This window comes from Rhopalosiphum maidis, chromosome 3, assembly GCF_003676215.2.
Source record: "Rhopalosiphum maidis isolate BTI-1 chromosome 3, ASM367621v3, whole genome shotgun sequence".
NCBI lineage: Eukaryota > Metazoa > Arthropoda > Insecta > Hemiptera > Aphididae > Rhopalosiphum > Rhopalosiphum maidis.
In genome coordinates this window covers 58370634-58442722 of record NC_040879.1, presented here as the reverse complement: position 1 = coordinate 58442722, position 72089 = coordinate 58370634, and the positions used below count along the sequence as shown (strand labels likewise).

The 72089-nt window shown below is 30.9% G+C and overlaps 6 protein-coding genes across 6 annotated transcripts; 1 reads left to right on the top strand and 5 right to left on the bottom strand.

Annotated features, from left to right (window-relative positions):
- Positions 1–37528: 37528 nt before the first annotated feature.
- LOC113558262 (piggyBac transposable element-derived protein 4-like) lies at positions 37529–43528 on the top strand. Its single transcript, XM_026963739.1, has 4 exons — positions 37529–38816; positions 38940–39141; positions 39200–39263; positions 43481–43528. The coding sequence occupies exons 1-4, from the start codon at positions 37529–37531 to the stop codon at positions 43526–43528; spliced, it is 1602 nt and encodes a 533-aa protein (XP_026819540.1).
- Positions 43529–52361: 8833 nt separating this feature from the next.
- Positions 52362–52610, bottom strand: LOC113559211 (ATP-dependent DNA helicase pif1-like). Its single transcript, XM_026964836.1, has one exon. The coding sequence runs from the start codon at positions 52608–52610 to the stop codon at positions 52362–52364; it is 249 nt and encodes an 82-aa protein (XP_026820637.1).
- A 31-nt stretch (positions 52611–52641) lies between these two features.
- On the bottom strand, positions 52642–53948 carry LOC113558261 (ATP-dependent DNA helicase pif1-like). The gene is made up of 2 exons (XM_026963738.1): positions 52705–53948; positions 52642–52651 (listed from the first exon to the last, which is right to left on the bottom strand). Exons 1-2 carry the CDS (start codon positions 53946–53948, stop codon positions 52642–52644), a joined length of 1254 nt encoding a protein of 417 aa, XP_026819539.1.
- A 183-nt stretch (positions 53949–54131) lies between these two features.
- On the bottom strand, positions 54132–57065 carry LOC113558260. The gene is made up of 3 exons (XM_026963736.1): positions 56565–57065; positions 55784–56279; positions 54132–55681 (listed from the first exon to the last, which is right to left on the bottom strand). The coding sequence occupies exons 1-3, from the start codon at positions 57063–57065 to the stop codon at positions 54132–54134; spliced, it is 2547 nt and encodes an 848-aa protein (XP_026819537.1).
- Positions 57066–58481: 1416 nt separating this feature from the next.
- LOC113556092 lies at positions 58482–63229 on the bottom strand. Its single transcript, XM_026960831.1, has 2 exons — positions 58630–63229; positions 58482–58540 (listed from the first exon to the last, which is right to left on the bottom strand). Exon 1 carries the CDS (start codon positions 63215–63217, stop codon positions 58643–58645), a length of 4575 nt encoding a protein of 1524 aa, XP_026816632.1. The 5' UTR covers positions 63218–63229; the 3' UTR covers positions 58482–58540; positions 58630–58642.
- A 6498-nt stretch (positions 63230–69727) lies between these two features.
- On the bottom strand, positions 69728–70775 carry LOC113558259 (the record flags this gene model as incomplete). Its single annotated transcript, XM_026963735.1, has 3 exons — positions 70663–70775; positions 69989–70176; positions 69728–69837 (listed from the first exon to the last, which is right to left on the bottom strand). Coding segments are annotated over exons 1-3 (411 nt in total), but the record flags the coding sequence as incomplete, so codon positions are not given.
- Between the last annotated feature and the right edge of the window lie 1314 nt (positions 70776–72089).

Sequence of the window (72089 nt, the reverse complement as noted above, 5' to 3'; positions counted from 1 at the left end):
AATTTAATATCAAACAACTTTTGTGATGAAACAATTTCTTTATCTATTCACTTAAATTTTATTTGGTAAATTGGTAAAATTGAGAATACTGACAATAAATCGTAAAAAAACATAAAATAGTTACATGTTACATCAAACCTCGATGCTAGTAAAAATGAAAATTTTCACTTATTTTATGATAATATTATGTTTTCCATTTATACTCGCATATAATAATTAGGTACAACATTACCTATTCATTAATTTAAAATAATAAGATGTATTATTTAAGTATATTATAGGCAGTACATTAGTTACCTGCACCATGAATACATGGGCACATGGCTACCGCTAATATAATATACAACACTCATTTGTTTCATTATTCAATTTATTATTGTATATTGCTGCAAAAAATTTAATTATTATTTATATTCAAGCTGAAAGCAAAATTTATTTACTGTATATTTTGCTTTCGGCTTGAATATAAATCATAATAAAGGCAGTTGACCTCGACGCGTTTACCTACTCATACTACTCATACTCGTACAATCGACCAATTTGCCAAATGTATCTGTGTGAATATGCGATGAAAGTGGTTCACAATTAACTTCATTATACACACAATATAATCTATATGGAACAGGTTTGATAGTAGATATTGATATCCGGACATTGAAAATGAAATTAGCAAGCTTAATTATCCCAAAATATGTATCACTGGTAGTTGTTTGTTAAAAATTAAAAAGTAGGTACCTAAGATTATTCGTAACACATTATTCATTTTTTGGTAAGGGTAAGATTAAAGGTTAAACGGTCTATTTCCAATGATTGAATTAATAGTCATTATAGAAGAGCTCAAGATTTATAGCAGTACCTATAGGGCTATAAAGTTATTAAATATGCTATAAAAACTTATATAAAATAAACAAAAAAAATATAATTTTTGGGGATCAAGCAAATTAGATTTTCTTGGAAAAAAATAGTAAGTGGTATCTCAGAATAATTGACTGAAAGCACGGATTTAAGTATTAAATTTTGTAAAGTAATCTAATAAGATTACCTTCTTATTGTATACATTCTTGTGTTATTATTTTTCTTGGATTATACAGGAAGTTAAAGAATGACATACAAAATGATTATGGTAGGTATATAGACTATATAGAGGTTTAATTAGGTTCAATTTTTATACAGGAAGTTCTAGCTGGCACCAGTTCTTTCGTATCATTATATTCATATATAAAGATAAACGCTAAGAAAATATATATTTTATTGATGAATAATTAAAGTGGTTTTCAAGAATATTTGCTGTGTCTAATGATAATTTTTCAGATCTAAAATCAAATCAATATAGTGGTTTGATTATTTCTCTAAATATTTATCGACAACAGCAGATGTTGAATTAATGATTTCATCAAACGAATAGAAAAAATTCAAATAAAACTATTTTATAAGAAAATGTAAAGTGTAGGTAAGTATAGGTACATTTTAATCGTCTGTTTTGATAATGGTCATTTAATCACCTACATACCTACGTAAAACTCAAATTAGAATATATTAAACCAACAATTGGTGCTCTTTAAAACGTCTGTTACTAAAGACTGATAATGAAGGTTTTTAATAGCCAAGTATATTGTATTGTACTATATTGTATTTTATTATATTGTATATTGTGTATTATAGCAAATGGTTAAATTCCTTCGATTCATAATTTTTTTTTGCATTAGTCTTCAATTGTAAGCTGAGATCGCATCATGTGCAAGTCGCATCCTTTCTGTTATTTTTCTTAGCTAGATTAATATTATTAAGAATTTTTTATTTCGTTTTTTATTAAAATTAAATTTTCTTAGTATCCACAGCCAACAATCGCCTATCAACATTTAACAGCTAATAATTTCCAAGCGTGTATGTATTTATTCGTTTATTTTTATAAATGTTTATCATAAATATAATATTATTTTTTGTTAGTAAGTATAATATCCAGGGGTGTTCCCATAGGGTATACTACATATACGTCGTATACTCTTAAGAATTTTTTTCAATATTATTGACACGCTCTTTACCGGCTTTACTCCTATAGATCATAAGAAAAATATTATTATTGTATTTAATGTTTATATTTTATGATATAGTATACTCTCAAAAAAATTAATGGGAACACCACTGATAATATCATGTAAATGGTATATTTTTTGCAACTTTTAATTTTATCAAAATACTTCAGTATTTTCGGAATATAAATCGGATAATATGTTCGAAATTTTAGACTTTGGATGTAAGTTATCAAGTGTGGGGAACAAAACTTTTTACTTAATTTAGGTGGGTGGAACCGGGCATACGCCGATAGTCCGTAGTATATAGGTACTTATATAAGTTTTAGATATTTGAATATAAGTTAAATAAGTAATTAATATAAGGTATATGAAATTTGTCCCATATTTTAGTGTAAAAATTTACTGTTATGTTTAACTCGGATTTAATTTTCATGCAATAGCTTTTGAAACTGACATCGGCGCTATTTTGTGTATTTGACATAAATGTTAAGATGGCGATAACTTACCAACTCGATGAAAATAGTAAGTTTACTTACTTAGATACATATGTACCTATTTATTAAAAAAATTATGCATATAGTATGTCCTATTGATTTTCACCTAACAGTAAATACGAATTTAAATAGATTCCTAACCTACATATCTAAACATTTATTTCATAATTCATAGAATAATACTATAATATCTATTTCAATAAAAAACAATTATTACAAAAAAGTAAATTGTAAGTATAAATAAATATTCATTTGTATTTAAAATGTATATTTTTCATGCATGCTTATTGTAAATTAAAATCAGGTCTTGAAATCGTTTTCAAAACCGATTTCAGAAACCGGTATAAATCGTTTTCAAAACCGATTTCAGAAACCGGTATAAATCGTTTTTAAACCGAAACCGAAAAAAATTTGATACCGGTATTAAATTCAAAACCGAAATAAAAAAAAATTGGAAACCGTTATTTTTATTTTTTTTTTTAGTTTACGAGTTTTTAAAATTTTAAATACGTAAATTCCATTAATATGCCTATGAGGTCGTGATTAAAATGTTGATAACCATTTCATTATTTGCAAAATTATTAGTTGTTTTATTAATAGTAATGAATATATTTTTTTTAATTGGTATGTATTGTTTAATTTTTATCTTTAAGAATAAGGTAACCTAACTTTTTTAACTTAAATTTTATCTAAATCGAAACTGAAATCAAAACTGAAACCTAAAATTTTAATACCGGTATACAAAATCGAAACCTAAATCGTAAAATTTCAAAACCGGTATACAAAATAGAAACCAAAACCGCAATTATTTCAATCGGTTTCAAGCCCTGATTAAAATTACAGGATTGTTTTTCTAAAATAAAGTTTTAAAAATATGTATATTTTTAAATGACAATCGCGGAATATTTTAAAAACTAAAACCTAGGTTAGCTAACTAATGAATTATTATTATGTCATTCATTTTTATGGACATTTTGAATTACTTAACTATAGGCACCTGTAGGTTTTCTATTATTTACATGCATTACGTTTTAAATACTATTAACGAAATATAAACGCTTTGGTCGTTTCATAAAGAGATCCAAAAACATTTCAATGGGTTAAGTAGGTACAGTTTTATCAACTACAAATAACTAGGTATATAGATTATTAATTTTTTTACACGAATCAGATAATTTCATAGAATTTCAAAAAGAAATTAACATTAGTGTATGATAGATATTATTATCTATTCAATGTATTTCACTATAATTATTGTTGTTAGTTTAAATTTTACATTTTTTTTAACAACAATATCAATAGGTTAGGTTAGGAAAATGTAGAAAAATATTGTCATTCTATAGCTATGTATTTTAAACTTGTTTATGGTAGACTTAAGTATAAGTTGTATGGATTAAGCATTATATTATTTTTATCCCATATGAAAACGTTCACTGTTATTGTACATACCCATTTAACTAGAAACTACCTATAAAAGTTATTATAAATTATTATAGAATATACCTTATTATATTATATACTATTGTACGGGCCGGGAGCAGGGGCGGATCCAGGGGGGTGGCGCAGGGGGCGCGCGCCACCCCCTCGGCTTTTATTTAGTTGAAAAATTACATTTAAAAATACAATAGTTTAAATTTAAATACAATTTAAAAATTGTAAAATGTTTTTATGAAATTATTGTGTGTAAGCATAATGACGTACTTTTTAATAAATAATAATGAGACGTATTTTTATATCCCAAATCGCCGGATGGCGGTTTGAGATTATTTCTAGTTTCTACATGTGTAGTGTTTATATATTATTATTAATATTATCTTGATAAGTATTTGAATTATATCTAAAAATAAATATTCCATTCAGATTATTTTCGGGCCCCGACGTATGGCACAGTCCCCGTTATCGTAATAATTGAAATAGATATCTATACATATAATATTTCACTATTCATCAGATTACAATTTAAATTATACAACAACAACAATATCTGATTTTCTTCGTATTGTGTACAAGTGTACAAAAAATAGTTTCAGTATTGAACTAGCTGTTCTATGTCGTGGTTATCTATATTTATGTTAAATTATTTCTTAATGGTTATATTAACGGTATAATAATATATTATATAATATTAACGGTATATTTCTACACCTATAATGGACAAATTTGTTATCAAAAAAAAAATTAAGTTGCATGAAACCCATGAAAGTGTCACATCAACAGAAGAACATGTAATACATAGTAACCTATATGTTTATGTAATATTTATCATATAAATTTATGATTCTTAAAAATCATTGGGTCCCTCCAAAACATTATATATTTCCTTTTTCTGTACATAACAAACGCAATAGAGAAGAAAAGCGACGTCCTAATCATCAGCATTTATCTAATTATTCTTGGTTAGTTTATTCCGATGTGAAAAAAGGACTTTTTTGCAAAAATTGCGCCATTTTTACTAATGATATTCTAGTAGGTGGTCAAAAAACAATATCTGTTAAAAAATTGGTGACAGAACCCCTTATAAAATTTGCTAATTTATTAGGAAAACACGGAGACTTAGACTGCCATTCTCAAACTCAGTATCATAAGTTGGCAATAGTTAAAAGTGAATCATTTATTCAAGTATATAAAAATCCATCTTATGATATTCGGAATCAGGTTGAAACTTCACGTAAACAACAGGCTATTGAAAATAGAGAAAGACTTGTTCCAATAATAAAAACTTTAATTTTACATGGACAACAGAATATACCTATAAGAGGCCATCGTGATGATGGTTCATTACTTAATACAAATAATAGTCCTGTTGCAACTGAAGGAAATTTTCGTTCATTACTAAGATTCCGAATAGATAGTGGGGATAAAGTGTTGGAAAATCATTTAATGACAGCTAAAAATAATGCTACTTATATTAGTAAAACATCAACAAATGAGTTAATAAATCATTGTGGTAATGAAGTTCTTTCTATTTTATTAAATAGAATACATAAGGCAAAATATTACTGTGTTTTATTTGATGAAACAACTGATGTATCTCACATATCCCAACTTAGTATATCAATTAGATATATTTATGAAAATACAGTCAGAGAAGATTTTATTGGTTTTGTTGATCTTTATAAGGACAATTATAGTGCAGATGCTCTTGATTTGGATATAGATAATGAAAGTAACACATTAGATTTACAACAGTCAGAACCAACTATTACAGGAGAAATACTTGGTTCAACAGTTGTAAAAAAGTTGAAAAGTGTGGGACTAGATTTAAAATTATGTGTAGGAATCGGTTGTGATGGTTGCAGTGTTAATATGTCGACAATATGTGGAGCAGCAATTACTATACAAAAATCTGCCAAGAATGCTTTAATATGTCCGTGTTTAAATCATTCATTGAATAATAATTTATCTAGATCAAATAAGATTCAAAGTGTAAGAAACGCTATTGGAACTATACAAGAAATAATAAAGTTTTTCAATGTTTCAGCTAAAAGAAATTTTATTTTAAAAAAACATTTAGGGTATCAGCTGACTAGTCACTGCATAACTCGCTGGATTGAGAGGCATGATTCTGTATTACAATTTATAAATGACCTTCCAATTATATTGAAAAGTTTAACTGAAATTTCTACATGGTATGATATATCTACTTCATCAAAAGCCAATTCATTGTGTAAAACTATACAAGACAGTGAATTTGTTATGTGTATTTTCTCTTTAAATGACATAATGTGTCTAACACGACCTTTAAGTATATTACTCCAAACTAAAAATTTAGACCTTTTTTCTGCTACTACTAAAATAAAAGAACTTAGAGAAGTACTAAGTACAAAACGAAACGATGCAAATCAGTGCTTTAATATTATATATAATAATGTTGTTGAAATGATGTCAAAATTAGGCACTGAACTAAAACTTCCAAGGACTACTAAAAGGCAGACTTACAGAAATAATATTGAAGTCAATATCCAGAAGACAGTCAAGGTTACTGGAGAATATCAATTTATATTCCTATTTTAGATGAAGTAATAAAAGATTTTGATAATAGGTTTTCTAGTGATAATATGCAATGCTTTAATCTTAATTTTTTGATGCCATTGAATCTCATGAAATGTTTCAAAAACACTGAACAGTTAAATCAATCAATTAAAGACATTTCTAATCAATATAGTGAGTTATTTGGTGAATCTATATTTTCTATTGAACAAAAACTAAAAGGAGAATTAAATCTATTTGAAAATAAATTAAAATCAGATACTGATCTCACAACTATAACATCAGCTATAACATTTCTAGACAAGCTTGATTGTGACTATTTTCCAGTATTTTCTTTATTTATTAAAATTCTAATCACTCTCCCAATATCTATTGCTACAGCAGAAAGAAGCTTTTCTTCTCTACGTTTACTAAAAACATGGTTAAGATCTAGAATGAGCGAAGAAAGGTTAACTGGTCTAGCTTTGTTATACATTCACAAAAATATTGATATTCATAATAATATTGAGAATATCATTAATAGATTTGCTAATGATAAAAATAGAAAATTGGACTTTATTTTGTAATTTTATTAACTGTACAATGATTATTTTATAATATTAAGCACCTATATATGAAGTTATAATAACAATAACAACTATTTTGTTTTCTGTTTTGTTTTATTGATTATTTAATATAAAATAAAGTTTTATACCTACTTGAATTAAACTGTGATTAATTTTATTTGAACGTAAGTTAGTTCAAAATGATAAATTGGTAACACATTTATATATAATAGTAAGTATGTGGTACCTATTTAAAGTATATTAATACTTAAATTAATTATTGCTTAAGTAAAGTATTTATTTTATCATAAATAGTAATTATGATTCATTATTTTTATATACCTACTTCTTATCCCTACCTATCTTTATTACATTTTTAGATATAAATAAAATCATAAACATATTTGGGAAAATACTTTTAATTTTACATAAATATAATTTTAACTTACATAGAAAGTTTGACGAAAAATCGGAAGACCAATGTAATTGGTCCACATAAATGTCTACAAAATGTGCGCCCCCCCATAGAAAATTCCTGGATCCGCCCCTGGCCGGGAGCGTAAGATATTAAATACGCGCGCCCGGTTACCTAGCTACTTCGTGCGCTGCACTCACACACCGACTGACTTGTGTAAATGTGTATATGTGTATATAGCGCTCCGCGGTTGTAGGACACTTTGTACTCACTACACTTGTCACCCGGAAAAAATGAAAACCGCGGCCAGTTTGTACTATTTCTGGTAAAAAAAAATGTTGAAACATGAAATGTTAGACATAACTTGTTATTACAAAACACAGGTAGTTAACAATGTTAACATACATAAATAATAATAATAATAATCATGGCAATAAAAAATTGTAAAATATTTGCATTGTAAATAACAAAAATATAATACAAATAATACAAATAAAAATAACAATTGATATGCATGTGTGCCAATCGGTATATGAAAATAGGTGGTTAACCATTTACGAGATGTGGTATAAAATTAATATAATATATTAATGTATAATATTATTTGTCGGCGTCGACAACTGTAATAATAATTAACTGCTTTTACATTTTTTTATTTTCTCATATAATGCAATGGGTGTTCATATTTTGATGTTTTACAGAAATATTACACAACTAGAGCGTCACTTATAGCAGTCTGAGTCGTACCGTTGCAGCCATATACACTCTTGGTTACCAATAATTCGTCAGAATCATTATTATGAAATCTATATGTCGTATCGATTTTATCGACAACCAAAATCGTACCGATAGAATTTCCAAATTTGTATTAATTTATCAAGACATCAACACACGGCGTTGTATACTAAGACCTCTAACGAGTATACTCGAAAAAGAGGTGGCACATGCATTGATCGAAATATTTACAACTACAGGAGTTCCTTACATGTTAAAATGCAATAGAGATAAAATATTCGCCTGTCAAATTGTATGCCATTTATACCATCTGGGAATACACATTATTGTGGCTCATGAAAGCATACAAAGCACCAGTAAAAAGAATCCCACAGACGATATTACAAAAATCATTAGCGAGATGATTGATACTTGGTTAATGATTAATGACCCAAATAAATGGATCGAGGGGTTAGATATAATACAATTCCAAATAAATCACAATATTTATTATGACGCTATACATTTACCGATTAATTTTAACAACACCTACTCCTTAAATGGTAAACAATGTGTAACTGAATTAAAACGTAGAACAAAGTCGATGTTTACAGTCAATATTAAAGCAAAAACAAGAAAAGATTTCAATGACAAGGTCAAAATTGATTTACCTATATTTTCAAGTAATAAAATAATACTATACCTATATAGTATACTGAAATAATAAAATTAATAGTATTTAATAATAATTTAATTATTTATTTATAAAACTTGTTTATAGATCCCGTAGAAGATAATGATAAGTATGAAATTATTAAAGAAATACTGGACGAGTTAGAACATCAAAATCCAATTTCTAATCTTAAGGGAATTCATAACGATGAGTTTCCGCAGCTACATCAAAAAGCAGCAAAAGGATGTCCAAACACAGAAGTTCTGCAGAAACATAATAAATGTAGTATATCCAATACCGCCAATGAAGTATGTACCTACCTACCTATCACCTAGTTAAGATCTCGAAAATAAATACTCACAGTAATCCGAGAGGAATTAAGGGAAAGGAGTCGTTCGGATACCCTATAACTTTATAATAAAATTGTCTTGCAATAAATCTAAACTTAAAATGTTTATTTATAATTTATGTATAAACTATTTGAGTACAATATAATATATAATATTTGATTACATTTAGAATTTTTTTAATTAATTACAATTTTAATTATAAAACTAGTGGTCTATGTATTTATATATATATATATATTCAATTATTATTGAAATATTCAGTTATATTTTTTTTTTGGAAACCGGCTTATTTCTCTGGTTTCTCCAGTCGAAATAATCGTAATTATTTTATTGGTTTACAATAATAGAACGGTGGCGTTGTACACCTAACCGCGTCTTTCGGATCAACCTATGTTCTAAAAAACAGCGATGTTACTATGTAGTGTATATACACAATTTATACACATTAGGTACTATTTTCATATATTCAAAATTAAAAATATAAACTATTTTAGATAAGTACCTGACAAATGATAGAACAGTAGAACACCTCAAATTTATCAACTTTCAGAATTAAATTACTATTGACTATAATTGATTAAATTTTCTATCCACTGAATCTAACACAACTGACGAAGTATGTACTTATTGAAAATTCTTCAAATTCGATAATAATTAAATAAATAAAAGGTTTATTTTTATTTATATTTATAAATATTTAAATACCTAGTAAGTTTTTTAGATGTGTAAATATTATAGAACAGTATTATTTTACCTCATTGCGTGCCTATAATTACGTAGCATTTTATGGGTACTAAATAAAATATATAATTATATAACTATAAAATATTCTATGTTGTGTTAACAGTAGGCACAATAATATAAATATGAAATATGATAATGTCAAGTCTACATTTGAATTTATTTTTTTTAATACATTTTTTTTAGGAAGTAATGCCTGAGAAGGTAAAAAAAGTTGATCAAGAATGTTCAGATTCAGAAGTAGAGCACCTTAATAATAATTCCACTGATTCTCATACAACTGATAAAGTATGTACATAGTTAAAATTTCTCAAAGTAAATAATTTTAACGTTTAAAATACTAACTATTTAAAACTTTTTTATTTTACCATTATAATAATTAATAAATAAATAAAATATAATATAAATACAAAATATCTATGTATTATAATGTAAAATTATATATTTATGTATATTATTATTATTATTATTATTATGAATATAATTATTAATTATTAATTAGAAACACAAGAAAACATTGTATACAATACTTTCTCTTGTGTTTATTACAATTTCAAACTGATGGTCTTATATGATCCTTCTTTCTTTTATGATTGATTTTAAACAACTATGGAAAAGCCTTTAGTATAGACTTAGTAATGCTTGAGAGATTTCATATCGACTTGTATGAGGTAACCTGTTGTTTTCCCTTATTTTGGTTTTATATTGATTAGTTGTGTGTTTTTCCATTACTTTGGAACACGATATTTTTATAATATTCCATTTTATATACGAGTTAGAAGAATAATAGACTTCTTTGGTAGTTCTTTCTTTTGTTCCATTAAACCGTGACAAATTGTATGTGACTAAGTGATACTATATAAGATTGTATGAGTTGGCTGTACTACTGTAGAATATTATAACTTTTTTATTCTTTTTTTGGCTTATTAAGATTATAACTAATAAGCCATTCATATCATTTTATTTTAGCCAATGCTCTGATATGACTTATTTGTTGATGTAAGAGGTTTGAATATTTCATAAAATTGTATGCAATATGTATTGATAATTATTTTTTATGAATTTAATTAATTTATAAGCTTTGTACTTGACATACCTACTAAGAAATATGTACAGTTAGTATTGTATTTTAATTATTGATATTAATATCATTGTATGCATAATTTTGTGATTAGGTCTATAATTCAATAAATACTGGTTGTTATTATGAGTGATTGATGTGATAGCCATTATTGATTAAATTTTTTATTTTCTATAGAAAGTAGGAATAATATTAATATATAGAACGAATGTGGACATTTTAAAAGATATACTTCTTATTTTTTATTAAATAAATAGGAAAAGTTTCCTGAGTTTTTAAAAGAAGCAGTTCGGGAATGTTCAAACCTAGAAGATATTCAGGGTAACAAGGAACCAATTGAATCTAATATAACTGACAAGGTATGCACCTAATTAAAATTCAATAAAATAGTTTGTTTTTAAATAAAAACATTTTTTTTTCTTAATTATGCATATTTTTAATTCTGAGTAGAGCAATAGTGTATCAATAGTCTATATCAACACTTTTCAGGACAGTAAGAATGTTTTGGTTTTCATTTTATGGGATTGTATCTGATAGCATATTAGATTTAGTTGATACCTATTTAAGATCAAAAGTTATCAAGTTGTATGCAAAACTAGTACTAACTTTTTTTTTTGATGAACTTAAAAATGATTAAGCGTACACATTTAAATTTATAAAATATTTATACTATCATTTAATTTGCACAATACAATTTTCAAAGTATTTTGACTCTATATTTTATGAAGACATATTATAAAATTTACAGCTCTTTTCAATTTTTTGTTTCCTATAAATAATGTAAATATTGTGTATCCTAAAATGTCAAAAAATTGAAAAATTAGTATAAGGTTAAGAATAAGGGTTCCGGTTATTTTGTTGTAACTTAAAAATATTTTAATTTATTAAAATTAAATGATATTAATTGAAACTTTTAACCGGTATTCTTATATTTTATACACTATCACATTTTCTGATTCAATTTTATTTCGTCAATACTTAATTCATTTTATTGTATTTGCAAAGTAAATTACCTTAGTAGTAATTTAAATATATTATCGTATTACTTAGTAATAATATAGACTGACAATCCATTTTTGCTCAGAATTGTTTTTTCTGCCCATGCAATGATTTATCATTGAATTTAAATTTAGCATATACATTAGGTACAATAATTATTCTTTGTTTCTTTAATGACGTGTACACTCAACATCTCCTGTACAAATGGACTATTACTCTAATATTTATAACATCTTAAATATAAATAGTTATAGATACGTAATTATTATATAGGGTGTATTATATAAGAGTTTTCAATGATTATGAATCGATATTAATATTGAATTTCAAAAAACAAATAAAACCATGGTCTTTTGGCAATTTTTTATAACAATTTTCAATTTTTTTAAGGACGCAGTTGTAGCAACAACTAAATCAACTTAATATTTTTTAATGGTATTATCTTTATTTTTTGATAGATTTTAGTAGAGCTTTTTTTCTGAAAATGTTGATGGTAATTTTGCTTATTGGTTTATTAACTAAAGTTTTCTAAAGTTTAGTAAATTTAGGTTTAAAATTTTAGGTATAATTGAAAAAACTAGAACAGGTTTCATTTACTTACTTGAACTAAAATAAATAATATATATATTTTAATATTTTAATGAAATTTCATATTTTTTTATACACTTAAATCGGTAATCTCGTGACCTAAACACACAAAAAAAGTATTCAATGAGTGGATAAATTTCTACAAAATAATTAACAAACATAGCTCATTATTTTTTTATTTTTTTACATATAATCATAAAACAAGGTATATTACTATAATTATTGTATAATTACAATTAATTGATTACGTAATATTTTATCTCCACAGTTATTATTTCTCCTATAATTATACACATTTTAATATTTATATATAGGTGACTAAGGTATAATAATGATGTTCAATTATTATTATAACATTGGACATTTATAATTCACTCAGATTAAAGACCAAAGTTAGGTACCGTAATTATATATATTAATATAGACTACATATGTACTATGTAAATATGGGATTTATTTTAAATCATAATTATACAATAACATTATAAAAATATAGTTAGGTACCTAATCTGAGTTAATTTCATATTTTTTATACTACTATAATAGTAATGGAAAGTATTTTAATTGTTTCAGAGCTAATTATAGACAATTTAAATTATTGACTTATTGTAGTTATTATTTTTTTTTAATATCAATAACAATATTTTCGTTTGGTCAAAATGCTTAAAAATGTAATACAAGATAATATCACATAAGTTTTTCATTTACTAGTCAAAAACTATCAAAATAATTCATTCAATTTTCTCTTTTAGAATCATTTGAAATTCAAATTGAGACAAAATTCGTCAATACCGACAAAACCACGAACATTTGCAAATTATTTTATAGTTAAAAAATTATTATATTTTAAATTTTTATACAGTTAAGCCTTGACAATTTTAAATTAAATTTTTTTTATAAGTAGTTATATCGAAACTAAAAAAAAATAATTTTACTATAGATAATTCAAAAACATTATTCGTGAGGAACTTAACGTATGTAGTGGATTATTATTTGTGTTATAATAGACGATATTTTCAAAAGTTTTAACAATAATAGAATATGTATAGTATCTATAACCTATAAATGTGTACGTATTATTAAAGAAATTCAATATTAATAATATAATAAATTCCATGTTTTTGAAAAAAATTAAATCAAACTACTATAATACCAATAGTAAAATAAATTGCTCTAATAGAATATCAAAAAACATATCATGAATATGAAATATATTTATAGTGATATACGCTAGGCTAACAGATTGTCTCTGCTCAGAATCGTTTTTGGTATACAATATTAGTATAATGTCACTGTGATATATCATTAAGGGGACACCACACCTGCGTGTGTTGTCTCTGTCTTACTATAAATCATAACAAATTAGCGTTCAGTAGAATACATTTTATGATGTTAACTTTAATATTAGAGTAAATTTAACTATTATCAAATTTAAAGGTAAGAATATTATCTTGAAAATAGATATTATTATTTTAAAGCGTTATAGCTATGTAAAATATTATAGCTTTAAAATATTCATATTTTCATAACTCACTTTAAAATGATAATATCAATAAAAGTTTATGTCATTTTCAAGCTAATATTCTTACCTTTATATTTTTATAATAGGAATACATTTGTATTCTAATATTAAAACTAACATCACAACATGTTTTCTGTTGAATGCAAATTTTTTATGATGCATGTTAGTAAAACAGAAACAACACATGCGTGTATAGCGTCCTCTTAAAATGAAATTTAACATTTCCATTACAAGAGACTCATTTAACTCCTATTCTACCGAAGAACGGTACCTACTTACCCAACTTTTTTTAATTAAATATATTTCTATTAGAAAGAGTCGCCCCATCAATTGGTACAAGAAGCGGTCCAGGAATATTCAAACTTAGAAAACTTGGCGTTGCAGGAACAAGATGAATGTACTTAATTTAAAATTTGTATGTAAAATGTAAAATTAAATGGTTTTTGGTTTATGCCAGTGTTTCTCGCAACTTTTTTGTAATAGTGACCCACAATTGTACTGTTTGTTGAGCACGCGACCCGCATTGAAATTAAAAAAATTGGCCAGGTTTTTTTTTTATTATATCATTATAAATATAGTTGGCTAATTAGATTACAAACACCGTGTGATTCATTGTCGGTTGGGAAACACATACTTATATATAATATTATTATTATTTTATTTTCCTTTTAAATTTATTAATTTAGATTTACTTACTATTTATATATTAAAGCCTATTTGATGTGACGTTTATCTGTTCGTTATTATATATTTATATCTTCACTCTACACATCGTTAGATATAATACTCTACTTTTACAATATTATAAAATATAATATAGCCAACCGTAAAACGATTTTCAAATAGTAATATTATTGCCTTATGCTTTATAAATAAATGTCTTTAAATTAATATCAGTGTTTATATACATGAAAAAATACTTTACACTAATATCTATAATATTGTATATCAACGTATTTCCTTAATGTCACCAATTAGCAGCTCCATACAGTTGTATCGCCATTAATGCTAAAATGTTATAAATCGAATACCCAAATAAGATAGTATTGATATAATAATATTATGTTAGTAAAAAATAAAATGCAGAGTATATTATTTGTTCGAACGCGGACATGTTTCGAGCCACACGGGCAACCGGTTCCCCCAAGGTGGTGCGACTGCAAGACGAAAGTTCGCGAAGTTGTCAACGCCGCCGTTTCGTCTCGCGTCGCAGCCTACACCGCCGACCGGTTGATCGTCGCTTTTCACTTTTTTTCCGGCTTTCGGACTTTGCGGGACCTTTTTCCGTCCGTCCGTATTCGTCGTGCTTATTTCACAGTGCAGGGTGCGCCATTTATTTTGTTCGCGACCGTTTTTGGAATGCTTTAGTTTCGCAACCCGACAAATAAGTTCGTTTTCCTCGTCAGTCGCGTCATTTCGCGATAATATCACAGATTGGTGATCGCTGTTGTCTTCGTTAAGTCGACACACCTCGTCCGAACGACACGTTTTGTAGCCGATGACACATAGTATCATACAAACCGCGTAGTTCGAGTGCCGGTGGCCCATCGTCATAGATATACGTGAACAGTTATATACGCGCGTGACTCGACGGCAAATTGTACACCTCTCGCTGTTATCTGTCGGAGCGCCGCCGACGTCCTTACACGTGAAGTCGCTGTCGCATTACCAGCGTGGAGGACGTCGGTAACAGATCAGCCTCAGTCTACCGTTCGTTAAAGAAGAGCTCGAGATTTATAGCAGAATCAAATTACTAAATATGCTTTAAAAAAAAAAAAAAAAAACCATAAAATATACGAAAACAAATATAATTTGTTGCCTTAATCCGTGTAACCAACCGGTAATCATCGATTTGAAGAAAAACACGAATTTGTGAATGGGTTACGGATTTGAAAAAATGATCAACACGAATTGGAGTTTATTAAAAAAATAAAAGCTTTAACTTTAACAACGGATTTAAATTGTCATCTAATTTCTCCACAGTGCCACCTAACACCTTTCACGTGTTATAACATCTTATTCGTTGTATATCATGGTGCCTTACTTGTATCAGTTAAAAAATTAACACAATCATTTAATCTTGGCGACCTTGTATTAGAAAACAGAAAATTAAAATGAATTGATTTGAACGTAAAATTTGCTATGTAATGAGCGAAATATTAATATTCGTCTTGCTTCATTTAATTCCGGGACCAAGACATGTTTGACCTTGATGATTTTATAAAAAAACAACATTTACATAATAGTTTATAGTGTAGAAGTGAACCTATGTGTGTAAACTATTTTCTTTACAATGTACATACACAACATTTCTTAACAGCTAGAAATATAACAAAAACAAGATTAATGAATTACTTTATAGCTTCTGTTGAGTGATACCGAATTTTCATATTATTATAATATATTTATATAATGACTGCCAACACCACTATTTACGGTTCTTTGAAGCGGACTTCATTAATTTCTTTTTCTACCATCTTTACCTGTAATAAACGACGTTATTAGTTCAAAATATTAGCTGATATTAGTATATACACATCCATTTCTAGTAACAATGGGAATCGGAATTTGAATTGTACAGTCATGGGTAGATATTTTCATTACATAGTACTTATCGATCATTTCTAAAATGTAAGGACTACAACAAAAACAAGAAATAAGAATAACATTGGGCTGCTGTTGAGTGTTACCAAAGTATGAATTATATTATAATATTTTTACATGATGATTGGTATTACCGCTAATTACGGTTGTTCTCTGAAGAAAATTTCTTTAATTTCTTTTTCTGCCATCATAACTGCCATACTCCACGTTATTAGTTCAAAATATTAGCTGATATTAGTAAACATACATCCATTTCTAGTAGCATAGGGAATTCGAGAATTTGAATTGAACAATCATGGGTGGATATTTTCTTTACAAAGTACTTACACAACATTTCCAAACAGTTAGAATTACGACAAAAACAAGATTAAGGAATTACATTAAAGTTTCTGTTGAGTGATACCAAGTTTGCATCATATTACCATATATTCATAGTAAAACTGCCACCACCGCTAATTACGTTTTGTTTTCTGATGTTATGGACGCGCACTTAGCGATTCCACACAAATAAATAACACGAGTGTAAATTACTTTGGTTCAAAATAATATTCTTTATTTAATTGTGATAACGTTTAATTATATGTAAATACTCTGAAATGGTCTGTAATGGTCTGTTGTAATACTAACACTGACGCTACGTGTGCGAGCCCTGCTACGAGCTGGTTGTCCGTTCAAAAAGGGTTTATTCAGCGGATTCCTTAGTCGTATGCAGAGGGGCACACACGTATTAGTTTACAATATTAATACATTTATACATTTATATTTATACTGCAAGAACTATAGAATAATATAACTAACAGTATTCAGGGGTTCTTAACACCCCTACCCTTAAATGGAACATGGGGGCTTAATAGTTCCCATTTTCCTTTACATAAATTAACTTAAATGTTTAATTATTTTCTGAAAGCTTGGTATCTGTAAGATCCGGCTTGTACATTTTCGTATTATTCTTTCTGACTTTGAATAAAATGAAAGTATTTAATATAATGAGACAACTAATAAACATATATAATATTACTGTGTGTACATCTATCATTATACAACTTGGAGGTTCTGAGGGTAGTTTCTCTAAAGTATTTAATTCTTGCAAGCTGTGTGTATTCCGTGAGATCTTTTATGATCTGTACATTTATAATACTTTGGGGTATTAGTGAATTTAACAATTTTGTAAAAGAGTGTTTGACATTAAATTTAGAATTTTCTGGAACTAAATCAGCATAAGTGTTTGCTCTTATGTGATTAGAGGGTAGTAATAATGTTTTATCCGTGTGTATGTTACATGCTGTGATAATAGTCAATCGACCTACACTATAAATCTCAAAAGTAAATGTTCTGGTTGGATTTTCACAGTATATTGTTATTATATCAGATTGAGTATAGAATAACCAAGAATTTGACTGAGGGAGTCGGTTCCACACAGATGCATTTGTTGTTACAAATTTTATTTTACAAGTATCGGGGAAGTTCTGTGGTTTTGACATGAGTGAAATTTCGCATATGTTTGACTTAGATTTATGATGGATCGGTTGACTATTTTTACATAGTGTATATGATTGCACCTCCCTGTATATTTCCCATTGCTTATTTGTCAACGAGAAAAACTTTTGCGTATCATAACTAGTTGCTATAATTTCCATACTAGGGTCAATTAAGATAAGGCTCTGGCTGTCGTATATAATAGGTAAGGGAATTACTTTATAGGCATTGAAATCAATGGTTTTTACTAGCGGAATTTTTGTTACAAATATAAGGTATTGACCTTTATGACAAATTGTTATTTCCGAAATTTTTATGAAATCAGAAATAGATTCTGTTTTAATCTCAAGTGGGAAATTCGTCCCTATTGGGATGTTTGCCTTAATTTCACGAAGTTCTGTTAACCAACGCTGGGTGTGTAATACACTGGTGTGTAATTTCCCATGTAGGGCAGAATCAATTATTGTCAAAAGATTTTGTGTCTCATATGCGTATTGGTTAAGTAGGACTTCAAAGAAGAGAGTCTGTTCTAATAGCATTGTTCTGATCTTTATTTGATCAATGTCCTTTGCGTTTTTCTTAGCTTGTTCGCTTAGTAGCTGAATGTTCTGTTCAATTTTTTGCTAGTTCGTTAATATCTGATTTAATTTGCTATTATTTTCATTGGTTGTCAATTCAATGATTCGAGTTTGCTCCGATGCTAAATTGATATCTTTTACCTTACTTTTCACTAATTGAGTTATTTTGTTGAAGATAAATCCGAAATCAATGTTCTCAGCATTACCGAATAGTACGTTGGCCACCCGACTAACGGCGTTACTAAGTCCACGACGGGTTCTACTTTTAGATTGATCATTGTCTCCTATAGTTGATAAAATATTTAGGTGATTTTGATCAATTTCATGGAGGTATGGAACAGTTGCTTGTGCAAACTGTCGGCAGCTTTGCGTATTTTCTGGATTTTCGATATTTTGACGTATCTCACTACAGAGTTGAGATGTAGTATTATAAAATCTGGATAACGCTATGTATCTCGTTGTGTAAGATTCTAGATTAAGAAAATTTATTAGTTTCCAGTCGGAGTCTGTAACTTTTAGTTTGCCTAGAAATTTGTAATAAAGTCCTTCCGTGTTGTTGAAATGTGTAATTGCGGCTACATCCGCGGGGGGAAAATTCTGACATTCCGTCCTCTTTGTTTGTAAGAGTATTGAGATGACTAACAGGTACCCAACGATTGTTATTGAATTGTTTATTATCAATTTTCTGTAAAACAGTAATGGGTTATCATTAGTATCATTCATAGAATGGTTTTAATAGGTTCGGATGAATTTTTTGCCTCTTTGTCTTTTTCTTTATTGTTACGTTTTTATTAATAGGATCAACTTCTAAGACTTCAAAAGGGCCTAACCATTTTGGAGTTAATTTATTGTTTGAGGTTTTGTTTTGTAGCAGAACTTTCTGTCCTACCTCAAAGATTCTGTTATTGGCATCTTTGTCATATTGAGCTTTTGATTTATGTTTTGCTTCAATCAAATGCTTTTTAGCTATCGCATGTGATTCTTGCAATTGCTTCTTGATTTCAAACTGGTAATCCTCATAGTTATATCGAGGTTCTGGTTCTTTTAATAAGGATGAGGGGATTGTAACAGAATTTCCGTATACCAATTCGTAAGGCTGATATTTAGTTGCTGAATGTATTGTGGAATTGTGACAGAACATTGCATATGGAATTTTTGTATCCCAATTCAATGGATCTTTGTCAATAAAATTGCGAAGATATTCTCCCAGAGTACGGTGACTTCTCTCCAGAGAACCATTACTCTGAGGGTGGTACGGGATTGTCGAAATCTGCTTTATCTTAAGAAGGTTGCAGACTTCCTTGAAAACTTTGCTTAGAAATTCTGTACCACAATCGGTTACAAGGCTCCGTGGTAGACCATGCAAACACACGAACTGCGTCACAAAATGATGCCCTACCGTATTGGCTTCGTGGTTTTCCATTGGGGCTACCCACGCGAATTTCGTTAAGTCATCTAGTAGCATCAGGACAAAAAAATTCCCTTTATGCGATCTTGGTAAAAGTCTTACTACGTCCAAAAATATCTTCTCGAATGGTCTGCTAGAAGTAGTTGTGATCACCATGGGCTCTTTCAATGTTTTATTCCCTATTTTATTTTTTTGACAAATAGGACATTTCTTAATAAAATCTCGGATTTGTTTCCTCATCCCCTTCCAGTGACACTGGGAATATATTCTATTAAAAGTCCTAGTTACTCCCATCTTGTTTCGCAGTACTGTGGTATTTTTAATTTTTTATCACTGTCGTCTTGTGATTCCAAAAATAAACTGTTCCTTAGTGAAGAACACGACTGAAATGAATAAATTGCTTCTAATATACCAATTGTATTATGAATATCTGAAACATGTTTTGATGCATCTACTAAAACAAGATTGAGCCTGTGTGCATAGCAATGCACATATGGGCATGGGTTTTTAGACATTTCTCGGATATATTGCTGAACACCATTGATAGTCCCCGACATAACAGAAGCTCCATCGTATGATTGGCCAATACAATTTTTTATATCCAAATTAATAGAACACAAAAAAAGTTGAATACTATCGGCAAGTGCTTTTGCATGCAATTCTTTAAGCTCAAGAAATCCAAGAAATCTTTCGTAAATACGATTGTCACTTATGTAGCGTACACAAATACTCATTTGTTCTATATTTGATTCGTCTTTAGCTTCATCGACAATAATACTGTAAAAATTACTTCCATTTTAAATTTCTTCTACAATACTTTTTAAAATTACTTTACATAACACATTAAGAATTTCATTTTGAATTATTTTTGAAGTGTATTTAGCATTTTTTAGTAATGTATTTAATTTTGTTTTAAAATCGTCATTTTCAAGTCCAAGCAATTTTACCAACTCGATAAAATTACCATTATTTTGAAAGGTGTCAATATCAGTTTTTAAATTATCATCGTCGTTATCATCAATATAATTATTAGTTTCTCTGTGACCACGTAAACCAATATCTTGTCTCCCGCAATATAACACGCATCTGATCAACGATCTCATAATTTCCCGATTTTTTAAAATGTCTTCTTTTAGTTGTGTATTTAATTTTGTTGCTACAGAACCATTTTTTTTAGCGGATATCCATGATTTATATTTTTCAAGAGACAGTTTATGAATATTTGAAGAATTGTGTTTTTCTAACATGTTTCCAATATGCTTCCAATCAAAATAACCATTAACAATTAAAACTTCATCTCTATAGCCGGAATTATCACTAGTGAAATGGCGACAGTAAAAACAAAATATCGAATCTCTCATTTTCGAGTATTCTAACCATTCGTATTTTGAATACCACAAAACATTAAATGATCTCTGTTTTCCACCGATGCTTCGTCTCGGAAACGTAATGTTGGGTTGATTGGGCCCATTTTCAACGTTTTGACTAATATCAAAAATATTGTTTTGAATATCGCGATTATTGACACTTATTGTAGTAGAAGATTTACGAATTTTTTTAGAAGTAACAGATTCATCAGATTCATCCGATTTTGAAAGGGGAACAAGAAAACGTTTCATGGCCTAAAAGCAGTATTTATAAATAAAATAAAACAGGATTTTAGAATATCATAATATATAAAGAATGGCAACTTGTTTTTATGTGTGAATAACTATTTACTATAATAATATAACAATCTACGTGTATATACTGTACATATAGGTATTAGGTATGTATTTATATTCAATAATTGCGCAAACAATTTGTTAAATGGTTATGCCTTAATAAATAGCTAAAAAACAAAATAAAACTTACCTATTTATGTATATGCTCAGCACATCAACAATTGGTGGTCGGGTGATGCCCAGTTTTACGTGCACTTATTATATCTTATCGGAGTTCCATCGGCATTCGAACGACGACGATCGATATTTAGATAAAATCAGGTTAATCACACGGGCAATTACATATTAATTATAATAACTTATTATAAATAGTACCTAAATATAATGTTGTTTTGTTATACTCCCCATGCACGATTAATACATATATAATATATTTGATAAACTCAATTTTAAAATTTATAGTAAAAATTCTAAAATAACAACTTGAATGCCAATATTCAAAATTAAAATTATTGTTCTTGAAAATTTTGGGTGGGCCCGGGCCTAAACACCGACAGAAGAAGGAATAGCTCAAAAAAAATAAAGTAGATAGATCCCCCTCAAACTCTTCATCTAAGATAGCCGACAAAATATTAGATGGGCTCAAACCAACAGAGGACATCTTCTCCAACGACTCACCCATTTCGTTACTCCAATTCAAATACGTACTGGAGAATTATACCAACAAAAATCTTAATATCCACAATATCTGTAAAGACATAAACTCAGATATTACATCGCTTATGCTCTTGATCGATTCAATACGACCTAAAGTCACGGAGCGTACCACCAAAGCTCAACTCACCAGACTGGCCAACTTTTTATTTCAAGCGCTACCACCACTTCAAGACAATTAACCTCCTTTACAACCCCATTCAACTCATTCTTAGTACTCATCACCACTCCTCGCCTAGATTACTGGCCACAACCTATCAATACAAGAGCAAAATCTTATCTTTAAAAACAATTAACATGTCAGCTAACATTATACAGTGGAACATAAATGGGTTCTACAGCAAATTAGAAGAACTCCAACTTATAATCAAAGACCACAACTCCACAATTATATGTCTACAAGAAACCAATTTTAATACTAAAAGCAATCCCGCACTTCACCACTTCAACATTTTCAAAAAAAACATAAATGTATGCAATAGATCGAGCGGAGGAGTCGCTATTCTGGTCAATCTTCCCACCGAAGAAATTACACTCCACACTTACTTAGAAGCCATAGCACTCTCAATCACACTTCCTCACATAACCTTAACTTTGTGTAACATTTATATACCCAACCAAAAAGATTTTACACTCCACGATATAGAGCATATCATCCAACAACTACCCAACATGTTTATAATCGTGGGCGACTTCAATAGCCACAGCGAAACCTGGAGTTCGTACAAAACTGACTACCGAGGTAGAATAATCGAAGAGTTACTCTCAAACGACAGTCTTATTATACTAAATAATGGCCAACCCACAAGAATAAATCTTTCTAACGGACATCCGTCAGCTATAGATCTATCCATCACCAATGCGTCCCTATCTCACAAACTAGAATGGAACACTCTCCCTGATATATATAGTAGCGATCATATCCCTATAGAAATATCGATCACCCTTCCGCTGGACAGTTCCCGCCTTAATTACCCCCCTATGTGGAAAATAAAAAATGCCAACTGGAATCTATTATCACTTATCTTGGAGGTAAATACCCCCTTTTTACCTCCTCCTTCCAGAACAAGCATCACCACTGATGTAGCAAACTTTACCGCCCTTATTCAAGATACTGCTAAAATTTCCATAGGCGAATCTCTAAATAAGATCACACATAGACCCAGAGTACCATAGTGGAACAACGACATTAAAAAATCCATCCAGATCAAAAACAAAGCACTAAAAACATTTCAAACCTCCAAGACCTAAGAAGATTTTATCGCCCTCAAAAGATGCAAAGCATGTACCAAATTCCTTGTAAAAAACAGCAAGGCCTCAAGTTGGAAAAACTTCGTATCCAGCATACATAACCAAACGGACCCTTCCATTGAAAAAAATTAAATCCATAAAAGGGACTAATAGATCTAACGTCATAAATCTACTTACTGACTCAAAACACTCCACATCACCCTATGACGTAGCCAATTTTCTGGGACGTATATCCCATGAAAATTCTTGCAACGCTAACTATGACCAAGATTTCTTAAACTACTCGCAAAGCTATGTCGACCCAGTCAACACAGTAGATCCTCTCGACCCCCAGCAATCCCTACTCAACTCTCCATTGAAGATCGAGGAACTTGAAGATGCCCTCCACAACTGTAAAAGTAAATTCCCCGGCCCCGACGGGATTCCCTACTCCTTCATAAAAAACTTCCCAAAAAACACCTTAGACCACCTCTTAGCCATCTACAACTTAATTTGGGATAGTAACGTCTTCCCTCAATCTTGGAAACATGGTTATGTCATCCCCATACTCAAGCCTAACAAAGATAAATTCTTAGCAGAAAGTTACCGCCCCATTTGTCTACTTAACACCTTATGTAAGTTACTCGAAAAAATAGTCAATCGTCGACTTATATTGTTTATTGAAAACCTCAACTTTCTCACACCCGAACAAAATGGATTCCGATGTAATAGAAGTACAATGAACAACCTTCTAACCATTAAAAATGAACTTCACTTTTCCTTAAACAACAAACAAAATCTGGGAATGATCAGCTTTGATATAGTCAAAGCATAAGACACGGCTTGGAGACCCAGAATATTAAATAAACTCAACAAAATTATTGCCAAAGGATACATGCTAGATTTCATCTCGAATTTCCTCAACCACCACACCTTTCAAGTAAAAACCTCCAACACGCTATCAGACTCCTTTCTCCAAGAAAGTGGAGTTCCACAGGGGTCCACTATCTCTGTAACTCTTTTCCTGATCGCTATCAACGACATATCTGAAGGAATATCACGCCCAAATATACCTCTACTATTCGCAGACGACTTCACTATTCTTTGCCGCAGTACAAACGTTAATTCTATTCAATCGATACTTCAAGATTCCACGGACAAACTCACGTCCTGGTCAAAAACTTCCGGCTTCCGATTTTCCCCGGAAAAAACCAACCTTATAGTCTTCAGCCATAAGAAAAATAAGAAGAAAATACACATTAACTTCGGCAATCAAGCCGTAGAAAACCAACCCAATGTTAAAATACTGGGCATTACTTTTGTTCATAAAGCTTCATGGATCCCTCATATTCTCAATCTAAAGAACACTGTTACACCAAGACTGAACATCATAAAAACTCTAGCTCATACCTCATGGGGAGCCAAATCTCAAACCCTCCATAAGATACATAAAGCATTCATACTTCCGAAACTTGATTACGGCGCTTCAATCTCCTCATCAGCGAAACACACCAAACTGAAAATACTGGAGACTATTTACAACTCGGGAATCCGACTCTCCATTGGCGCCTTCCGTTCAAGCCCCATCAAAAGCATCCTAAATATTGCTGGAATTCCCTCCCTAGAAGTACGGTGAAGAGAACAAACCCACAAATTAGCAGCAAGAATATCAAGATCCCCCCAAAATCAAATTCACCACCCTAAACATACATTTAATCACTCATTGTTATTGACGTCTCCGCAACCGAGTTTGTTCGTTAGTAATAAATACGCGGTGTTTAAGTTATCACTAATACTTTATTAATATAATCAATTTTAAAAGAAATTAGTTACACAGAATAATTGTTAGACTTAAGAAAATAACAGAGGCTCTGCTCGATGGTCTGCCAGGACTACACTAAATATTACACAGACGGCGAGACACGGTAGGGGCTCGCTCGGGCTCAAAACTGTCCACACAGCGAATTCCCTAAAACCGTGTCACTCTATCGGTTCACATGTTAATATGCTTACACACTATACTATATTATATTATGTTATAACTATATCCTATTCTGGGTATAGCATACAGGCAGGGGTTCACAACACCCCCCGGACTACATGAGACATGGGGGTCTAATGATCACTATGTTACACTTCATCCGTGAGTTCTGATGCTCCGAAGTTTTTTAGAATTTTGTAAGGGAGTGTGTGTATTGCACATACTCTGCTACATTCTGGGGTTCTGCTATTTCCGGTCTGTAAAGTCGAGGTAGATTACACTTATATATGATCAACATGTACAGAATTATTACTATTATTAAAATGACAATACAATAAACTATAATAAAATGATGATCTGGATTTACAAATATGTTGGTATCGTTGTACATTTTAGATAATTCTTTCAGTTTTTTAGCATCTTCAGCTAACTGATTAAAATTTTTAAAATATTTATTTGTATCTATTTGCTCGGGAACACGGCTGTTAATTATTTTTGGCATTTTTAATATTGCGTGCAGATTCGGATTTTCTGGGACGAAATCTCTATGAATTTCTGATGATAGGGTTCTTGATGGTGTTAAAATCAGATTTTCTGTATATATAACACAATTATCGGAAATTTGAATTTTTCCTGTACCGTTGAGTAGGATTCTGCTAGAGTTTTGTGCGCATGTTACTGTAACTGCCTGCGAAATGCAATAATATAACCACGCGTTTTGTAGATAAAGCTTATGCCAGATTGTAGTATCTAGGTTCAGATATTTGAAATTACAAGCTCCTATCGTTTGATACGGGGAATTGTACAAAGATACCTCACAATTATCCTGGTGTTTAGATTTACTAATAGCCTCAGGATTTACACATAACTTAAAAGACAACAATGTTTCACATTTTTCATGCTGATCGTCGGTTAGACTGAAATGATATTCGTTAGTATCGCTTATTGCCAAGTACTGAGCTTATGGTTCAATGATTAATATATTACCTTTATTTGTAAGTATCGGAAGTGGAATTTTATGAAACAGGTTAAACCGAAGGTTTGACAATAAGGGTATACGGGTTACAAATACGAGATTCTGTTGGATGTACACTACGCTTAACTTGGATGTACGGAATAATTCCGGGATAGATAAATGAGATTCAGTTATAGGTAGCTCTAGTGTAGAAGGTAATGTCAGTTGTATTTGTTTAAGTTCGTAAATCAATTGAGAAGGGGGGTAGACATTTGTATGCATCAATCCATTTAATGCTGAGTTGACAATGGATTGGAGGTTTTGAGTTTCCCAAGCGAATTGGTTTAGGAAAACTGTCAATATTGCAGTGTGCTCCAGGAAGGTGTTTTGTATTTCCAATACATTGATTGTTGCCTCAGAACGCCTTGATTGTTCTTCTATTCTGTTTATATTCTGCTGCAATTTCTGATCATCTGTTAGCAGTTCATTCATGGTGGAATTTACGTTATTTATGACTGAAGAGACTATGCGTATCTGTTCCTGTGATAGATGAACATGTTTATCCTCGGAACGAGCAAGATATTCAATGTTTTTGTAAAAGAATTCTGCATCCTGATCGGAGCAAACTCCGAAAAGAATGTTTGCTAGCCTTCCTACTGCATTTATCAACCCACGAGGTTGTCGGTTCGGATGTTCAGAGGTTCTGTGGTCCGACCCAAGGATTCGTATGACAGAATTGAGATTTGATTCAATTTCTTGCATGAACGGAACAGTGGATTGTATGAAATCCGTACACGCACTAGTTCTACATCCTTTCTTTTTTTCAATTGAATACAAATGTCACCCGTTTGATCATGGAATTTCTGGAGTATTTGGTACTTCATGTAATAAGTTGTCAGATTCACGTAAGTGATGAAATCCCAATTGGTGTAGGAAATGCGAAGAGGTCCCATTGCTTCAAAGTATAAGCCCGATGAGTTCTGAAATGAAGTAACTTGGAAACTTCCGCTCTGAGAGTTTGAAAGCCCACGACATACCATTGAGGTTCTAAAACACCATTTAGATTTCATTCATGCAATTTCTTCAAGAGATTTTTGTGCAATTTTACATGTTTATTTTTTTTTAAGATGTTCACATTCAGAGAGTCCGCATTAGTTTCCACCACTGTGAATGGTCCTAACCACTTAGGTGATAATTTTCCTTTACTTGTTTTTTCTTGCACTATGACTTTATCACCTTCATTGATTTGCAAATAAAAGGCATAGCTGTACGATCATATCGCTCCTGCGATTTCTGTTTTGATTTCATCTGTTGCTCTGTTACCATCTGGTGCGTTTCTTGCATAAGACGTTTCATTTCGCATTGATAATTTTGATAATTATACTGAGGTTCTGGCTTACGACTTAACGAATTTGGTATTGATAATGGATATCCGTACACGATTTCATGTGGTTGAAACCCTGTGGCTGTGTGTACTGAAGAATTATGACAGTACATTGCATAAGGGACATGTACATCCCAGTTTTGTGGATTTTTTCCAGAGTAGTTCCTTAAAAATTCACCTAAGGTGCGGTGACTCCTCTCCAAGCAACCGTTATTCTGCGGGTGATACGGGGTGGTCGATGTTTGAGAGATATTTAAGAGTTTGCATACTTCCTTGAAAACCTTACTAAGGAATTCAGTTCCACAGTCCGTCACTAGAGATTCAGGTTGCCCATGCAGACATACAAATTGAGTGACAAAATGCTGTGCGACGGTGTTTGCTTCATGATCCTTCATGGCACACGCCCAAGTGAATTTCGAAAAATCATCGATTAGAGTTAAAATATACGAATTCCCGTGGTAGGACTTGTTGAGTGGCCCTACGATGTCCATGAATACTTTTTCGAATGGTTTCGAAGCAGTAGTTGTTATTACCATAGGTTCTTTGATGGTCCGGTTTGGAGTTTTGTTGATTTGACATGCAGGACATTTTTTGATGTATTTCCGGATTTGTGCCCTCATACCCTGCCATTGGTACTGCTGTGAAATTTTATTATATGTGGGCGTTACACCTTGATGTCCACCAAGTGGATTTTCGTGAAATTCCTTTAAGATCTGTAGTTTGTTATCTGTCGTTAACTCATCGCGAGTGTATATCTGAATATACACAGGAGACTCACGGAAGGTATACCTTAACATATTTCGTACGACTTCCCACTTCAGTCCATATAGGTCGCAGCCTAGACGTGGACAAGCGAGCTGCGTAACTTTATACTTGACGCAGATTGACTTGAGGTTCTGTAGACTTTGGAAGAGAATTTCGTAACTTGATTTTTGCCAGAAAAATTCTTTTGTGATTATATAAAACACCTGATGATTGTTCACATTGATTGTTGCAATCTCTGTTATTTGGCATTTTTGTCGACGAAGTTCATTAACTTTTTCAAATCGGGTTCGGAATTCAAATGCAATTCCTTTCCTTGCTTTAAAATCTGCTGATACATAATGTGCTAATGAGATTCCAGCCTCTACGGAAAACAGATCTCCTGTTAGCTCGGCAATTTTCTTCGTAGGACCCAGTTTAATTTCATCTGCTTCCAGAAATGCTTGATAACCAGTATCACCTTCCCTTTTCGATTCTAGGTCTAGGTGTTCGTTGTCTACTGATTTTAAAGAGGTTCCTTGAGTTTCTGACTGGTTGTAATGACTCGATGAGGTCTGAGCTCTCGTAGTTACCGTTTGAATACGACTTAGTGCGTCAGCATTTGTGTTGTTCACTCCTGGTTTGAAATGGATAGTGTACTGGTACTCTTCCAGCTTGAGACGCCAACGAGTGAGTCTTGATCCTGGATCGGTAATATTAAACAACCATACTAGTGCTCGATGATCGGTAATTATATTAGACTTTGGCCCGAATAGATAAGGTCTATATATCTTAATTCCCCATACTATGCTGGTTAGCTCCTTCTCGGTTGTGTTGTAGTTGATTTCTGCCTTATTTAGAGTACGAGATGCAAACGCTATCGGCAAATCCTTTCCTATCGGTCCTTGCGACAGTACACATCCAATCACGTAGTCACTTGCATCACAAGTCAAGTTAAATGGTTTAGAGAAGTCCGGATATTGTAATATTGGTGCCTGTGTCAAGAGGTCTTTTAACTGGTCAAAAGATTTTTGGCAAAGGTCACTCCATCTGAACGTTGCGTCCTTTTTTAACAATGAGGTCAGTGGCTTAGCGATCTGCCCATAGTTTCTAATAAATCTTCTGTAATAGCCTGAAAGTCCTAAAAATGACTTAACCTCTTTCACATTTCTTGGAATTGGAAATTGTTTCACACAACTTATCTTCTGAGGATCTGGCTTGACTCCTTCGTCAGTGATTTGATGTCCGAGATAATTGACTTCTTTTCGGAGAAATTCGCATTTCAGTGGTTGAAGTTTGAGATTGTATTTGCGGAGTCTCTGAAAAATCTCTGTGATTTTCTGTGAATGATCATTTAGATCTTTTGCATAGATGATTATGTCATCTAGATATACGAATGCTTTGATTCCATTTATACCGATTAGTACTTTATTCATGAGCCTCTGGAATGTCCCTGGAGCTCCCTTCAAACCAAATAGCATTCGCTGAAATTCGAAATGTCCCCGGTCTGTAGAAAACGCCGTTTTGCTACGGTCGGAGGGATCCATCGGGATTTGGTGGTACCCATGGGCTAAATCCAAGGTACTGTAATATTTTGACCTCCCTAGTTGGTCCAAAATATCCACAATGTTCGGAAGTGGAAAAGCATCCCCTATCGTAACCTCATTAAGTCGGCGAAAATCCACGCAGACACGGTATTTAACCTGACCATTGACGTCGGGTTTCTTCGGGACTACTAGGAGTGGAGCGTTCCAAGGCGATTCACTAGCTGTAATCACACCTTCCCATTCAAGGGTCTCCATTTGGTCCGTAATTTCCTGTCTATGCCTTTGTGGTAAACGGTAGGGCTTCACGTGAATTGGCGATACCGCTTCTGAGGTTTTGATTCCGTGTGTCACTCCTGTAGTTGCTGTCACCCGATCTCCTTCTAAGAAGAATATGTCAGAGTAATCTTGACAGATGACCACTAATTATCCCTTTTCCTCTGAATTTAGATGATCGGTTCTAAGTGCTTCTTCTAATCGTTTTAGTCGACTACTGTTTGCATGAGGTTCTTCTTGTTGATCCATGACTTGTACCGAATGGATCAGAACTTCCCTGAACTCCTCGTGGACCAATTCCTTTAAATTGGGCGTCTTTAGCCTTATCGTTTCTTCGGTTGGGTTGATGAGTGTGGCTAACACCCTTTTGTTTTGTACTCTGGTTACAGCGTTACTGCACAAGACTGATTTCGAGATTTCTTGACATTCAATGATGATGATTTTGTCTTCCGCGTGTTTCCTTGCTTCTATTCCTACAAGGGTTTCAGTGCGAGGTTGTAGCACTATTTCAGCCCCGTCAGGAATAATGACTTCATTAGTCTGGTAAGTCAGAATGATTTTGTTTTCCACCATAAATGGCCGTCCAAGGATACCATCGTTTGGGATTGGGAATGCAGAATGAACTACTTGGAACATTGCAACTATAGTTTTATCCTCGATAAATAGTTCAAATTGTGTTTGTCCCATTGTGTGTACTATCTGGTCATTAATACCCTTCAGCTGATGTATGACGTCTTCATACACGATAGTCTGATCTGCGAGGGAAGATATTTTTATTAAATTAAGCTCACTCTCAGAATCTAAGAGTAGCTTCGATTTTTTGCTGATGGTCTGTTGAATGTGGCAGGTTAGATGATCTTCATCTAATTCTGCTTTGAAGTAGAGGATCTGTCGTTGCCGGTGTTTTTTAACTCGCTCACCGGTCGCCCACCGCTGGCGGCCGATTGCTGCTGGTTGCCTTCCTTTTTAGAGTTTACATAATTCCTTTTACAGCAATCTTTCAGCATGTGCCCTGGTTTTTTACAGTAGTTACATTGAATACTTCTAACTGGTGCCGTTGCGGAAAAAGGTTTTGAGTTTGTCGTCATCGGTTTGCTCCTACAGTCCTTCGCCATATGACCGGCTTTATTGCAGTGAAAACAAGTGGGTTTCTTCGTGGATTAGTGAGGCGCTCCATATAACTTCTTTGTTGCCTCTTGCGAGTTTCTGACCCGTTCTTCTTCCCTTGCTGCTTGTATGGTGCTGTCTAATGTTAATGGATTCCTCGCCTTTATGAAATCCTTTAAAGGTCCTAGTCCCTCTACAAAGACTTGGATGCTTTGCTTCTTGATGCTTGTTCCTAGCGCTTGGGCTACCTCCCAACTGTGCCCACTTGTCTCTTGCTCTATGATGAGTGTTTGGAGTTGCTCAATTCTGTTGGCGTAGTTTGTTACGTCTTCTCCGATTTTCTGTCTCGTCGAATATAACTCCGAGAATAGATATGTGGTCGTCCTCTGCGGTGCCAATGCAGACTTTAACGCTTCCTTTAATTCAGCCCAGTGTCTTATCTCCTTAAACTTGACTGCCTGACGGGCTTTCCCTGTCAGTCTAACTTGTATTCCTTGGAGTAGTCGGGCCTGTACATGGTCATGTGCGCATGTTAACGCAAACTCGCATTTTTCCAAAAATATCTCTAACTCCTGCTTGTCTCCATTGAACGAGCCTGGCAAGAGTTTTAGAGCAGCCTCCAATCCTATTGTCTCTTCTCTGGGTCCGAATGAATATCGAACACCTGATTGATCCGGGTTTCCTTCAGTTATTGGAGGATTTGATATTGCTTGTGTATCTGTATTCGATTGTCCTTCAGAATTTACCATGATGCTTTGTCGAGTATTATCGTCAATACCCGTTGTCTGAACTGCTTCCCGAGTGTCTTGATTCATGTTTTGGTAGCTGGAGTTAAGAGGAGGGGAGGGTATAGTCTAATTTAAAAGATTTTCTTCAATGGTTTGGTCTAGGATATTAAGGTTGAGTTGATTTTCTGCTTCCCCCAAAACAGTATCTACTTCCCCCAAAGTTACGTAGACGTTATGTATTAACTCCGAATTATGGTCTATTAGTACGCCAGTTCTGATGAAGATGTTATCAGTACTGATATTCCCAATAGAACGTTCGGATGTCGGATTTTCTGGATTTGAGAATCGTACTGGTAAACTTACACGAGGGGTAGGACTTGGCGGTGTTATTGGATCACTCGATTCGTTATCTGGATTTGGGGACGATCTATCCGACCCGTTTTCCCGTTTTCTGCTCATTAACTACTTATCTACTTGGCTGATACTTAACGAATTGCTAACCTATATTTATATATATGTGTATATGTTTACATGCAATTATAAATTAATGCTAATGTTAACTACGATATTAATATTATATTAATACAATAATACTACAGATTTATGATTCTAAATTATACAGAAAGAAATAATAATGATAAAAAAAATAAAAAATAGATAAGAAAGAAAAACGTACTTATTGATCAGTACGGAGTGTAGTCGAGATATGGTTTCAAAATTTTTTTTTTTTTATATTTACTGATTTTTTTTAACACTTCTACTGGATGCTCAAATGATCTGCACTGATGTTCTGCTTGGCTTGGCTCGAATTCCTTGGATGTTAACGACGACTTTCCTCTTCGACTGCGCTTGTGGAATCGACGTTCGCTAGTCCCGAAACTGCTGGCGCGGGGACCACTACACCCTGTAGTGGGTTTCTCTGCTTGCTTACGACTTGTCGTTAATAAACAACGGTCGCGTATTTATTTGATAACGACGATCGCGTATTTACACCGATTACAACGATCGCGTATTTTTTAAATTTAACGCTTATCAAGAATTCGAACCGCTAACGCGAGTCGTGTTGTTTGTTTACACTTCGCGGCGGCGCTGATTACGAGCGTCGTGCACTGGATATCAGTGTTTTCAGCGGCTATCAGCTACTGGTACTATATTGGTATATATATTCGGCGGCGGCACAGACGTCCGGTTTCGTAACTAGTATCCACGGCAAATGCGTGCGTGCGTAAGTGAGTGTCGTTCGGTTCGGGCGGCACTATCGACACGGCGGCGGCGGCGCGTGTGTGTGCGCGCTTATAAATTTCAGCGGTACCACGAACAACGGACGCGGCGGCTGTGATGCTCATATTACGGATTCGCGTTCGTGTGAGTGCGTGCGCTACTAACCATTAGTTTGGGCGGCGCTACGAGTACAGCGGTACTGCGGGCTCCCTTCCTTGTCGTCTTGTAAACTGGAGTTTCTGTATACTTCGATGTTTTATATTTTCTGGACACTTCGGATTTTCTTCTTCAGAATTTCTTCTTGTATTTAATTATATTATAAGCATAGATTTACTTTAACTCAAAATTACACGCCATTGACTAACTTATTGTTTAACGAACTGGAATCTACGGATCCCACCGCTGCCACCAAAAATGTTATTGACGTCTCCACAACCTAGTTTGTTCGTTAGTAATAAATACGCGGTGTTTAAGTTATCACTAATACTTTATTAATATAATCAATTTCAAAAGAAATTAGTTACACAGAATAATTGTTAGACTTAAGAAAATAACAGAGGCTCTGCTCGATGGTCTGCCAGGACACACTAAATATTACACAGACGGCGAGACACGGTAGGGGCACGCTCGGGCTCAAAACTGTCCACACAGCGAATTCCCTAAAACCGTGTCACTCTATCGGTTCACATGTTAATATGCTTACACACTATACTATATTATATTATATTATAACTATATCCTATTCTGGGTATAGCATACAGACAGGGGTTCACAACACTCATACATAAAATACGACCTCGAAAATATAATCCCATTTGAAAAATCCCTATGCCCCTCGTGGCAGTTCAGCATCAATATTAACATTGACTTACATCAATTCCCTAAAAACTCAACCTGTCCTCACATTTTCAAAAATGCATTGAGAGACCTTTGCTCACGCGACAGCCCACAAACTCATATATATACAGATGCCTCCATCATCGAAGGGCGAGTCGGGATGGCTATCATATGCGATGAAATTACAAGACAATGGAAACTCTCAGATAAATGTTCGATATATATATAGTCGATTGCAAAATATTTTTTATTCATAATATACGTTCTTACTTCTTTTTAATTTTTATTATTAGCCTGTATTTAATCTCTGTGTAATATGCACTGTCGTCTGTCGATCGTCGACATACGCCGATCGCGCAGCTACGCGTTCTAATAATAATTAATAATAGAATAACCATTAAATTATTTTATGCTGTGTAGGGTTTTGTTTTTTGTTATTTATTCCTTTAAACGTGGTCATCGCCAAATCTTAAACAAATTATGTGAAAAAAAATAGTTTTTTTTAACTTCTTATATAAAAAATTAAATAAAGGCCCAGAAAAAAATTACGCCCGATGATCAATTTCTGGTTTCACTCCCCTAGTTCCGCCACTGCTTATAAGCAATATCTTACAATTTAAATGATATTAATTGGGTACGTTGCAAAAATGTACGCTTAAAAATAAAATAATTATCATAAGTATATTATTTCGTTCTAATAACTTTTGAACACATGCATAACTTTTTGATTTAACTGCTAATTAAACAAATAACATTCCTTACACTTGTCATTTGAAAATTGACGCTACTTCACTCAAGCCATAAAGCCCTGTATTAAATTACTTATTAGGTCAATAATAATAACGACAACAATGCTATAATATACGCGTCAACAATGTCAATATATTTATTGAATAATAGTATATTATAATTATTTAATAGTTTTAGCCAGTGGAGTATTAAAAAATCTGCTTCCCTGGCTACTTTTTTTTTTTTTAATGCCCTCTTCTCTCGCCGGATTTTTATACTGACAATTATTCTCACCTATAAAAAAATCTTACTACAAATTATGTGATATAATGCTACATCACACAATATAAAAATCTATTGAGTGTCTGGAATGTTGAATATCGTTAATGTTGATACTCTCAATAGCACCCGTGATACCTAACAAAATAATCAAAGGTAATTATTATAAAATGTAATAATTTATTTTTTTATTTTGCTACGTGCTCTGATGTCCCATACATAATACATAATACGTAAAAGGGGTATTATTAGAATAACGATCAGTAATATATTGAGGTAACACAAACGCGCAATAAAGATACTACGACATAGAAATAAACATATTACCAAATAATTAAAGTAGGGTAGCTATCGTACCGAAACGGTATTGCACTAGGTCTAAAAACAATAATAATAACAACATTAAAAACCGTATCAACCTTAACCCTCTGCGCTGAGAGACGCACCTTACAATGTATTAATCTAACTCAACCACAAGAATATAATATAAAAGCTATATAATTATTTTGATGATCATATTTTTAATCATAATTCGAGTTCCCGGGAACTCTGACAACAGTTATGGCGATTAACCACCTGCGCGTGGGCAAAGCGTCACCGGACGTCATATTGAAAATAATCATTGCACGTGCCTCCTGAAATGCGTAATAGCGTGAGAACGAATGACGCACTTAGGAATAGGCCAGAAGGGACATGGGTAGTAGGTCAGGGGACACTGACTATATAAGCGGGCCCTGGAGAGGACTCCTGCAGACGTGATTTACCAGAGTTAGCGCAAGCGCCTTCACATTAGTCTACACCAGAAATCTGTCATTTGGACTCAGAATATTTTCAATTAATTTAATAAACTTCACTTAGAAATATTTCGACACGATCTGTACTTTTGACGACCAGTTGCTGGCCAACTACAATTTATTTAAGAAATAGTAAACTTATTGAAAACTTATATAATATAATATAAATGTTTAAGAAAATTAAAATTAATAACATTAAATTAATTTTTTTTGGCGCAATCTTGCAAAATCTTCAATTATTTCATCATATAGCATTAGGTAATAAATAAATTAAGTAATTATTGTATATTCAATTTTTTAGATGAACTGCAAAAAAGTAAACCAATATTGTGTAAGATGTCTTTGTAAAGAGTACTCATCAACGTCGTACTTTATGGTACTGGGCTAGAAAAAATTTGAGGCGAATGTTATGCTTCGCTAAGTTAATGCGTCTTCAGTTTTATACTTGTATAAACGACTGGGTAATTGTAAAAAACAATGCAAAAGTCGTGAAAATTATGCATATCTCGTAACTGTAAACTGCTCAACATTGAAAATCTTACTATCGAACCATTAAATCATCCAACATCTGAGAAACAGAATGGTCTAAAAAATATAAAAAATAAAAATATCGAGGAATAATGCCGGAATCAAATGATTTATTTTTTCCCCGGAAATTAATAGGTGACCTAATTAACACGTTGACTGCCACAAGCCCGCCGGCGACCCAAGTCGTATCAGCGCGTGTCAGGCTATACTATTTTTACATCGTATGTCGATAATGTTTACATGTATAAAAATAGATCCAGTTGTTAGATTTTAATAAAATTTATATATTTAGAATCAGTTAATCGTAGATAATATTATGAAAAAAAAAAAAAGTCTTGGGTCGCCGGCTGGCAAGCGGCCTGCCAAAAATGTAATATTTCGTACAAACCACTTGGGTCGCCCGCTGTCTCGTGCTAGAATTAGATACAATAATTTGTTTTTTATTGGTTAAGATAATAATAATATTTATTTTACACGTTTATATGTCAATTATCTTTTAGTATTCGTCTGGAATAAGAAGTGTGAACTTCTCGTGATTATCAAGTTCTGAATTTTATTATAATTTTTGCTTTATTTTACGTAACAATTGTTAACATAATATCATAATGGATGAACGCATGATTAATAATGCATTAGATGATTCTGACAATTTTTCTAGTGACAGTTTTGACGATAATGATAGTGATCCGATATATTGTGTTGAAAATGAAAATAATAGCGATTCTCAAGAGTCGTCAGATGATGAGGATCAAATAGAGAATCAAATTTTACCAATATCTAACAATAGCCAATCAAATTGGAATACAGTAACAGGTACTAATCAAAAAAATTTTAACTTTACGGGAAATTCGGGGCCATTAGTCATTTTAGACGAAGATATTGGACCTATGGATTATTTTAAATTGTTTTTAACTGACAATATAATTGAGTTAATGGTCATTGAAACAAATAGAAACGCTCAACAATTTTTAAATACTCAAACAATTACACGTGGTAGTAGATTTTCATTTTGGCAACCAATAAACAAAAATGATATGGAAAAATTTATGGGACTTTTGATGTGGATGGGACTCGTAAAAATGACTTCAATAGCTGACTATTGGAGCAAAGCTGAACGTTATAAAAATGGTGTTGCACCAAAAATTATGAGTCGGAATAAATTTGAACTCATTCTTAGGTTTTGGCATTTTGAGGACAATGAGACTGCTGACAAAACCGATCGCCTATACAAAGTAAGAAAATTACTTAATATGGCAAATGATTTAGTAAAAAATATAAATAAACCTGGAGAAATAATCGCGGTAGATGAATCTATGATACCTTTTCGAGGCAGACTTAAATTTCGGCAGTATATCCCAAATAAAACACATAAATATGGCGTAAAATTTTTCAAAGTATGTGGGACTAATGGATACACGTATAAAATTATTATATACGAAGGAAAACAATCAAAACTCGGAGAAGCGTTGAGTGAAACAATAGTAACTTCTTTGTGTGAAAATTATCTGAACGAAGGACGTACTATTGTCACTGATAATTTTTATACGTCTGTTCCACTAGCGGAAACACTTTTAAGGCAAGACACTCATTTGGTTGGAACTCTTAGAAAAAATAGACGTTTTTTACCAAAAACAGTGATTGAAAAAAAATTGAAAAAAGGGGAATTTGTCGGTCTGGAAAATAATTCTGGTATTGTAGTATCTAAATTTAAAGATAAACGTGACATTCACTTACTTTCAACGCGACATCAATTAAATATGACAAACACAGGGAAGAAAAATAGGAATCAAGAAGATATATTAAAACCAGATATCATATTATTCTATAATGCTGGAAAAGCAGGAATAGATATATCGGATCAGTTAGCGTCGTACTGCACTCCTATGAGAAAGAGTGTTCGGTGGTATCACAAGGTAGCAACTGAGATAATTTTAAATACATTTGTAGTAAATGCTCAAATTATGTATAATGAACAAAATTTTCGAAATAAACTCACTATACATAAATTTCGTGAAGTGCTTGTAGATAAACTCCTTGAATTAAAACCTACATCTTTACGTGTTTCAAACTCTGAACAACCTCTTGAAAATAGATTTCAAAGACGACAAATAATAAAACATAAACTCGAAGAGACAGAAGAAAAATGTTCAAGAAACAGAAAAAAAAGAAACAGGTGTATTGAATGCTATACAAAATTTTCGAATGAACTAGGATACAAGTGAGTTCAAAATAATTTTTTTTTAAATTAATATAAATTTTTAATATATTATTTCTAGGGAAGCTTTGAACAAGGCTAAGAAAGTAACAACCTTTTGCAGTCTTTGCCCATCGAAACCATCGGTTTGCATACAATGTTTTCAAAACCATTTAAAAAAACAAAATGTATGAATAAAATTTTGTTACGTTTTTGTATACAATTTTATTTTTAAGTAATATAAAGTGAATTTTTTTTTATCAATTTACACAGGGTACCTCTTTGTTTTTTTTAATTTTAATTTTAACGTTTTATACTACTGTTTACTACACTTATATATTCAAATATTACATTTTTTTGTATAAAATATAAATGTATTAAAGTTGAAGGATTTTATTGTTTTTTTTTTTTTAAAATGATCAAAATCGTCTTGTCTACGCCATGGTACTATCTAAAAATTATTCTCTCCAAGCCGTAAAGAATTAGATACAATTAATGTTGATGTTAAATTTGGCAGCCGGCGACCCAAGTGGCGTCACATTAATAATATGATTTAGGTCGCCGGCGACCCAAATAGCTTCACAATAAAAGACATCACTTGGGTCGCCGGCGGGCTTGTGGCAGTCAACGTGTTAATATTGTCATATATAAGATACAATTGCTGTCTATACCTAATTTTCGTAGGTTAGGTTTTGGAGATTAAAATAAAACCACTGATTACAATGGTGATTTTGTTTTCATTAAAAACTATATTTTTATATCGTTCGTTTTCATTCTAATAATTTTTTTGGGGAGCTGTTATTTTTACGTTAATTTTATAATCAAATTTAAACAAAAAAAAAAATATAAATAGGTACAATAAAAAAAAATAATTATATGTATTATCAATGATAAATGATGAATTTTCAAAATTATAAATGAGCAAGTGTACATAATATAAATTTAAAGAGTGCCTTCTGTTTAATTCAGAAATAGGACATCAATATAATAAACTTTTAACAATTTTTCCATTTGCTATTTTATAACAACAAATAAGAAAATTAAAATTAAAAATTAATAATTTTTAAATTGCCTACACAATCACTCATAAACTTATTATTATTTACTATATTACACGTCTGATTATGAGAGTATTTATTTTATATCTTCTAATAAATAATAATTATTAAAATTTTTATCTTGGTGTTAATTATTTAAATTACTACAAATTTTATTAATAAAATTAATAAATTAAAAAATTAAAAAATTAAAATAAAATAAATTAATTAATTAATTAATTTTATTAATTTTATTATTATGGTTTTTTATTGCATACTGCAATTACAGTAATAATTAAAGTATAACGCTTTTATTTGCATTTAAGGACATTACACAAGAAAACTTTTTTATAATTTTCTAATTAAAACTATTCAACCACTTAAAATATTTTTTTCGCAATTAATAATGCAAATCTTAATTCTCAAATTTAAAACCTTTTAGAAATAAAATAGGTAGGTTGGATATTTTTTTAGTAATAAAATTCTAAATATTACTAAATTATTGTTAAAAAAAGTATATACATAATTTTTTTTTAAATAAAAATAAATAATTACTATAAAAATGGTTGTCATAATCATATTTTGAAAATATATCAATTATAATAATATTACAGTAACATTTTGATAGAAAATTAAATATTGTTGTAATATTTGCTATTTTTATTTACAGTAAAATTTATTCTGTGGCCAAAAAATGATGTAATATTTTGATAATATTGCTTAAATCAAAATTAATCTCCAATAAATCTTGGTATAATGTTAATATTTTTAAACACAGTTAATAGTAATGTTGTTAAAATACAGAACTATGGTGTTCATGGAACAAGAAAAAAGTAGTCACCGATCTCACGGTTGTCGCAAGTCGACGAGATCGCCAACGGCCGATACTTGTCCACGACTCATCTTGTCTTCCCATCTCGCCTTATGCCTTTGCGTAGGTGCGAGAGTCGACGGTTCTGCAGTGTTGGAAATAAAAGTTTTTTCTTTGAAAATAAATCAAGTTTTCTTACTTGTCGCTTACCAGAATCATATACTCTTTTCCTGAGTCTTAGATAAAAATATGTGTCAAAACAATATACATTATTTGAATAATGATTCATGTTGATTAATTAAAAAAAAACACTTCATTTAAATAAAATTGTGAACTAATACAAACTTTTCTAGCCATAGGTATCTATTACTTCTTTACAAACTGAAAATATTAAAATACAATTAATACACAATTGAATTGTTTTATACATGTTAAAACTAAATGCATTACGAACATTTACAAACAAACAAGTAGGTAAGTATTAAATTTATTATTTAAATTGTTTAAAATAAAATATAATACTCGTTATCATTATGTATTATAATATAGATCGTCAGATCGATGTTATTACGCTCATAATAAAGACATTTATATAATATTTTGTATCGACATTTATATCTACTAATCTTTTCACCATTAGCTCTTATGCTATTAACTGTCTAAATAAATTCATTTGTACTTGTGAAAATTGAATATAGAATCCCTAGCTAAATTTTCAGCATATTTACACACAAATACACCACAATCATAACTATTATTTTCAGAGGGAATGTTACTTACATTTATAAGACACCATTCTTCTAAATTTAATTGCGTTCCTTTTAAATCTTAATGTAAATAACTCAAAAAACTTTAGATTTTTAGGTGGGAAGTACCATATCCTTGATGGCTATCATAATACAGCATTTGTTTCAACTCTAAGATCACATATACCAAAATCCAATGTCTCTTAGTAGTTAAATTAATGACTAATATTTTTTTTTCGAAAACAAATCAATATTGTTTGCTTATCGTTTAAGTGTATCAAATCTTTTTGGAGTAAGACAAACAACACTGAACATTTTTACCTAGAATTATAATTTATTATTGTATAACATCTCTAACTATAATTTATTGATCTGTGGAGAATTATATTATTTATTTTAATTTGTTATTTATCTATCTAATAAAACCTTTGTTTTTTTTACTAACATAAAAATATCACAGTATTAATTGTTAACAATAAATCTATTTCAATCAATTTAAATATATTCGTACTTTTACAGTATATTATAGAAATTAAAAATATGGTATTGTATTTTTTAATATTGAATAGAATACAAGTTATTTAATTTGTCAGAACTTCGTGGGACACCCTGTATATAGGTCGGTAATATATAAATCGGTATATTACAAATCGGTATTATATAAATCGGTGTTATAGTGGTCGGTGACTCAGGAAGAACTCGATGGAGAACCCTTTTACCTCAGTAAAATAATCCTCCGACCATTGGGTAACCGAGCAGTCGATAATAATTAGTTTGCACATTTATTTATCACACCATTTGAAGGAAAAATGTAAGTCCCTCTAGGTGTATAATAGATTTATTAAGTTGCCTATAGGTAACCCCTTAAATTACGTCGAGTTTAACTTCTGAATGTACCCATTAGATACGTCATTATTACTTAAAATACCTAACCTATTTTCTTTAATATTGCACATATCGCCTTGATTTTTTTTTAAATGTTCAAAATGATATACTTAGTCATATTTTACTGTTGGAAAATTTCCATCAACCCTAAGACCGAAAAATGGGGTGAAAATTACGATATTTTGGATTATCACAATACACATATTTTCGAAGTAATTAAAAAAAAAAAATATCAATAGTGTTAAGACAAAATTTATATGTATTTGTCCGTCATGAACTGGGCTATCAGAAAAATACAACTTTAGAAAGTTTAGGTAAAAAATAAAGGAAAATTAAGCTGATGATCAAATACAAAATAACCAGCTAAAACGATGAAAATATGCCAAATATTTACGTTCAAAATGTTATTTCTTGAAAACTATTTGAAGTTAAGGTAAGTTTTGTACATATAAAGATTCAATGTGATATTATCTATCAGAAAAATATGAACGTATAGAGTTTTGTGGTAATAACAAAATAAATAAATACACCTTTAATAGTTAATACATTTAATAATACACAATTAAAAAAAAAACACATTATCGTAATTTAAATTTTAAAAAGGTGGATAAGTGGATGTCGCTGTGCTGTACTGTAGGCTACAAGTGGGTCGCTGTATAATGAATGGTATTAAATTTGAATTCAATGATATAATATCATTGTATAAGAAAAACGATTCTGAGTGGAGACGGTATGTCAGTCTAAGTAAGTCGTAAATATTCGCCTTTAGACGGTCGTTGTATGTCGTGTTTTGGACTTAGTTTATATAATAATACTATTGCATACAAATCGTTGTGATTTTTGCATAATCAAAATTAATTTTTATTTATCTTAATTGATGTTAGAGTAAGAACAGTACAGCAGCCGGTGGTGGTAATTCTTTAGCCGTCTAGAACGTTGCCCGGGGTACACTACGTGGAAGCGAATTACCTTTGTACCCCAAAATGAATTAGAGAAAAATCCGGGGATTCCAAATCAGAAGAGAACGCGACGATAGGTACATTTTCAGCAATATTTTTACTAGAATCAGTTAGTGACCAAAAAAAAGTAACCAGATTTGATCTTTTGGGTTGTAACATATTACAAATTAACAAAGTCGTTGTGTTTATTAATATAATTTATATATTTAAATAATAAATAATAAATCAGTTCTTTTCTAAAATTATGGTTTATATAATTCTGATGGTCCATCAAAGCTGTAATATGTGGAATCAATGGTTGGCAAATCAAATTCAACATTGTCTGTACCAGTCTGTATTTCACAACCATTGCTGCTTACAATGTATCTTGGCGGCGACTCGATGCAGACCTTTTATATGCAATATATGGTTTAAATAAAAATGAATGCAAATTGAAAGCAATGTAAAATAAAATTTGAACATGGAAATTAATATATACACAACATGCATTTACAAGAAACAAAATTAAAAAAAACTAACAATAGTTTGCAGTACTTATATCCCCATAATTCATAATTCATAGTGCCACATTATTTGAAATTTGAATAAAATTGAAAAAAAAATTTTGCCACTAAAAACTGTATGAGAAAATAAAAATCTAAAAGAAATTTTTCAAATTAAAACACAAAAATGGGAAATGCAGTGCAGTGTTTACATCAATACAAATAAAACAAATCAATTTTTTTTTCAAATTTAGAAACATTTTTAACATAATTTTTTTTAAATTTATAATTTTTACTCACCTGAGTTTGAATCATATATGACCGAAGAGGAAACAATGATTTTCCCACCTTAATATCATTCATTTTTTTAATTGCTAGGAGTATTCTTTTTTGATGCCCAAGTTTGACAATGCCGAAATCTTCTAAGTCTTCCCATGTTAACCGAGTTATAGAATCAACTGTGGAATAACCTTGAGCTTCTAATACTGACTAGGTTACAAAATAAAACAAATATAAATACAAATCTAAATCTTCTTGATAAAATATCAATAATAGACTTAAACGATAAAAACACTATTTTAAAACCAACGAACATAATGGCGAATAATAAACAAACATTACTTTCTTTAGAAACAGCTATAAGACTCGTACCGCAGTTTAATGGAGAAAATCCACAGGATGTATATCCATTCTTTATTGCATGTGACTTTGTGATTAAGACTGTAGATGAAGAATGTCGCCCTATTCTTTTGCAGGCAATTTTAACAAAATTAGCAGGTAAAGCTTTTGCGATAACACAACATCGAGAGGTCAAATCATGGGACTCACTTAAGGAGTTATTATCAGTTACATTTTGCGCTAAACGAACTCCAGGTTACCTTCAACTAGAATTGTCCATAACCCGATTTAAATCAGGAGAAACTATTCAAGAATATTCTTCAAGAGTCGAGAAATTATTACATGAGCTGTGTAATGTCAGTACAAGCAAAAGAACAATAGCAGAAGCTAAAGCAGTGCACGACTATATCAAAGAAACTACTTTAACTACTTACATTGAAGGATTACCAGAGAGCATCCGAAATATCATAAAATCTAGAAACCCATCCACTTTGGAAGACGCTATGAAAGTAAGCTTAGAAGAAGAAAAAATATTTTTATCAAATAAAGAAACACGACGTTTGTTCCAAAATAAATCTAACGCTAATAGCACAAATAGATATTGCAAAAACTGCCAAAAATGTAATCATAATACGAATGAGTGTAGATATGTAAATCGTAACATAGACACAGGGCAAAACAGCAAACCAAAAAACTCAAATTTAAAGCAAGAGACATGCGCATATTGTAAAAAAGCTAGTCATTCCATAGAAAAATGCTATAAAAAAAAAGGAGCGGATGAAAGAAAAAATAATCAACAAGAAGGTGATAAAGTAAATCAACAAAATTATTCGGGAAACGGATCGAGACCGAATGCCTCGGGCAGTCGTTCGGTCAAAGATTTAAAAATAATAGCCCGAACACAATAAGAACCTTACCATTTACAATAAAATTACATAACGACCATGCAATATTTCAAGCCTCACAATGTACGTCAGGAAGTGCAAAACTCCTAATAGATACCGGCGCAAAACTAAACCTTATCCGACTTGACGTATTGCACGACGAAGTTCTTGTTTCGGATACTAATATTTATTAGTTACAAGGAATAAACGACCACTTAGTCAACACTATGGGTAGTGTTGTACTTATGATTTCAGATAGGAACCAAACTTTTGAAACCGAATTTCATGTGGTACCATCGTCATTTCCAATTGACGGGGATGGAATTTTGGGTAAACCTTTTCTAAAGGAAAACAAAATCATCATCAACGTAGATCAGGAGGAAATAACTTATCCTGACAATGCCACAACAACCATACCAGCCAGAAGCGAAGCGACAATTCCTATACGAATATTAAACGAACCTATAACTGATTCACAAAATATTCTTATTCATGCCCAAAATATTAATAAACATATAATTTGTAGAAATGTCTTAAACGAAATAAAACAAAATCAAATACTCATTGCTGTAATAAATCCAACAGAAAACCCACAAACTGTGAAAATTCCAAATCTAAACGAATTATCTCATGAAACTTTTGAAATAGTACCTATAAAATTCACACAAAGTAAAGAAGTTCCAAAAAATGCAAATAATCGTATTCAACTATTAAAAGAAAATCTTAGATGCGATCACATGAACAATGAAGAAAAAGAATCCATTGAAAGATTATGCAGTGAATATTCAGACATTTTTTTTCTTGATGGAGATACATTATCCTGCACAGAAACAATACAACATGAAATCAAAACGTCAGAAACAAACCAACCCATATTTCAGAGACCATATCGTCTCCCTTATTCTCAAAAAAAAGAAATAGATAAACAAATTGAACAACTCGAACAAGATGGAATAATTAGCACTAGTGACAGTCCATGGAACGCACCATTATTAGTAGTACCAAAGAAAACAGACGCATCAGTATTCAAAAATATAGGGTAGTTATCGATTTTCGTAAACTTAACGAAATCACTGTGGGAGATGCATTTCCAATGCCAGACATAATAACGATCTTAGATCAGTTAGGAAAAGCCAAATATTTCTCATGCCTAGACATGGCAAGTGGGTATAATCAAATAGCTCTAAAGCCAGAAGATAAGCACAAAACCACCTTCAGCGCGGAAAAAGGTCATTTCGAATTCAATAGGATGTGTTTTGGTCTAAAAGGTGCACCAGCAACTTTTCAAAGGTTGATGAACCGAATCCTAATTGGTTTAAATGGTGTGAAATCATTCGTATATTTAGACGACGCGATTGTGATAGGAGCAACAATCAAAGAGCATGAACAAAATTTACGTCAAATATTTGAAAGATTCAAGAAACATGGACTACAATTACAACCGACAAAATGTGAATTCCTTCGACGAGAAGTAATCTACCTCGGACATGTAATCACAGAGTAAGGCGTAAAACCAGACCCGAAGAAAATACAATGTATGGTAAACTACCCCACACCAACGAATGCAAAAGACGTAAAATCTTTCCTAGGTCTATTCGGATATTATCGAAGATTTATCAAAGATTTTAGTAAGAAAGCTAAGCCACTTACTAATTTACTAAAATAAAATCAACAATTCATCTGGTCAGATCTTTGTCAAGAATCGTTTAATTACTTTAAAAACATTTTAATAAATGAACCGATCTTACAATACCCCGATTTCAATCAACCATTTAATATTACCACAGATACAAGTAATATTGCAATCGGAGCTATTTTATCGCAAGGGAAAATTGGCTCAGATCTGCCAATTGCATACGCGTCACGTACACTCAATAAGGCGGAAACCAATTATAATACGACAGAAAAAGAATTACTGGCGATACTTTGGGCAGTTAAACAATTTAGACACTACGTGTACGGGTGCAAATTCAACATTGTGACAGATCACAAACCATTATCATGGTTATTTGGAGTCAAAGACCCTGGAGCTCGTTTGACCAGGTGGCGACTACAATTAGAAGAGTATGACTATAATATCATATATAAGCCAGGAACGCAAAACACAAACGCAGATGCTCTAAGTCGAATAGCAAAAATCGACAAGTTATCAAATGTAGATGATTACAGAACAAAAACATACGAAAAATTCGAAGAAGATATACAGAAAACATTAATAACAAATTCAAATGTAATCGAAATCCAGGGTGATATATTCGAGACACCTGAAGACTTTTGTAGTTTGTGTATCAAAAAATTTTGAGATGTCACAAGGATTAGCCTTAGAATTTAGAAAAAGATTCGGTCAAATTGAAACATTAAAAGAACAAAACAATGAAATCACAGAAGTCGCACATATTCAACATAATGAGAAATCTCTAGCATTTATAATCACCAAAGAATTATGCCAACAAACAACTACTTTTGAAACATTTTATAAATGCATCATTAATCTACGAACTTTTTGCGAAGAAAACAATATTACAAAAATCGGATTATCTAGAGTCGACAATGAACTTGATAAACTAAACTGGGAAAAAGTTCGAGCCATTATTAGGTACATTTTCAAAATTTCAAAAATAAAAATCATTATTTATGTCGACATCGAATATTCTGAAGAAGAAAAGCTCAAGATAATCGAAGAATTTCATAATGCTCCACTTGGCGGTCATCAAGGCGTGTCAAGGACAATCAAGCGAATCAAATTACATCACCAATGGAAAGGACTTAAAAGTGATGTTAAAAAATTCATAGCTTCTTGTCAATCGTGTCAGCAAAACAAAAGCATGAACAGGACTATCAAACAACTCATGGTAATTACAACAACGGCCAAAAAACCGTTCAAAAAAATATTTCTTGACACTGTGGGACCGTTAACAATAACAAATGAAGGTCATTCATATATACTTACCATTCACGATGATCTAACCAAATTTTCAGCGGCATTTCCATTAGTAACTCATGATGCTAACTAGGTAGTAAAAACATTGCAAAAACATGGCATACCTAAATCGATTGTAACTGATTGCGGCACTGAATTTATGAGTAAAATATTCAAAGAATGCTGCAAGCTAATTAAAAAAAAAAAATGAATACTACACCATACCACCCACAATCCAATGATGGTTTAGAAAGATCTCACCGAACTTTGGCAGAATATCTTAGACACTATGTCAATAAAAACCAAACAAATTGGGATGATTATGTAGCTTTTGCTATATTTGTATACAATACAACAGTTCACACAACAACTAACCATCAACCATATGAACTTGTTTACGGTTTTCCTGCTACAGTCCCTCACACATTAAGTCGAACACCGCAAGCAAGATATAACTACGATGGTTATACATGAATTAAAACAAAAACTTCAGGAAACATGTAAATCAGCCAGAAATAATATACTAAAAAACAAAGAAAAAGTACGATCAAAAAGAACTACAAGTAAATGTAAAAGTTGGAGACCAAGTATGGGTAAAAAACCACCAACAAAAGGGAAAGTTAGGACCAAAATCGGTGGGCCTTTACAATTTAATACAATTAAATAACAACAAAAATATAACAATTCAACGAGGCAGAAAGGAAATAAAATTACACAAAAATGAAATAAAACTTGCAAATTGAAATTCAATAATTTATAACACACAATGCAAATATAATAATTACTCATAAATTTGTTTATTAAAATATTCAAAGCCGTATTATATCATTTTGTTTTTCCAATCTTCTTACATTTTTTTTTTCTTCTCATTTTCAGAATTGTTTTTGGAAAAACGATGGTAAATTCATTCAATCTAACTCCAATATACAACCCATCAGGAATCTATTTTCACACAATAAACAATTTACGCATATACAACTCTCACTGGCGCTTCTTAATCTATATTAATATTACAAACTATAATGAAAAATACAATAAAATCGGTAACATGATAAAAGATTTTAAAGAGTCCTGTGAAATGAGTAAATCCCTTGAGATAGATTCTTTACAACAACTTTGTTCCCAATATAATTATCAAGCATATAACTTTTTATCAGAAATTAGTAGTAATAAAGAACATGTAATGAAAATTATAGATCAACCAAAAAACAATTACCATACCAAGAGAGGTCTAATCAATTTAGTTGGAGAGTATCTAACGTTCTATTCGTTGTATGTGACGACACCGACGCAGAATATTTTTACAGTAAAATAAGAGATCTTGAAATTTCAAATTCGCGCGTTTCTAAATTATCTGATGCACAAATACAAATTATGCAATCAATTATATCAAACGTAAACTCATCGCTATTAGAAATAAATAAAAATGAAATTAATTTAGCCGACAAGTACAGTTATCTACTTCATGAAATGCAAGCAGAGAAAGCTGCAATAGGTATCTTAAATTTTAAAACAGCACTAGAAGAAAGAATATCATTATTAAATATAATTTTAACACAATACGCATTTGAAACAGAAAATTTACTTAATATAATAAATATGGCCCTACAAGGTTTCGTTCACTCCAGTATATTAGATATAAATACCCTTAAAAACCAGTTAAAAGATATTAAAACACAATTACCCATAGGAGAAGGCATACCAATAGATTTAGATAATTCAGGAATATCAGAATTGTTACGACTAATTACAACTAACATAGTATATATAGAAAATGTATTAATTTTCATCATAGAAATACCTTTAGTTAACAATTATGAATTTATATCATATAAAAACATACCTTTACCTGTTAACATATACGATAACGACTACGTAATGATAGCTCCAAAATCTGATTATATAACTATAGATAAATCTAGATTATATTACTTAGAATTAAGCGAAATACAAATATCAAAATGTAAACAAATGATGAATACGTTATTATGTACTTATGATCAACAGTTACATCATTTGGATGAATCCTGTGAGCTAACAATATTTAGAAAGCCAAGTATATTACCTAATTTGTGTAACTTAAAAAATGTTAATTTTAATTTTAGTATATGGCATAGGTTAGACAATACAAATTCTTGGATATATGTTACGATTAAGGATAATATTATCATTAAATGTAAAAATAATTCAGAAACAATAGTAGCAAGTATAAACGGCACAGGCGTTTTAGATTTAGACAATCAATGTGTAGCCAATACCGATGACGGGACATTATTAATAGCAAAAAGAAAAATAACTACAAAAATGTATAAAGACTTCATTCTACAACTAGACGTTTCAATTAACTGGAAAACTAAATTAAACATTACAAATACAATTTAAAAAAATTCAAATATTCCAGATAAAGGTAATTCTATAGTAAAAAAAAAAATTATTCAAACTAATAGAATACTCCAAATCACTAGAAGAATTAAAGTACACAAAAACAAGTAGTAATGTTATGGGCACAATAAGTAATGAATTATACATAATTATAACAATAAGTATCATCAGTATAGGTTTAGGTATAATAATAATTTTATATTTAATAATCAAAAACAAACATTGTAAAACATCTAATTCCGTAAAATCCAATAGAAGGTAAGATAATATATGAAACCGTAGACATTCCAAATCATGAAAATCCATTGCCTAGAATAATATAGTTTGCAATAGGCAATGAACTTTCATTTAACCCCGGGGGTGTTAGGAACCCTTGCACACATTTTAGATGAGTAAGCATATTATACAATAATATAGTAGTGTAAGCAATATGTGTATTTTTTTTTTTGCGACTGCGTCGCCAAGACGAGAACGTAGAATAAGCAACAGTTAGTCGTGAATAAGTAACCGATTCGAATAATACTGTGTTGTTAAAATATTCTTATAATAAAATAATTAATAAAATATTTTCTTAAAGTTAAACAGATTTTGTGTGGTGTTTTGAATACAACCCGTAAGTGAACAAACTCTTTTACAACATATATATACCTTTTGGCCTTAACCGAAAGAGTATATAACAAATAAGTCATTCATGGTTTTATTTCAAAATGTGAAATTGAAGGAGAATGTTTGTGCCAATAGAATTTGTTTCCCATAAACACCACCCACAAGATGTTTTTAAGGATAATTTTTATTAAATTTTTATTTAAAACTCCTTTTTTGTCCAATAGTATTTTTAATTAAATATATAATATTTAATAATACCTTTGGTATCAAATTTTTATTCAACTATTATTTTTGGAAAAATGGGCATTTTTTTAAGTTTTCAAAATAAATTAAAATTTCAACATTTTCAACTATTATTAATATATATGTATATATTTTTTAATTCTATAGAATATGTTGAAAAAAAATGTGGTTGCCATTTAAATTTAAAAGTTAATACTCCCAAGTCCTAGTATATAAAATAATGGGTGTGGGAGATATTTTGAAAAGCATTCTTACGTATAAATTTGTATGGTCTATTCAATAATATATATTCATATAGGTATTATATTACGCAATATAATAAAATGTTTATACTATTTTATGATATAATCATTAATTTTTCTCAACGGATAGCTTAGACTAGCATTCGCAAAGATTATTAATGCAATAATGCTGTATTCATCGATACCATATCTATAATATAAAAATGAATCGCAAAATGTGTAGCTGACCCGACAGACTTCGTCCTGTCAAAAAGATTTGTAATGTGGCAGTTTTTGTGCCTACGTATTTTAAAAAATTCTCCTGAACAGAACCGTCACCCTGGTGATAGGGCGTTGTGAATAAAAAATAATTAAATAAAACATATATAAGGATTTAAAAGTAAGTAATCGCTTTATTGTTAATCATGTGAATCATAATTATTATTATTATCATTGTAGTGCTTTGTGGTATACGATGTTTTTTGTTTGATTACCTGGCGCATAGATAAGCAAATCTGATGGTTTTCCAACACGGGAACAGGCAACATACAATTGACCATGTGAGAAACATGGGTTTTCTAGATTAATACCACAAACACTTAATGATTGCTCCTGGGACTTGTTTATAGTCATAGCAAAAGCAAGACGCACTGGAAACTGTAGTCGTTTAAACTCAAATGGCACATCAGTCGGAATCATTGGGATGCGCGGTATGAGAACATCTTCTCCTTTATACTTTCCTTTGAGTATAGTTGCTTCTATCACATTGTTTAGTAATTTTTTTATCGCTAACCGTGTACCGTTGCAAAGACGCGGTTGGTTGATATTTCGCAACATTATAACCACCGATCCAACCTTTAATTGAAGATTGTGAGGTGGCAATCCTGGCAAATCCAGCGAGTTTAAAAATTCCGGTGGATAGTTGACTACATCATCTTGATTAGTAGCCGAATCAACTGATTTATATATCCTCAATTCGCCTGTAATTTGTTCTTGAATTTTGAAATTGAATTCATTTACATCTATGTTTTTTGCAGCCAGTATAGCTCGTTCGCTCAACCAATCATGGTTTCTGTAATTTTGAGAAACATCTGGAAACACCTTCTGAATAAGTTCATCTTTTGATCGAGTTAACTGACAAAAACTTTGAGGAAAGTTAATGCAGCCAGTCAACATGTCTATAGGAAATTTGCCATTACCAATGTCAATGAGTTGTTTAGAGAATATGTTTCCAGATTGGTCATTTTGCAACTCGACACGCATATTCTTGCTTAAATGAAGTACTTTGACATGTTTCCACAAACTGGAGGACTTTAGACATGCATTGAGTTCATCAGCTGGCGTTGATCGTGGAATCACTGGCAATGTTTGACGAAAATCTCCTGCTAATAAAATCATTGCACCACCAAATCGGTTATTATTGCTCCGTAGATCTTTTAAGGTTCTGTCTAAAGCCTCCAGAGATTTTTTATGTGCCATCGTGCATTCATCCCAAACAATCAATTTACATTGCTGCAAAACCTTTGCCATTGCAGAGTTCTTCGAAACTTTGCAGGTTGGAGTTTCATTGCTTTGCATATTTAATGGCAATTTTAGTGCTGAATGGGCTGTTCGACCACCTTCAAGCAAAGTTGCTGCGATTCCCGACGAAGCGAGTGCAAGTGCAATTTTATTTTGTGAGCGAATTGTTGCTAATATTAATGAAATCAAAAAAGTTTTTCCTGTACCACCAGGTGCATCTAAGAAGTAAATCCCTCCAGTTTCATCATTTGTTACTTTCATAAGAGTTTCAAATACATACTTCTGTTGTTCATTTAACAGTGGAAGATTTGTTTGAATTAATTCTTTCAAAGCGTTGAGATCATACAGTCTTTCTCGATGCAACTCTTGGTTAAAAGCGTCATGCATTGGACGATTGGGCGCGGTCAGGCCTAATTGAATTAATAGTTTGTTTGACATTATCAAGCACATGTCCTCAATTGAAATCAATACTTCATTGTAAATTTCTTCACTGATTTGTATATTTGGATTTCCCATTCTATTCCGTATTTGATACAAAATATCATCACACATATAATCTTTGTACTTGATCCACAAATCAATTGGGTTTGATGGGAAGCATGTAGATATGATTATAGAAAACAATGTTCGTATTTGATGAGCGTGTGATGATATTACAGCATCATTGAGAGTTTGATCCCAATGAGCGTCATTTTCAAGCTATTGCAAACGTTGACAGGCTTCTCTGTAGGATCCACACAATTCACCATCAACAGTTCGTAACTGTTGGAATGATGTAGGGCCACGTACATTGAATAATAGCAGTCGTAAATAAAAACATTCATCATTGCTTGGATGTACTGAATAAATCCGGCCAATCGCATCGGTGGAATATACATCTGTATATCCTGGAACTGGTTTTCCTTGTTTCCGTTGTATAAATCTCCTTGAGGATTGATTCCAGGTATAATATTTTGGCATTTCAGAATATAGCAATGTTTGTCCGAAATCATCATTTTGGCATGTCTCAAAAAAACTGGTTAATGTAGTAGATGGTGGCTGAGCAGCTCTTTGTGCTGTAAAATACACTCTTTGTCCATTTTCTAAATGCACAGCTAAGTGAACAACAGAAGGGTGTCTCTCATGAATAGGAAAAGAAAATATTCGCCAAACTGCTTCATTACTACTGACATAGCGGCCCATTTGGTATTGGGTAACTTCATCATTGGAATTCTCTGCACCAATTCCAATCACAGCCATATCACTCCCTTTGGTTACATATTTGCAAATGTATTTAATAGATTTCACTGAATGGCAAGATTCAACGTTGATGTGTACTATGAATGTCTTTGATAAAATGGGTGAATATGGAACAATCCAACGATTATCTATTTCAATATCTTGTTGATTTAATTTGACAATTGTTGATTTTCCATTGTCTGCTGTCGATCTGCGACGATACAATGGATAACCGTCATTATCAGTAATTGTTTCCGATATTAATGTCCGTGGATATCGTTTTGAACATTTACCATCCATCTTACACGGTGAATTTTGATTAAGAGTTCCACAGGGACCATGTATCATGTTTTTGATAACTACCTCATGCAATCCAGGATCTACTTGTACATTAGGGATTTCAGCTGATATCACTGCATCAACTTCATTTGGCCTTATCTTTTCAACCAACCAAATCAAAATGTGTGCATGTGGCAATCCTCGTTTCTGCCACTCCACAGAATACATCCAGCAGCGTGTCTCACCAAACATATTATGTGTTACGATGAAATCCATTAAAGATTTCAACTTTTGTCTAAAGACTCTGGCTGTAATATCATGACGATCAATGGGTGATTGCCCAGAGAATAACTCCTGCTTGATTTCTATCCATTGCGGATTGCATGTAAATGTGATGAACAAATCTGCTGTACCATAATGACGAACATACGACATGGCATCTTGAGCATATTCGTGCATATGCCGAGGGCTTCCGATGTATGTTGCTGGAAGAATAGTCATCCGACCGACATTCTGTGCATTTCCATCAGTATTAATCGCATCTCGAAGGTGAATATACTCTTCAGATCGGAGTTTGGTTTGATTTAACCTGATGAATGTTAATCTCTCCGTTTCAATTTTAACATACATGTCAACAACATATTTGTGATATAATCGCCGACATTTCAATATGTGATTATCTTCATTTTCCCGAATCATTAAACGGTATGAATAATAGTTCATTGAACTGACTTTTTTGCTGGTTTCAGAACCTGTAAATAGATTTTGTTTTAATAACATTCAAATATAAAATTAAAATACATAATATAATGACTGAGATATTATCGCCATAGCTAAACTAATATTTTAGTTACCTGTAATGGGATTTATCATTTTTATTGAGAAATCGTAGCCATCTTCACCTTGCCAAAATATAATGGGATATTGCAGTGCATCATATGAGCGGTGTGTTTCCTTTATACGTTGTAATTGATCATTCCGACGATGTAAAACAATATCACGGGATTCCAAGTTTTCTCCAACTACAACGATAGCAACTTCATCAATAGTTGGTGCATTAAAACGTCTTGTATGTTGACCTGCAGGTGTTTTATCAGCTCTGATTACAATTTTGTGATTATCGGATGGCATCAGATCCAGGGCAGTTTTAAACAATATAATCAATTGATTGTGTTGATGAAATAAAGTTTGTAATTGTTCTACAATAGACCTCTTTACTAAATTGTTATGTGCACAACGCAGATCAATTTCTTGTGGTGAATTGCCCATAAAATAAATTTGCAGGAATTTGTTGTCGCTATCTGACACTGGTAACAGTGAACCTGCTCTGTGATATATTTGCCCTTGTATCTGTAAATAAAAAAAAATATTATGGTGTGGTATAAATTAATGGATTGCCAGTGATCAAACTTAAATAATATTTGATCTTAAAAAGTATATATTTAGTTTTAACTAATATCTATCAAATATAAAATATAATAAAAGTGTCACTGAAACTGAATCACCATATAATACGATGACTAAGTGATATATTTCGTAATGATTAAGAAATTGAAGATTAGTGACACATCTTAACTTTGGTGACAGAAAATTTTGTTCGCTAAAATAATTATGAGTAACTGCTATAATACATACCTTGAAAGTTGGCATAAAATTTTCCCGAACTACATTTGTTGCCCCAAATGAAGTCATTTGAAAGCAATTGTTATATTGTTGGATATGTGCCAAAAAGTGTATAGAATCTGTTCCTATTCCTGAAACCAATGAGTACAATGGTTCTGGTGGTGGATCCAATGGTATCAATTTCACTTTACCATTTGCGCAACACAATCCATTGGCTTCGTTTTTGTATTTTAATGCCTTACAGTGTGAGCAAACCGAGTTCATAGAACCAATAACAACACATTGGTAGTTACTGTAGTCAATTGACACATCGTAACTGAAAGCAGCTCGATTCAAACTTGCGCGATTATTAGTTGAATGTCGCGCTCGCGCTTCACGCGTTTGTGATATCCGAATTCTTTCACGTTCATTTCCGTCGTCACGTTCTTGTGCAGTACGATTAGATCGGTAATTAGCTTGGTTTGTAGCATTTCTGGTTCTTCTACCTAAATTGCTTCGTCTTATAGGAGGCATATCAAATATAAATTATTTTTTCACTAATCACGAACTAAACAAACACTAACTAACTAAACACTCTGCACAAAACACGATATACGAATTTGTTTCGTGTATCAGTTGACAAAAGCAAACTCAGTAGATTAGGTAACAGACAACTTTTTTTTTTTTAAATTTGATATGACTTGAAGTCAAATCCTTTTAAGCCGTACGAATTGTTTTATTTATTTAAAAATAATAAAACACTGTTGGTAACGCGATTTTTGTTTGACTGATGTAATGACGTGGAAACTGATGCATTTTATCTCGCGTGCCGAAACTAATACAAAAGAAACGCGAGTTTCGGAACGCGATATTAAACTCCTCCAACTATGTATTCAAATATGTATTTTACCTAAAATTTTATTTTTTTATGTATTTTTTTACCTGCAACCTATCCTTTTTGTTCGTCATCGTCGTCGTGTAGATAAGAATAAATCGAAACTATATTTACAACTTTATACGCAAGTCCAAATTAATTCTACAAATAGAATTAGTAGCCCAGTCAAATTAGGAAAAAGTTCGGAACTAATTCCACGAAAGCTGGAGTTTAATTTTTTTTTTAGATCATACCTTACTTATAAACATACTAAAAGTCCTGACACCTACCCCTTGTGCGTAGCCCCCCACCCCTCTTCAAAGGGTGGCGCACCCCTTTCACTTGTTTCGCTTATAACTCGTTAGATTTTTAACTTACGATAAAAATACCCATGACCAAAATTAAAGACCATACAATTTACCATAGACTTGTGCTACTTTTAATATATATATGTTGCGATAAGTGTTATTTTTTTAAAAAATATAAAAAATAATTTTTTTTTATCTTTTTTTTTATTGTGTTTTAGCCAAAACCGTCAATGATACGCTGAAATGACCTATGACAAAAGTTAACGAGCATATTATTTTACATAAGATAACGTTAAATTATTTTAACAATTTTAATTAGCATAAGTAAAAATGTTTTTTATATAAAAAGTGACGATGTAATTGAACAATTTGTTGACAATTACAAAATATAAGAATCAGAAATCTAATTACAATATACTAAAAAAAAAATGTCGAAAGCTGAATTTCGGTATATGAGCAGTTTATACCTTATTTATGAACATACTAAAAGTCTTGACACCTACCCCTTGTGCGTAGCCCTCCACCCCTCTTCAAAGGGTGGCGCGCCCCTTTCACTGTTTTCGCTTATAACTAGTTAGCTTTTCAACTTACGATAAAAATACCTATGACTAAAATTAAAGACCATAAAATTTACAATGAAAATACATTATTTTATTTTACATACATATTTATAAAATTGAAATAAAAAAAAAGTTAATTATGAAACTATTAATTACATACAGTAATTTATAAAATATTTACAAAAATTGGAAATTATACAATTATTTTTATTTTTTCAGACTATAAGCTATGAAGTTAAATATAAAAATAGTGTTGGGTTTTGGGTCCTGAAACAAAATTAATTAATATACTTAATATTTTCATATTTAATTATTTAAATTATATTATGTATTGAATTATTAAAATCATACAGTACCTTATTAATTATATTATGTGGGTCTAATTTTTTTTATTGTCGGTGTGTTGGTTTCTTCTTTTTGATTTCCAATTAAAAATATTTCATCGATATTGTCCTCAAAGTTGTCATCAATATGGTCCTCTTCTACATCATCTATGATCGGTTGCTGATTTAAACATGAACCTCCGTGACAATGCTTGCATATAACCGAGCATAGCAATCCTGCTTTTCGACAGCTACAATTTTGTTCACATGTTTTTGTGCAGGCACAACTGATCACTTTTAAAAGAGTATCCGGCGCTGGTGGCTTTTTCGTGAAAACTGGATTTAGTTTGCCATTATCTTCTTTCCATCCCCAATTCTGTGGATTTAATCTATTACCACGCCACAACTGTATTTGCAAATACACTCTATGTAAATGTTCTCGTGCCGCATCGATAGTAGGCGGAAGTCTAGCTAGTTGTACTTGTTTTTTGTTGGAAGCTGCGGTTTTGTGAAAAATATGATGTCTTAAATTATTTAAAGATGTAATATGGGCTGGAGCTTTATATAATGCTAAAAGATATTTTTCTCCAGCACATTCAATTTCTTCGGGCGATGACGATTCATTATTAAATATTAATAATGAATCGTGTAATTCCGGGTGTTTTTGAACTGTTTTCAGGTGTTTTATTTTGCCTGTCTGAAATAATGACGAAGTAGTATCACATCCACCCACCGCATGGATAAACATAAAATATTGAATCTCATTTTTAAAATGTTCTTGTAAACTTCCAACAGCATAAGATCTTGTTTCTATTTTTCCTCTACCCGGTTTTTCGAATATTATTGTGTTTTTTGGAGGACTTAATGTTAATAACAGTATAAGTAAATCAATATCCTCTCCTATGACCACTACTTGGATATTATCGTCGGTGTTTCGTATAGCTGTATTGACAATAAGTAAATCAGCGTCATCTTCGGCTTGATGAACAAGAATACCCGAAGTCAAAAACTTTTCAGTCAACATTGTTATAAGCCTTATTTTGTTCTCGGTGTTGGATAAAAATTTTTCTTGAGTGGTTAGTACATCCATTGACTCTTCAAAAATTATGTTTGTACTCGTATACATATTTTTTCGTCGCTGTCTTTCTGAATTTTTAATATTTAATTCGGTATTTGCGTATCCATCAAATACAACTATGCAGTTAGATCCATAGTGTCTTTTCACGTAGCTTATATAATTTTCTATGATATTTCCATACGTCGAAGTTGAAGGCCATACAACACGATGCAATAAGAAACCTCCATCGATTACTACAATAACATTTTTGTCCAGAACATTGTATGTGTTTGTTGTAGTTAGAAACACATCATATAAAATTGATTTTTTAGATTTTCGCATTTGACCTGATTCGTCGAACAATGAAAGAGGAATAGGTGATAACTCGTATTCAAAACATTCTTTGAGCTCTTCGTCAGTCTTAACTCTTATCATTATTCTTTGGAAGAGTAATAAAGGATCAATTGAAAAAATGTCATCTCTAATACAAACCGTTAGTTTTTTAGCAAAATCTAAAGGGACTACGCGATTTGCTCGTTGTAACTTGACATCACTAAAATTATCACCTATAACATTGTTCATCGTCTGTTGGCCGACTTCTTGTGCTTTATAACAATTAATTTGTTCATTTCCTACAAATCCTGTTGAAATTGACATAATTTCGTGTAATTCCGGAAAAGGGCTATGTATTTTTAACCAATTTGTAAGTATACCGATATGTTTGTTATCGATTTTCATGCGAGAATCTCGTTGATCAACATGTTGCTCTGACGTAAAATTAAATGTGTTTGTAAATTGTTCAATTTGGTCGGTTATTGTACTTGCAACTGGAGTGCCTATAAGCCAACGAACTAAAACACTATTTTGAAAACCTCGACCATTGATTAAGCCACCAGATGTTTTCATAGACCGCATTAATGTTTGTTCTATAGTCATATCTGACCATGTGCCACACCAAAACTTGCTTGATCTTTTAATTGTGAAGTAACCTTCATTGCAAAATTTTTTAAATTCTCCAGGATGCATGTGTTTTTCTAATTGATACATATCCTGTAGATATAAATGAGCAGATTTGGCGTATTGAAAATGTCCAGTTGAGTGAAAAAAGGGTATCATTTTTTCCACGCATTCTAAATGCAGATACCAATTTCCCATGCGTTCGGCATAAATAAATTGACGAAGAATATGAACTAAATAAAAATATTGTATCCAAAGCGTAGCAGTTTTACCTCTAGAAGCAATTATTTTAATTTGATTTTCTACTTTACGTATGAGATCTTGAATTATTTCTTGGTTTTCTATATCTTCCAAAGTCAAAGTTGTATAATCTGTATTTGAAATATAATTTTTTAAAGTGATTTTATATTCTTCGGTTAACTGAGTTTCGTCCAAAATTATTTTTGAAAGACAAAGCTGAGTTAACATATGTGCGCGTACTGCTCTTGAATATGCATGTCCTGTCATCATTTTATCAATTGAATTCGCTGCATATATAGTGTTCCATAATTCTTTCAAACCACTACCAGCCATAATGTAACCAATTGAACCCATAAATGACATAAGAAGATGAAACCCACCAAGTCTTACTACTATTTGTGGATTTAATTTAGAGGATTCAACAATATTGCGTGCTTTTATGTATAAGGGTTGGTCAAAAGTTACAAAACACGTTTTTTGGTTTAATTTTTTACTTTCTTGAGCTGCGAAAATCAAAACCGAATGAATACAATCGAGTGAGCTTGGTGGTAAGTTTACAAATGGCAAAAAACTTATTTGCGTTTCTTGGTATTCCTGAGAGTCAGTTATAGTTTCCATAAATCCATTCCAACCAGGACATTTTATAACACCAAGCCACTGTGCGCACATCCAGTGCAATTCACTCGGGGACAAATATGTCACATCATAAACAGTAGGCCTAATATTATTAAAATCTTGAATTATTATTTTGTTATTCATATTACCCGTTTTTTCAAATGAAATAATTGGAATTGATGCAATATTGGCCATAGTTTCTGCAGTAACAACAGTTTTTAATTTTTGTATTCGATCATTCCACTGTATAGAATTTTTGGGCACTACACATTGAATTCCACCCATTGTATGAAAAGTATTATAACCATCGATCGTATTAATATTGAAATCAGCATTATCAAAAACAAATTGTGAAAAACTGTTTTGGTTAACTTTTGGTTGTGGGTATAGTAAAGATGATGACTCAAAAACATAAACATCGGTGTATGAAGCACAAAATCCAAAGTTTGAAAAAATATCTATAGCACGTTTTGTACCAAAATGTCTATGCAAATAAAGACCAAGTCCCAATAGAATCGATGAAATGAACGAGCGAGGCCTACAACAATTTATTATGGCATGCGCCAAAGCCACAAATTTATTATCATATTTTTGAGATTTTGTTTTTTTATTTTTACCACAAACTTCAGACAAAAAAAATAATAAGCTCTTTGGTACGTCTTGTTTTACATTATCCATGAATTGATTTGGTGGAGGAAATGAATCGATCTCATAAACAAATGACCTTATATCCTCTCGTATAATAGTAGCTGCTGCTTCGACTATTCTTAACCGTTCTTCTTCTTCATTTGCTTTTTTTGAATTATACCACGCATTTGTTAATACTTTAAATCCTGTATTTTTAAAACACACTACTGCCTTTTTTCCACGGCTCGTTGTAATAATTATATCGTCGCCATACTTATCAATCAATTTATTTTTTAAAGTTTTTTCATCGCACGTTCCTTCCATTTTTTCATGCAAAAAATTTAGACCAAATTGACATTCATTTTCAGATTCTAAAAAATCACATAAATTGGAAAAAGCGTTTGCTAGATCTTCATCTTGTGGTCTCCCTCTTTTCTTATTTTCATCGACTGGATTTGTCGAGCAAAATCTACGTTCACACGATTTATGATACTTCGATTCTTCAGATACCAAACACATCACACTATTCAACCGTTTGAGCACCTCTTTACCCCATTCATCATTTCTTTTGTTCGCTACGTCCATAATTGAGGTTTTAAAATGAAGGGTAGATACTTGTACTATACTATCTCGACGTTCCTTACTCAATTTTTTTTCCAATTCTTTTGAACATTCTTTGTCGCAGAATAAACAATTTTCTTTAAATTTAAATATATAATTTGAACGTAGCTTACCTTTGACAGGTGATATGTTACTCGTACCTTCTTTTTCATTAACATATTTCCTTATGGTGTCTGGTCTTGTGTAATTCTTTCGGCAATCTTTGTGAACAAGTACATTTTCTAAATTCACTAAAGACTTCCATTTATTATCGAATCGCGCTTTACTCGAATTTATAAGATTTGCTATGCCCTTAGCCTTTACAGATACACATTCACTTTCAACACTTAGTTCTTCATCACATATAAAACATAAATTGGCCATTTTTATAAACACTTTCTGAACTGAGAACGTTAATTTAAAAATAATATTTACTCGCATAAATATATCGACTGTAATGTAACAGTTACAGTGTTCACTATTGACTACACAAACATCGACTGTCGACCGTCTACGTATATGCATCAGACACCACCTGGCGAAATACCAGACACCCTTCGGAACGCCACTACAATCCGAACAATACAACAATAGATCCCCTCAAGATTCAACGTTCACTGAAACCCTGTTTGTGTACACGTGTACTATGGCCGGCTCACCATCCACAACAATTCCGATTCTACGAATTATATCTTTTACAACCATTGCGATAATATAAATAATATAATATACACGTTAATATAATCCAATGACATTATTCATACTGTATATTTTATAAAATTATACGACTATTTCAAATGTACGACTTACAATAATTAAAATTATTAATATAATTTAACATTACATTATGTAAAATAATATGCTCGTTAACTTTTGTCATAGGTCATTTCAGCGTATCATTGACGGTTTTGGCTAAAACACAATAAAAAAAAAGATAAAAAAAAATTATTTTTTATATTTTTTAAAAAAATAACACTTATCGCAACATATATATATTAAAAGTAGCACAAGTCTATGGTAAATTGTATGGTCTTTAATTTTGGTCATGGGTATTTTTATCGTAAGTTAAAAATCTAACGAGTTATAAGCGAAACAAGTGAAAGGGGTGCGCCACCCTTTGAAGAGGGGTGGGGGGCTACGCACAAGGGGTAGGTGTCAGGACTTTTAGTATGTTTATAAGTAAGGTATGATCTAAAAAAAAAATTAAACTCCAGCTTTCGTGGAATTAGTTCCAAACTTTGTCGATTTTTGGTCTAATTTGACTGGGCTATACTTGTTTTTAGCGAAAAAATCATATTTCATTAAAAGTGTACACATTGTTGGCCTTATAACGGAAAAACTATCAACATGACGTGAAAATGTCAAGAGACCATTTTTATAAATAATTACCTCCTCTACAATTTGTATCTAAGACTTTTTTTTGTACGACCAATAAAAAACGATATATTAAAAAAAAGGGCCAATTTCGTGAACTTTGACCTCGAATAACCTTTAACGCGTACATGATATCGAGGTCGACTTTTTAGACATTGTTTACAACGATGTAATAAAGATGTGTACCAAAATTCAGCTAGGTGGGAATTTTTCCGAGCTGAAAACCTAATTGCACTGGACTAATTGAAGTATTTCAAAAAATTATTTTGTTTCCAATTAAATAACTTTACTCCGACACATTTTAAAAGATGTCTCTTTGTTTCGATTAAATTTAATATTTATTACTAATAGTATTATTGAATCTAAAAATTTTATAAATAACGTAAATAAAAATTTCTACTATTTTTGATACTTTTCTATTTCGTAATAAAAATAAAAATAATTTAAAATGTTAAGGAATCTTTTATCAAGTTGTACATACATTTAAGACAATTGAATTATATTTAAATTGAAAATAAACTAATACTTCAACATTCAACAACTATAAATGTTTAACTAAATAATTAGAAATATGTATTTAATATTGTATTTTGATTACTGATTTATTTATTGTTATATCGTGTGCAGCATATGCTATCAATAATTATTTTGGTTTAATATTAAAATTGCTATAAGAATTCTTTGTTAAGTTACTACAAAAATCTAAATTTGTCTTAATAAATTTTTGTATACGTAAAAATATGTTTGATTTTTTTATATATTGCAAAAAATTGTAATAATATTGAAAAAGTCATTGGATCTCTCTGTAATGTGAAAATGGGGTAATTATCAGGGCGGCAAGCACGACACTAGAAATTTTTTCCACGGGGGGGCAGAGTGAGGCAAATATTTTTTTTACATGGGCTAAGGTTTTTTTAACAATCAATGAGGTTGTTTAAATAAAATATAAATATTTTTGTATAATAATATAACATAATATAGCTATTAACTATATACTATATAGTTTATAAGTTTTTATATTTTATGCTCTAAACAGATAATATGTACAAACTTTTGAATAGTTAAAAATGTTTTAAGAATAATATCAAATATTTTTAATGTCCTTATGTAAGAAAATGTTTAAATCACAGACCGTCGACAACAATTAAATTAATAATGATTTACAAAAATGATAATATCTTTATTACTTTAATATTACATACCTTTGTGAATAAATGATAATGTTTTTTTTACTTACTTTTCATAAATATAAATTAAAGTAATTGCATTAAATAATGAACAGATAAATTTGTTTGACTAAACTTTAATGCAGTTATTTGGGATACCTTTTTTTGTTTATTTTCTTCCAATAATTAGTATTCAAAAAAAGTAATAATAAATAAATAAAAGATTTTTCTTATTTAACAAATTTTAAAACATATTTTAAGGCGCCCGGTTCTAACGTGATTGTCTTCAATAACATGCTTTGCAGGAATAATGATACTGCTCTGTAGAATTAACCAAATTTAATTATTTTTTTTTATTAATTGACAGGAAAACATTCTACAGCCCGCATCGAATTTCTTTTTTCGATATTTTGATCTCAAACTTAATAATAAGTCTTTTAAAAAAAGACAATTTTTATCTTTTTATTAATTATTTTATACTATTATTTAAAATCAAATAAAAAATCCGAGTTCGATGTGGGATATAGAATATTGTTGTTTATCAATTAAAAAAGAAATTAGATGAAAATATTCAGTTGTCACAAGTTATTCATAAAATCAAAGAAGTCATTTTTGTCCGCTGAAACGCCCAAAACGGACAACTAAACATTTCATTCGATAATATGTTGGGCCATAGATATACGAATTCGTTTTCTGCCACGAGTACGAAGTACCGCGTATTATAGCTTGCATTTATTTTTTAAAAATGTGTATTGACTTGTAGTAAAGTGAATAAACTAACTGTGCGCGCAATATATGCGTTTACCTTTTCTTTATTAATTATGACTCGTTATTTTCATATATTGCGCACACAACCACACATCTCAAGTTACTACCTTCTTATATGTATATATATCCACCTTCGTCGATATATATATATATATAAGGATTTAATTATATGGTAAATTGACTTACCTTAATTTGATTGGAGACCCGCTTGATATTAGATGGGCGAAGGAAGAAGAAATGGACTTGATATTGAAACACTTTGGATTTATTTTTAATCAAAAACACAACTTATATATTTGAAATATTTATTATTTAAAACGTAAAATATTATACTGTACATATATTAATATAATTTATTAAGTATGACTGCCACCAAGGGCGAACGCGGAGAGAGTGAGGCTCTGTGGATCTGGCCGGTGGTCAAAGGGTATCATCCGAGCACAGATTATAACGGTTCTTGTAAAAAAGGAGTAAGGACATAATTATAAAAGACCACAGATGTTTATTATAATATAAACATCTGTGTGACCGTATTATACAATGTTATAATATAATATATTATATTGAGGGACATAATGATGACACTCTTTTTGTATTAGCTTTAATTACTTTAATATTTGAATGATTTATAAGCATTTTAAAATATTAATATTTTACATACTCATAACTTGCTTAAAAATTAAAATATTGTAAAATACCGACGAGAAACCACAAATAATATTCTTACCTTAAACGTTGATAATAGGTCATTTTATTCCAATACCTACTTAACCTAAATACACAAAATTAGAAATGTTAAACATATATTTTATATAGTGTGAATAATTAAGACGGAGACAACGCGTGAATTTTAATATAAGAACATGTGTTTTTTTCAAACCCAAGTATGTTTTATTACTATCGGAAATAGAGAAATATTATATGAGAATGTTTTTTTTTCTTTGTTAGGTACTTATTGAGTTTTTCTATACAATATTTTATATTATCTCTAGCTCTTAATGGTAAACTATAAAATGTAGCTGTTTTAAACATCAGATGCTTTGAGAAATTCTTATTTAGACGACATTTTTTTATTCTTTGTAAAATTTAGAAGATAGGTATATTATATTGACTGTTTTAAGGTCGATACTAAATTTAAGAATATTTATATATTTAATTTATTTGAGGAATAATTAAACGTACATAATGTAAGTATATATTTTATTTATTTTTAAATTACAATTTATTTTTTAATTAAAATTTTTTTATTTTATAGGTATATCAGACTAGACCTTGTGATCGACATATAGACTATCTTAACTTCCTTCAAATTTAAATGTAAATGATTTACAAATTTATTATATAATTTATTTATAATTAAATTTTTCAACAAATTATAATACTCAATCGCGTGACGTCAAAACATAATTTTTCCTGGTTACAACAGGAAAATTTACATAGAAATAGTAAATTTTTTTTCTAATAAACAAAAAACTGATTTACTGCATTCTTCACATTGTTGTAGTTATAAAATAGAAGAGTTATTATATGTATTAAATTCAAGAACATGGTTGAATGATCGTATGATCGAACATTATTTTACGCTTTTGGCCAAAAGTTGTAAGGACCAATCAATAGTGAGCTTAGATCCATGGGGTTGAAAAAGCAACAAAGTCAATAAAAGGCTCATTTAATTGTGATGAACTTATAATTCTCACAAACCTATAAGTAAAAGTAATTATTAGTATCGACCTCGATACCGATGATGACTGTGATGTTGAAATAAATTCTGGAGGAACCAGCCTACCTACAGCTTTTGAAAAACTCAATTTAAATAGCATAAATTATAATACTCAATCGCGTGACGTTAAAACATAATTTTTCCTGGTTACAACAGGAAGATTTACACAGAACTAGTAAATTTTTTTTCTAATAAACAAAAAACTGATTTACTGCATTCTTCACATTGTTGTAATTATAAAATAGAAGAGTTATTATATGTATTCAATTCAAGAACATGGTTGAATGATCGTATGATCGAACATTATTTTACGCTTTTGGCCAAAAGTTGTAAGGACCAATCAATAGTGAGCTTAGATCCATGGGGTTGAAAAAGCAACAAAGTCAATAAAAGGCACATTTAATTGTGATAAACTAGACCTTCACTGTGGTGGATATGAAGAAACAAACAATAACTCTGTACGATAGCAATAGCAATAGCCTAAAACTAAATTTTTATGAAAATATGTTAATTACTTGATTATTTGAATGTGCATACAATATAATTAAGAAGCTGGATGATGAATAGTTTCAATGGAAATTAAACCATGGGAAATCTCTGTTGCAGAATAACACTTATGACTGTGCTGTATTTACATGCATAAATTTCAGACATCTTTTATGGTTAGGAAAACCATTAAATTACACTCAAGAAGATGCTCCATTCTTAAAAGATTCTAGCATGGTTGAATTATCGTACGATTGAACATTATTTTACGCTAAAGACCAAAAGTTGTAAGGACCAATTAATAATGAGCTTGCTTAGATCTATTTTTTTAAAATTGTTTTGCAATCCATGGGGTTGAAAAAGCTACCAATATTTACAATCTATAAATATTAACTATATTACTGTAATTAAAATGTGCGAACAGTTAATATTTTAAAAGATATAATAAGTGATACTAAATTCCATAAAAGATGGTTTCAAGTAATTAAAGTGACTGAAGAAAATAATATTGCACCGCCTCCAAAATTACCCAGAAAAAAAATATGGTGGAGGTGATAATGGCCCTCAAAATGTTCCAGTTGAATATTATTATGAAATAAATATATACTACAATGTTAGATGTAATAATCAGAAAAATGGAAGAATGTTTTAAGGAACATCAACTCAAGTTTTAAATGCATTGAAGAATTGACTTATTAAGAAAATATGTTAACATTAGTACGTAACACATATTTGTTAGATATACAAACATTAAAATGAACTCAACATTTTTAATAAAATGTATGCAGCCAAATATTCTAATATATCTGGAGAGAGTATAATATAAAAAAAAAAAAGTGAATACATTGCAGCCCATGAAATAAGATCTAGATTTCCTTTAATATATCCAATTATAAAACATTTTTATAACAATTCCTACAATTACCGTGTCTTGTGAAAGAAGCTTTTCGTGTTTACTGCATTTAAAAACATTTCTGCAGATAACAATGGGTCAAGAACGACTCAGTAGCTTATTTTTATTACAAATTGACGTAGAGTTAATCATTGACAAATTCAACAGCAGTGTGTCAGTTTCTGGACGCCGCTTAGCTTTGACTTAATTTATAATTTTTCAAAATAATAAAAATTACATTTGTAAAAGCTAAGAATAATAAATAAAGTTTTTATTACTTGTCTAATATATAACCTAGTTATTGTTAAGTTATGTTTATACTTTGCACCCAGGGGAGCTTCAAGACTTGATTGGAACTAAGTCATATTTTTCACAAAACTTTATAACACAAAATATTATATGTTCTTGGGGGGAAGGTGGGGAGTCACGCCTGTTTGCGCCTGCTGGAATTTAGTGGAATTATGCCAATGTGTATAGTGTTATAATAAAACTTAAAAAGAAAAAAAAAATTGATATATAACATAAATTAACTAAACAATAAAATCACTTAGAGATGATGGACTCCATAACATAAAGCACAATTCACTTTTTTTTGACAAATTTTATCTTTTATTTTTAGGATTTAATGTAGATTTCATATTTTTGGTTTCAAACTTTTTAGATGGTGTGTCATTACTTGTTGATAAGTCAGACATATACCCTGCCTTTTTAGCTTTCTCTCTAGCTAAAGTATAATTATCTAAATAAAAATAAATATATTTTTCTAAATAAATTAAGTTAGTTTAATAAATATATTATAATATAATCATCAAGACTACAGAATATATAGGTTATATAATGAATAATTTCAATCATATGTTTAAAGTTATAAAGTAAATTATAGTGTATACCTTTATCTTTTCCCAATTTATGAGCTTTTAAAAAGTCAAACTCAATTTCATTTGGTTTGACTCTTTTTTGAATTTTTTTTGGCCAAGCACGTTTGTTCTTATTTAGCCAGTAGGCCGGTACTACTTCAACTGATCGGTCATCAATAAATTCTACAGCTGACCACGTTTCAAATAGCCAAATAGGTATACTGAAAACAAGCACAATACCCAAAAATAATTTTGAATATTATTAATTAAATATTGAACACTTAAAAAAATGAAAATAGTCTATTTTAGATGAAAATTATAAAATTAAGTAGATATATATTATATATAGACTTATATTTTTATTATAATACAAAAAAAGCAAAATGAACACGTATTATGTAAATATAGATAATAATTATATACATGGGTACATTAATAAAATTATGATTAATATTAAAATATGGGCTCAATTTTAAATAAATAATAGTAATTGGCATAGTAAGTACTTAAAAAATAATTTAATACAGTATAATAATATAATGATAACTTTTTTTACAAGGTTCCTAAATTTTAAGATGAATGAATAATTAGTAATACAATTAAGTTTAAGTCATTATTATTAGATACATTTTTAATAACATAAATATCTAATTCGTTAGATTTTATAGGTTTGATAAATAACTCATTTTTTTGGTCAAATATTTTACAAATAAGGATTACTTCCTGTAAATTTTATTTCTGAATGATGTTGAAAACTTTTACTATTTTTTTCTTGAGTCAAAAAGTATGAATCTCTTTCCAAATGTGTTTTAATAGTCATGTTTTTTTAATATCAAAGTGGTAAACTATTTTCCTTTTATTGAACCTGATAATGTAGAACCACGGTCCACGGGTATGAAGTCCAGAAAAATAAGGAGCACAATTTTTAGGTTCAATGTTAGACTTTAGTAAACAAATTTCTCTACATATTTTCATAACCTGTTCCAAAGGTTTATGTTCACAAAACTGTCTAATAATTTACGTGCAACATCTAAGTACAACAAATGATAAGGACTTTATAAAATAATCATTGAAATACTTAAATTAAAAAAATGATTCCAGTGTTGATCTTTTAATGACTGTTTAGTGACTATTATACCATAATATAGTAAGAACATACAAAATTCTGTTGCTTTCCACCTATTTATTTCATCTAGATTCCTAGGTTTTCTAGCAAACTCATGAGGCATTTTGTTTTTAATAATTTTAATGTAATTAGATATTTCTTTTATTTTCCAAGATGGACTTAAAGAGGCCCTTTCATCCATAATAGTACTAGTTTCTAGACATACAAAGCGCATATAATCAAGACAGAATCCAGTCGTTATATTAAAATTAGGCAAAGTTGCTAGACATTTCTAATATGATATTCCTCTTGAGGTTGCAATACACAATCATCATGAGTTCGCTTGGGTGGAAAATTAGACGGCAAAGTACATGGAAAACAAATTCTATTTGATAAATATTGTCCTTCATGCTCACACTTTGAGCAAGAAAAATAACCTGAATGTCCTTTAGTTTTTAAAATAAAATATTTTGCAGGCACATCACAACAAAAAGCATCAATAGAAAAAATATACTTTTTATTATCTATATAAATACTGCTTTCACTTAATATTTTTGCCTCATCTACAAACTTTTTCAAGAAATCATTACTATCAATGGATTTTACTAGCCCACAATAAATCCCAATTGGAAATACTTGATTGTTATCGGATGGTAACACAAGAATGGGCAACAGGACTACTTTTAAAAATGCAAAGGGCGAGTGAGGAACATGTCCCCCCTGGAAAATTGTTTACTGTGATCAGAATCTATTTATTTATTTAGATAGAATTTAAAAATTTAATTTAATACACGAAAATCCATGATTTGTTCATGAAAAATCAGTTTATTTACTGTGGGTTGTGGTAATCAAATTATCAGTTATAAATAATAACACACATTTTCGTTTTTATTCTATGGATAATAATTAACCTACAACATGTACTGTAGAACGACCATTCAGTACATTACGGAGGGTAAAGACATGGACGAGATCTACAATGAGTGAAGATGGATTATTTTATGATAAGCGTACATAGGGAAAAAATTA

What these genes read in the sequence shown, in the direction of transcription:
- LOC113558262 (XM_026963739.1), top strand. Translation starts at nt 37,529, where the DNA reads ATGGATGAACGCATGATTAATAATGCATTAGATGATTCTGACAATTTT. An exon ending in TCGAATGAACTAGGATACAA is followed by an intron (nt 39,142 to 39,199) that starts GTGAGTTCAAAA and finishes TATTATTTCTAG; the next exon opens with GGAAGCTTTGAACAAGGCTA. An exon ending in TTTGCCCATCGAAACCATCG is followed by an intron (nt 39,264 to 43,480) that starts GTTTGCATACAA and finishes AATTGATGTTAG; the next exon opens with AGTAAGAACAGTACAGCAGC.
- LOC113559211 (XM_026964836.1), bottom strand. Translation starts at nt 52,610, where the DNA reads ATGATTCCGACTGATGTGCCATTTGAGTTTAAACGACTACAGTTTCCA.
- LOC113558261 (XM_026963738.1), bottom strand. Translation starts at nt 53,948, where the DNA reads ATGGGAAATCCAAATATACAAATCAGTGAAGAAATTTACAATGAAGTA.
- LOC113558260 (XM_026963736.1), bottom strand. Translation starts at nt 57,065, where the DNA reads ATGCCTCCTATAAGACGAAGCAATTTAGGTAGAAGAACCAGAAATGCT. An exon ending in ATTTTATGCCAACTTTCAAG is followed by an intron (nt 56,280 to 56,564) that starts GTATGTATTATA and finishes TTTTATTTACAG; the next exon opens with ATACAAGGGCAAATATATCA. An exon ending in AATGATAAATCCCATTACAG is followed by an intron (nt 55,682 to 55,783) that starts GTAACTAAAATA and finishes ATCTATTTACAG; the next exon opens with GTTCTGAAACCAGCAAAAAA.
- LOC113556092 (XM_026960831.1), bottom strand. Translation starts at nt 63,217, where the DNA reads ATGCATATACGTAGACGGTCGACAGTCGATGTTTGTGTAGTCAATAGT.